Raw genomic sequence first — 72,089 nt, 5'->3', positions numbered from 1 at the left:
GTCATATAGTTCCAGATTATTACTGCTTAATAATCCAATTACTCGTTGTCTTTCAAATTCAGATCAGATCTCACTTGCTTGATCGATCTCTTAACTTCTTATTCTCTTTTTTTGCACATCAGAACTGTCTTATATTTCAGATAAAAAATTGTTGTAATTAATTATTCTAATTCAAAGCAGGAATAATCCTATTGATCTCTTAAATTAACGTGCTTTACTTATTTCACAAGTTGATCTTCCCATCTGCTATTTTTTTTTTTATTCAATCAGATCTTATTCTTCACCATCCTTTTCACCCATTGGAAATCCTCCTTTTATATCTTCATTTGCGGGTTGTCATGACCTTTTAGAGTGGAGAGATATGATCCTACAAGGAATCATTGTCCCCTTTCAAGTTTGATGCAATCATTACTTATCGCCGACTAGAATTAATTAAGGTAACCGACTAGCATTTACAAAGAGGCTGGTTGACTAGTATTTAATTAGTGATATTCTTTAATGACATGATCAGTATTTACGAGTCTGTGATTCAGAGAAATATCTCATTTTCCTTCTTTGTTTTTCAGTTACCTTCTTATGATGGGGCATGACACAGGCACTAGCAAGGGATATGACACAACCCTGTAATCATAGATTTCCAAGTCTGAAATTGAAATTCAACTCCCTCCAAATTCACCTCTCCAATTTGCATTTTATTTCCCCCATGGTGGACCCAAGATGGCATCCCACTCAAGTCAAAAACACACCTAGGCAAGAAGAGCATAATTTTTGGCATGAAAATATACTTTGACAAATAAAATAAAGTCTCCTCAGTCACTTAGGCATCCCTCTTCAACACAACAATTCACCTAGGCAAATTTAGGAAAAATCATATTATCCACAATTCCCAATATCATTAATCAGTAATAAAATAATCAAATATTAAACCTTAGGATAAAGAAATAATATTTAATTAAATAACTTATAACTCCAATACTGATTATCAACAAAATCAAGGTTCAAGCTGACCAATGAAGACCACTGAACTATGCTGGATTGGGACCCTATTAGAGATTGCCAAAAATAGAAATGCTCAAACTGCCACTTACTAAAAATAGTAAGTCATGAAATACTGCTCCGAAAAATAACATCTTCACACCCAGAGAAAGTGCGTGGAAAGCTCAATAAAACTGAACCATCCAGACAACCAAACCCTAACTTACTAAAAATAGTAAGTTCACACTTCATCGCAGAATCAATTGCATGTTATGCCACCCTGGTGTTCATGGAAAACCCAGAAGGAAACCCAAAGTAGAACAGAAGAATTCCCTCCTGACAACCCTAAAAACCTCGTGTAGAACTCCACAAAAGATGGAAACCCTAACACTCCTTTCCAAATAGCCTACGGGTCTCTAAAATAGGCCAATGGACCACTGAATGCATCATCACTGAGAAGGGAACATTACATCTTGTTATTGTTTGCTTACTCTAACTTCATGTCAAAATATGCTATTTTTTATCTTCAACCTTATAGAGTTGTACACATGGTATTATTGTATATTTTTAGATGTGTAATTTGTGAATTAAATTAATTTGATATTAGAGAGGTCCTTCAAGGATAAAAAGATATGTCTTCTCAGAGATAAGTCTAAAAATGAAAAGATTGTTTAGACTTGATACAATTGCTAATCATCACACCTTGGTGACTAACGATGGTGATGTAGCTATGTTATGTCATCACAGATTTTGTCATTTGAGCACTAGTTACTCGCTAACACTAAGTAAGAAAAGCATGGTAAAAGGGCTACCCTCACTTGAGAAGTTGAGTGCTATTTGTTCTAGTTGTATTGTTGGAAAACAACATCGTGCACCTTTCTATCTGGCATCATCTAAGTGCACACATTTGAAGGAAAATGGAATCCGGCAACATCTAACTGCAGCAAACACACCTCAGAAAAATGGATTTGTTGAAAGAAGAAATCGCATCACCGTGGAGATGTTCCAAAGTATGTTGAAAGATTGTCAACTAGAGCATACATATTGGGCTGAAGCTCAATGTGCACCAACCAAAGCCCTTGATGGCATCACTTCAAAAGAAGCATGGATAGAGGTAAAGCCTTGTAACTCTCATCATCGTGTATTTGTATGCATTGCCTATATGCATATTCCCAAAAAAAATAGGAAGAAGCTAGATGAAAAGTCAATGCAATGTATTCTTCTTGGATATAGTAATCAATCCAAGGCATATCGCCTTATGCATCCCAACACAAAGAAAATTTACATTAGTAGACATGTAATTTTTTATAAGAATGATGTAAGTTCTCCCACATCGTCATCTACTTCAAATAGTGCTCCTATATTCAACATGGATGGTAAAATTGATGGGAACATTGATAGTCAATCAAAACCCACCAATGTCACAAAACAATTACCAAAATGGTATACTAGTAACATTTGAGATGCAAAGCTAGATGGAGGTCCAAACACTTCGACTTCAGTTCCAAGGACTCGCAGCATGGCTTGCAATGAGGTGACATTTGCATTAATGACTTCAATTGTTGATGATTTTGAGTTGTCCATTATTCAAGAAGCACTTGAGTCAAAGCCTTGGAAAGAGGCTATGGAAGCAAAATATCAATCTCCGAAGAAAAACAACACTTGGGTGCTTGTTGATCTACCACTAAAAAAGCAATTGGATGTAAATGCATTTTTAAAAGTAAATATAAGGTAGATGGTAGTTTGATTTAACAAAAGGATAGACTTGTAACCAAGGGTTAAGCCCTGAAAGAAGGTATAGACTATGAGGAAACATTTGCTCCCACAACAAAGATCAAAACAATTAGAATGTTTTTTGCTTTAGCTGCACAATTTGGTTGGAAACTATACCAAATGGATGTAAAATGTGCATTTCATGAATTGAGGGTACAGAGCGAATTTCTCCTAGGAGCCTTGTTTGAGTGTATGTTTGAGTGTGCATTTGAGCGTTTGAATGAAGATAACTTCATAATCATGACAATGAAGTGACTGAAGAAAATTTTGTTTGAAATTAGCTTCATCTCCAAGCCCTCAAGAGTGCACTTCATGTTTGGGCATATTGGAGCGAACTTCATGTTTTGGCATAGGAAAGCGAACTTCATGTCTTGAGGTAGAAGAGTGAAATTCATGTGCAAAGGTAGAGGAATGAATTTTACTTCATGAATTCCCAAGTGAGATTGAATTTCTTTCATATGCCCGAGGGAAGATGTGAGAGCATTTACCTTAAGCTGATCCGATTTTGAGTTGAAGGCAAACTTCAGGTTCAAGCCTATAGGAGCGTATTTCATCTTCAAGACCACAAAAGCGAACTTCATGAATCCAAGGAGGGGAGCAAACTTCACCTTCAAGCCCACAAGAGAAAACTTCATGAATCCAAGGAGGGGAGCAAACTTCACCTTCAAGCCCACAAGAGAAAACTTCATGAATCCAAGGAGGGGAGCGAACTTCACCTTCAAGCCCACAAGAGAGAACTTCATGTCTACCTAAATGAGAGGGAATTACCTTGATATTTCAATTCACTTTTAAGATTAATCAAAGACTATTTTGGCACCAAAGATAAAATCCAAAATGAAGACTTTTTAAATAATTATCTAGTCGGCCTTTTTGAGAAACAAATTTAATTTCATTTTTACTTAATCAAGTCGGCCTTCTAAGAAACATGTCTTTAGCCCTAAGTGTCTATATAATGAGATTCAAAATATTTATTTAATCACCAATTCAAAACGAATTTCTTTTCTATTAAAGGCAGAGCAGGCATTCTAATCAGCGAATTCGATCAATAGGAGCAACGAAATCCATCAAGAGGACAGTGAATCTATTTAATAAGGAAGCATATTTTGGTATATCATCAAAGAGTTCTCTCTCTAACAATGAATTTCAAGAGCAAACCAGTAATTACAATCAGTGTCATTGACGAATTTGTCCCAGAAGTACAGAGATTTCAATCATAAGAAGGGCAAATTTGTTCACTTACTTCCAAACACCAGCAGGCCAGCTGAGTATTCTCAGTCATCATTTGATTAAAGGCATCAATTCAAAGGTGAAATCAGTAAAAATCAGAGGTAAGTATAACATATTGATTGATAGAAGATTAGATGTAGGTCTGATTGGCGTCCAATATTAATCAATTTTATTGCATTAGATCTCTCTTATTGCCGTCAATTCATTAAAAGTGCAAATGGGTGGAAAAATCAGTTTTATTTAGCATTGAATTTTAGACTCATTTGAATTTAAGATAGATTTAGAGAAATATTGTAGGTCATTTACTATCATTCTCATTAGAAAATAGGCTTAATATCTTGAATCTCTTTCACCATTCCCCTAATTTACATATCTCTTATAGGTGAGAGATGGCGTCTCCTAAACCGAATAAAACCATGACCCGTCAAGAACTCATCAAGGAAGACTCGAAGAACGGTGCATTAGAAACCAGGATCACATCTCATAGGAGAAAAATAGGAGACACTAATCTCGGGAAATTCGACCCCAAGAAGTTCCGGCACCCATCGTACACAAGTGAACCTACTGGTACAGCAAAGAAGATGATTGATAGTGGGATTATAAATGCAGTTGCCTTCCCTCCTGCAGTGCAATGCTACGAGTTAATTATGGAGTGTGCTCAACATTATAATTCTCCTTCAAGAAGAATATTAGTGAAGGATGGAACAGTATTTGCATATCTCTCAGAGACAGCAATCAATGAAGCATTTCATCTACCTGAGCCTAAGGACATGGTCTACATAAGTGTGGAAGGAGCTAAGTCCGCCTACGACAATGATCTGAAAGCTTTCTCAAAGATCATCGACAAGTTTTGGTTAAAGAAGAGTAGAGGCGGTAAGAGGGAATGGCGCGATAGATTACATAGGGTTGACTTCAAAGATGAATTCAGAGACTTCATCACCCTACTTCATCGAGTGGTTGGTGCACCCGAGGCTTCATATTTCGAGGACTGGATGTTATACTTCATAGATACAGTTACTCATGGCAAGGATGCAATTAATTGGGGGAGGCTCATCAGCAACATTATTGATCTGCAGTTAAGAAGGCTGATGCGCACTAGAACATTCTACATGAGCTCCTATGTCATATACTCTCTTGCAAGAAATTATGAGTATCTCGGACTGATGTATAGGGGTATAGTTGGACGAAGACCCGGAGAAATAAAACTGCATGAATGTTATACGCACCTTCATCACCAACCTAAACAACACTATAGGAGAGTGAATGGTGCATTCACTATGCACATCACAAGGACGCTTCGAGGAGGACTTCAACAAAGACTCTCTCCAAAAGCACAAGCATTGGTTCAAGAGCATGGTGCATTGTTCATCCAATTTCTGAAGTTCACCTATATCAGAGTTCAAGGATTTCCTTCTGATCCCTACATGTTGCCATGCTACCTGACAGACAAAGTGGTGCTACTTGAGGTGGTGACACAATTGGTGGCATATGTCAAGGCATTCAGGCATAAGCATGGAACCGGTGTTTCTTTTCCTATTACGCCTGGAAACTCTATTGAAGTATGCCCTTCCTTTCAAGTAGCTGAAGATGCCGAGAAAGACATAGCACTCTACTCACTCATGCCATTCACACCCAGGGATCACTTTGATCCATATGATAATGTAAAAGGAATTTTGGGAAATATGGGCATCAGTGGCAGTTGGAAGACTATTGGATGAACATTCAAGATGATGTGGAAGTGAAGAAAAAGGTGTATTCCAAACTACCTCTCAATTTCATCAAGAAATGTAAGTTGTTTAATGTTACTGATCAAGTCCAGGATAGCGGCAAATATCTTCAATCAGCCTATGCCAAAGAAAGCAAAGAGATCAATATCAATTGGGTTGACATGGAGGTCGTAGATTTGAAGGAGCTGATGAAACAAGTCTTGGAATACACTTGCATATGGATAGACATAAAACATCAGAAATTAAAAGAGAACGACATAGAAATGGCATTCCACTCAGAAGCGAGGAAAGACAATGAAGATGAAGCAAGCGCAAGTGGGAGTGCCTCTCAACCATTCACTGAAGAGGTACAAAGAGAAAAGAAGATCGTGGAGAAAAGGAGTCCTCAAGGAAGAAGCATAAATCAAGTGCCAGTCATCCTTCCTCCTGGTGCGAAAAGGAGTTGGACCACGATGGACGACATGAAGAACAGAGAATAGAGAAGGAATTGAGTCAAGGAGCAAATGAATCAATGGAATCCACAGTTCATAATGATAAAGGCAAAGAGAAATCATCACAAGGACAAGAAGATCTCACTCATCACATTCAAGAGATCGAAAGAGAGGAAGAAGAAGACAATGATGAAACTACTTCACCACCTAGGAATGAGCAAGTGCGTGAAGAAACACAGGTTCAAGAAGGGAGATCCTCTATTCCTAAATGGCTTAAGGAAAGACTAGCCCAAGAGGTGATAGTAGTTGATGAACAACCAACATATGACATTGGGAGCCTTCAAAGTCAAACTCGAGAAGTCACTGAGAAAAAGAAAGGTACAAAGATGTCCAAGGTGATCAGAGATGATTCAGGATCTAGGAAGTTGCAAATAGCTACTCCAAAGGTTGATAAGTATGAAGGTAAAATCACAACAGATGAGTATGATATGGAGACTATTGATTTGGGTCTACTCACCTCCGAGCAAGCCATAGGTGATGCAAATGATTCATTGAAGGCAGTTAATGATATGCTAAGAACCGAAGTAGAAAAGAATAAAAGGTTAGAAAAAGAGATAAGTGCGTGGAGGAACTACTTCCAACAATTCCAGGAACCATTGAGAGATCAGAGTCCAGTGGCTACACCACTACCCTTGCTTCCTGCGGAATCAGTTGATCATATGGAGAAGATGAGGAATTCAGCGCAATTGATGGACAGATGGATAGAAAACTCATATACCAAAGTCAGCAAGTTCATGAAGGGCATAATGAAGACACTCGACACAGTCATAAAAGTTCTTGGAAGAACTCATGTCCTCAAGAAGCCTTTGAAGCATTTGCTCATGCTAGAGATGTTAACATTCCAGTATTGCAAGTAATAAGAAAAACAACTAGGGAAGCCTTATCAAGAGAGAAGATAAGAAGAGAAGGATCTACGCCCATCTTTCTACAATGGAGTAGTCTACTTCCCATGAAGATCATGTTTAAAGAAATTGGAAACGGGTGCAGTCAAGTTCAAGATGATATGCATCGTATTCATGATAAGATAGTAGAAGTAGCACAGATCCTTTTGGAGAGGAAGATTGATCCTGGGATGATTATAGAAGCCAGAGAGTTGGAAGAAAGAGTAAGAGTCATCTTTCATGGGACTAATGGAATGATCACCAAAGGACAGTTAGACGATATGCTTGAACTTGTAGTTTTAGCCAGCAAGACTCAAGAGCTCGAACCTGAATGGGAGAATGCCATCGTCAAAGCTTTTGATTAAGTCATGCACATGAAGGAACAGTTGAAGTCTCTACCCAAAATTCTGATGACTAAGATAGAGGGCATAGTGACAAGATTCATCGAATACGCGAGAAGTGAAGCAGAGAAAGGAAACAAGATTCTAGAAGACAGTTTGTTATGATCCTATTTGGCAACTAATTTTCTCATTGGAGGGTGATTCCTTGATTTTCGTCCTAAGCGCATGTTATTTTCTCATTGGTTGATTTCATAATAATGCTTATCTAGATAGGCTTTCATTTGTATCAAACCCTAATTAGGGTTTAGGTGGCAAAATCTTGGCCCTCGATCTTAATTTGATCTTGGCCCTTCATTGTATTTGGGAGTGGTATATGAAGACCACTCATTTCATTTGTAAAAAGTTAGTTAGAGAAAGTTAGATATCAACTAGATAGATTAGATATTAGATATAGAGTTCAAGAGTGATAAGAGGACTTGAAGAATTGTTGTTACTTGGCTTTTGGATTAATAAAACATTGAAGTTATGGTGTTTCTATTCAATCTTTGAACCTTATTGCATGGTTTTTCATCCTCTCAAGTCAATCTTTGATATTAGTTTTAAGTATTTAGATAGAATGATGGAATGTTGTACTTGATGTATTGTGAAACTCATAATCCATACCGCTAGCCTCTTCCTGATGGTAAGTGTGCCTTGTGTGGTCAACTAGAATTATTGAAAGTGCTTAAGTTCAATTGTTGCTCATGGGTATGCATTCAAGTGATGGTGTCTATGCTTAGTAACGATTTGAAATATTTTAAGTGTCCTTCGAAGATTTCACTAATTTTGGTGTAGTTGTTCTTGTGCGGCGATGTTAAGACTAGTAGAGTTTCACTTATGTCGTTCTTCATCCATTCATTCCTAGGATAGCTTAGAACCTCTCAACCCTCATCTTTTGCCATTCTTTTTCATAAACATCTCGTAGTAGTAGGGAAGAACTTCATTGCATATCATCTGCAAAGCATTTCATGAGTCTCTTCAATCTCGACAATCACAAGGACCGCTCGTTCTTATCCACACGTCGAGACCTGACATTTATGAACCTTAAGCCAATCTTCAACATTTGGGAAGCTTTGTACAAGAGAGGATAAGATACTTTTGGGTATTTTATTATGTGTTTGCATGTGCGTAAAAAACACATTAACAAGTCTCATCACTGAATGTTAGGCAACAATTCAAAGAATAATCTTCCATTCTACATGTCAAAATCATCACAAATGAAAACTTCATCAACAATAGGGCAAATTAAAATATTTTAGGTTACAAGTATAACATTATTCAATTATGTGTAAGGAGAGGAGATGTGTCGATAGAAAAATTAGCAAGATACTTAGATAATGGCCAAATATTAACAATACATTTACAAAATAACAAAAGCCTATGACTCCATTTTCCTATACTATTCTTGTGCACTTGTTTTAATGACTAATTGTACTATATTTGTGTAATCGATTTAGTTTCTTCATTTAAAATAGAAAAATAGATTTGAGAATCTACTTTAGAAAACAAAATCAGGAAAAAGGAACCATTAAGAAAATATGGGTGCAGTAGAAGTTGCAAACTCTGGGTCTGATCTACAACAATCATTCTTCACTAATCCTTGAGATAGATGCCCTCCACATGGCAAGTCCAACCTATTGTGACCTTCTCACACATCACCCCATTGCAAACAGGGACCCCCTATTTCCTTCTTTCCACCTTTGTTAGTTTAGGGTTTTTGGCAGTCAAGTGGCAATTTTGAGCTTTCAATGCCCAGGTCTCTTTTTCATGGGATCATGTCCAGAGGTCTTTTTGAATTTTCAAGTCAATAGGATCAAAGTGTTAAAAAATGTTGTAATGTCAAGGTGATCCTAAGATTTTCTAAATATTGAGGTTACAACTTGTTTTAAGATGTGAGTGTAATGTGTTTAAAATGTTGCAAATTGGTGTGATTTTTATGCTAGAGCGTCAAAGGTCCCTATAGGAGTCGTTTTTTTTCCACTCCTACTAGGTAGAATAAGTCAAAAATGCACTAAGTCCCGATGGACTCCTGTTTTCCACCCCTCAAATCTTGGCGAAATGTTAAAAGTCCCAATGGACTTTTTTTTCCATTGTGTAAAAGGACAAAATTTGATAAGTTCGGTCTCTTAAGGTGCGAAAATCATCGAAGTCTTGATGGAAAACATTTTCCCCCCGTGAAATCAAGGCACAAAAGTGAAAGTCCTGATGGGAGGCATTTTTCCTCTCCGCTATAGAGATGAAAATGATGAAAGTCCTGATAGAGCATGAATTTCCACTCCATCTTGAGCAAGAAAGAGTTGAATTAATGATGAAAATGGACTTAGTCCCAATGAGGTGTGTTTTTCCACTCCTGGACTTAGTTTACAAGTGATTCTATGGAAAGTCCCGATGAATCAAGAATCCCCACTCAAAGCAAAGGAAGTGTCCCGATGGAGGTTGTTTTCCCACCAGGCCTACAAGAGCAAAATGCATGAAGAAAGTGAGTCCCGATGACCCACGATTTTGTACTGAGGGGTAAATGACCAAGTTTTAATGCAAATTGAGCATCCTAATGAGGTTTGATTTTCACTGGAAGGGAAAATGATTGAAATGAAGTGAAACAAAGATGAATTAAGGTGTCCTGATGGAGGTCTCGTCTCCAGTGGGGACAAAATGTGAGGAAATGACAAATTTAATGTGTCCTAATGGGGTTCGGTTTTCCCCTGGAAGGTATTGTGGATGTTGATGGGAAATTGAGTGTCCTAATGACGTTCGATTTTCCATTGGAAGGGAAAAATGATTGAAATGAAGTGAAACGAAGATGAATTAAGGTGTCCTAATGGAGGTCGATTCTCCACTGGGGACAAAATGTGAGGAAATGACAAGTTAATGTGTCCCGATGGGGTTTGATTTTCCCCTGGAAGGTATTATGATATATTTGATGGAAAATTGAATCCCAATGAGGAGCAAACTTCCATTTGAGGATATTTTACATGAGTTGATCAAATTTACATGTCCAAATGGGGGTCGATTTTCCACTTAAGGTATTATCATCAAAATGGGACATTTAATTGAAAATCAAGGGTCCCAATGACCCACGATTTTCCCCAAGGGGCTGGAAATCAGATTTAAGTGAAAATTTAAGGACAAGTGTGTCCCAATTGATTTCGATTTTCCACCATAAGCATTTGGTGGATAAACAAGGTGAAAATAATGTTAAGTGTTCACATCCCAATGCATATCGATTTTCCTATGTGCCTGGTAAGTGCAAATTTTTATCCCATATCGGTTGTGTGGTGACTTTTCAAGGTAAGAGAGTGAATAAAGGATACAGTCCAGCAACTAATTTATTATTATTATATGACTATTGTCAAGATAGAGGTATGATTTTGTTTGAGGCATCCATTGCCTTTCCATTGGAGGTCACTAGAGCTGAGAAAGGAGGAGCCATGGCTGATTGAAGATCTGAAACATTCTTCCAGCCACCTTTCCCTTGCATGATATTGTTTTCAGCTCACATTCGCAGGCCAAGACATTGCTTCCAGCCATCCATTTGGACAGATACATGGTGACTTTCAGCTGATTGAGTGAAATCTCTTCAAGTATAGGTGTGGCACCATGAATATGAGGGTTTCCAGCCATTGAAACTCAGTTTGCAGAGGTGTTTTCAGATATTATACTCAGAAAATCAGACCTGAGACACATTTTTTTGACATCAAATTCCCCATTTTCTGAGTATAGAGAGGTGTATTCCGACTTAAGTGATCAAACCAGACTTGTTCTAAGTCTGAAATTCAGGTTTTTCAGAGGGTGAAATGCCCTATTTTGATCAAAATTCATGCATTTTCAGAATTCGCATTACATATTGTTCAATTTCTGATTTTAATGAGCTCATAAATTTGAAAATTATTGGAAAATCAGAACTTAGGGTAATTCTGAAAATCAATTACTTGAGTTATTTTATCATGTTATTGACTTCCAGCTTCGAACGGGTGCTATGTCTAAAGTGGGGATAGCTGCAAGCAAGACTCAATTGAAGAATGTACAAAATGGATACTACCTAGAGTCGTAGACATCTTCCCAATGGAAGAAAATTGGAGATACAAATATAGAGTACCTGAATAGAAAGAGGATGATACGAAGATTGTACGCAATGAAGCATCATCTACCATCTCCCTTGGCAATCAACATCATGGAGAGTGGAATTTACCATGCAGCTAGTTTTCCACCATCTTTACAGTGCAACGAGCTAATGGTAGAGTGTGCAAGGCACTATGATCCACAAACCAAAACAATCAAAATACCTAAGGGGTTGGTGCTTGCATACCTAGTTGAAGAGTCAATTGGGGAGGCATTTAGAATCCCTAGATATCAGGACATGCAAGAGAAAACTGAGGACACCCAAGCTAAGTTCGAAAAGAGATCAGAGTCATGTTTGAAAATTATCAATAACGAGTGGGTCCTTGAAACAAGGTGTCACCATTCTAAGTTACCAAAGAGACCCCTATGTTTAGACTTCAAGGAGGAGTACAACGATCTGATATTTCTACTCAACCGAGTCATGGGAGCACCTCAAGGGGTGGTATTTGAGGCATGGATGTATTACGTTATTGAAGAGATAGTGAAAGGAACAGTGATGATCAACTAAGCGAAGATTATAAGTGCAACCTAGACATCAAGTTGAGGAGTTTGGAAAGAACGAGGACATTTTACAAGACTTCCTACCTAGTCTACATGCTAGCAAGGCAAATCGTTTACAAAGGATTGATATGCAAGCATGAAGTTAATAACAATCTTGGACAATACAAGGTGTATGAGTGTTAACCAAAACTCCACCTACATGAGATTGATCAATATAGAAGTGTCAACGATGCTTTCACCATGTACATCACACGGTTGTTGTAAGGTGGAATACATAAACAATTGTCCAAGGAGGCAATGTCACTCATTGAGAAGTATGGATCATGGTATATTCAATTTCCTAGCTTCACATACCTAAGGATTTAGGGATTCACTTCAGAACCATACAAGCTTCCTAGGTATCCGACAAACAAAATGTATTACTTGAGGTAGTGAGGTAGCTCTCAGAATTTGATTGCATCCAGAAGGCAAAGCATAAGAGAAGTGTTCCTTTTCCTATCACACTTGGGAAGATGATGGAGGTATGCCCCACCGCAATAGCAGCAAAGACGATCAATGAAAAATTGGAGTTCTTTCTGAAAAGCACACAGCTAATACTGAGAGGAGGGGGGTATTCACCATGCAGCATTCATTGAACTTCAAGTACATGTCAGGACTCATCAAATTCTTCTAAAGAAAAATTTCTGCACATATCTTTCCTTTCCATCTTGCAAAGCATCATCTAGAACATACAGCCTGCGATTGCACTCAACTCCTAATGTCCAGTCAGCTGAGGATGAAAAGGAATAATCAATAGTTTACCAAAATGCCTTCATTAAATTTGTAAGCACCTTCCTTATTCAAGAAGGTACCCCTTCACTCCATGATGGCTGCCAATCAATTTTTTTTTTATCAATCCCAGACACACACCATACCCGATTTCCATTCAAGACTCAACCTTCAAATGCACTTTCCAAAAGTGTTTTTGGCTGAACTTCGCTGAAGAAATTAAAAAACACACCAAAAAGACGTGCACTTAAATTGACAGAACACTTGGAAGAATATCGGTTATCAATCAATTTTTTAAGACGATTTTGTCCTCTTTAAGTCATTTACGGCATAGTATCAAAATTCTTTGACTTCGATTAAGAACCAAATCTATATGATCTTCTAAAGAAAGTCTTTTCTCCAACCCAAAAAAAATGCATAGAAACGGCTTCCTTGACAAAAGGACATATCACAGAGCACAAACTCATAAAAATACAATACTTCTATTCAAAAAGAATTCTTCAGAAATCTAAGTCATTGTCCAAAAAAAACATCGCAATTTTTTTTGGAATTAACATATTTATCATATGTGTCTCCGGTCTTTTAAAACAAAAGGTCCCTTTCTTAGATTTTCAATTTTCCACTACGTGGGTTCGCTGCAGCGCATTCACCATGCAGCATTCATTGAATCCTTTTTTTTTTTAAAGATTCCAAAACAGAGGCGTTTTTTTTTATTTTGCACATCGTATTTAATATGATCAACATACACCACGACTACTGCCTTGAACTTATTCGGTTGCACTCCCAACTTTGATAAGCACGATATTAATTGATGCAACTCAGAAAATTAAAAAAAACTCCCAAATAACAGCACAGCCTTCAATACCAAAAGCAAGTCCCCTTTTTCTGAGCCAAATTTCCAGAATGCAAAAAAAAAGATGGAAGCACATTAAATTATTTTCCTTAAAAAAAACCAACCACTTAACTTTGTGGCCAACGTCACCTGCATACAGATGGTTGTAGTTCTCTTTTTATGGTGGCAAAAAAAATGATTTACATTACATACACTATGTTGTACTTCAATTAAAAAATCCCCCACAACCTGATACATTCTCTGCATCCCATAAATCAGGAGTCCTCTCTCAATGATGATGAAAGGACAATACATAATATTAGAACACACAATGATGGGAAGAGTCAAGCTCCTAAAAGGAGGAAAGCTATGCCTGGAGGATCACGAACAAAAGGCAAGGAGATTGTTAGTCAGAAATTAAGGCATAAGAAACATAGGCCTAACACACCTCAATCTACCATGACTTCCTCATCCGTGAAGGAGAATGATATGACAGAAAAGGACAATGAGTCCGAGCAAGGTTTCAACACGGAAATCCTACCCGAGAATGATCAAGATATACATGCATCAAAACAGTTGGCACCACATGAAGATGATGAAGAGCAAACAAGATCTCCAACTATTCAACTTGAGATCCATTTAGGCAATGATGTGGTTGATTTGATTAAGGAGAAAGCAGATGATGAGATAATTTCAGCCTTGAGAGTACTTGACGAAGATCAGCAACTTGAGGATGGGATGGAATTCTCTACAATTCACAATTGGTTGCTAAGCCGCATGGAGAAGAAGAAAGTGAGAGGCACATCCCAATGAAGATATTGATGACTTCCTAGCCAGAATTGGTAAGGAGAAAGAGAAAAAGGTGAACATGTTCTCTATGATTACTAGAGATGATACATGAGCACGCATTGCACAAGTGGTTGTTCCAACAGGTGATAAGACTAGAGATGTGATCACTCCTATGGACTATAAGGTTACCACAATTGACCTTAGGCCTACTACGAAGCAGCAAGAATTTCAATAACTCAATGATACCACCAAGGCAATTGAGGCACGGTTGAATACGGTTGAAGAAAAGAAAGAATTGTTGGAGATTGAGAGCAGAGACTCAAAGAGTATATTGCAAGGTTGAATTCCCTAAGGCGTGAGGATCCTACCTTTGTCTCACCCATTGCTATTGTTCATGGATCACCCTTTGATCATGAGGCAATGAGGAATACATACCAAGAGATTGAAAAATGGAGAGAAGATTTTTCAAGGCAAGCGGATGATTTCCTAGCCCAATTTGTCCAACCATATGATAAGACAACGATGCTCATATTCAAGATGCGGTACTTGGAAAGAATATGGGAAGATTTCCAACTACTATTCCTCGTCTGAAAGTATTGAAGTGGATTCCTACATCCACATTAATCCAGGAGGGAGTTGTTCAAGAGGGTAATGTGTATGATTTCCATGGATGGTATTATTCTTTGGCCATGAGGAAGTCAGTGTTTGATCATGCAAAGAAAGAGTGCATGGAGATGGAGGGATCAATTCAGGCGATACAATCTAAGATCCTCACATCTATTGTTGGAACATGATGTCCATGCTTCCAGCAATTTCAATTTGGTAGAGTTGAAGGAGAAAAGTTTATTTACTTCAAGCAATTGGATTCCATACGGAAGAATCAGCTAGATGATTCGGTTTCTCTTATGATTCAAATCAACAACTTGCAGAAGCTGATGCCGGATTGGGAGAGCATTTTTTATGCTTGCTTGAATGCCTTGGATATGATCAATTTGCAGCAGGAAGGACTACCAAATGTTACGATGGAGGAACTCAACTCAATCTTGGCTAGATTCGTTGAGTATGCAACTAGAGAGAAGGATGCAGGTCGGAGCCTTCTAGAAGATTACCTACTTGATGACTAGGCATCATCCTATTGAACCCCCATTTTTTATTCCACTTTCTGATGTAAACGCTAATTAGGGAAATGTTGGTATGATCTCAGCCCTTGATTCTAAATGAATCTTGGCCATTCATTTCAGTTGGAGACTCTATATAAACCCCATTCCTCTTATTTGTAAGAGAGAGATTTCTGAGAATTGTCGCCTATTTGCTGCTAGATTGAATTTAATCATTGAAGTTTGGTGATTTTATTGAGATTTTGAAGCATTGTGTGGTTTTCATACCTCCAAATTTAGATTGGAATTTGTTTCAAGTATTTTTAAGTTGAATGAAAGAAAGTGTTGAGTGCATTCACATGAAATTCGTTTATCCATACCACTAGCTTCTTGTTAATTGTAAGTTTGTCTTGTGTGGTCAACTGGAATCAAATCAAACTTAACTTCAATTTATGCTTGCTTGTTGATATGCATCCAATTGATGGTGTTAGTGTTTTAGTATGAATTTGAACATCTATTAATTACCTTAGATGATCGCACTAAGCTTAGTTAACAATACCTAGCCTAGTTGAATTTCATTGAATCATTTGCTATCTCTTGCATTCTAGGTTTTTGATAAGATTAGAATAGAACTTCTAAACCCTTCTATGTTAGAAGTAGATCAAGCACTCATCTTGCAATATCATAAGCCATTTCAATCAGCAGCAAACCTATTTCCATTCATGATAAGGTTGAATCTATAGAACAATTGTGTAAGTCCCTTTGTGCATATAGCAAAATCACGTTCACCATTGAGTAACCCACATGTCGAGAACTGATATTAGAAACCTTGCAATTGTCTTAGTTGATCAGATATTTAGCATCTAAGGTGATTTTGTTCAAGAGACAGTAAAATACTTTGGTATTTTATTCTATGTTTGAGGTGCCTAAAAAAGACATCACCACAACCCTTATTAGTTATTTGTTATGCAACCATTCAAATAAGAGTCTTGACTTCTACATGTCAAAATCATCACAAATGAAAATTTAATCAACAAATAGGCCAAATTATTCAATCATCTGTAAGGAGAGGAAATTTGTAGATAGCAAAATTAGCTAGACAGCTAGCTAATGGCCAAACTTGAACAATCCATTTACAGAACAGTACAAACCATAGTTACCAGGAGACCCGTCTCCTACCCCTTCAAGTGCGTACTAGTACCAAATACCCATCTCCTATACCGGAAACTTCTTGACGCATAGGGTGCTTTTAGTTGTCGTCTCTAAAGTCTCTTGACCAAAAATTCATGTCTTCTATTAATGTTTGCGTATGCTACAAAAGATTTTAATTTTCTTGCGATGGTTGTATACCATTTTGTTGATATTGTGCCTTTTATCACTTTGTCTCTGTTCGAAGATATTGATCTCTACATTTATGAGATCCTTCTTAGCTGGAAGAGTTTCCAGTTTCATGTTAACTGTCACCGACCTGCATGTATGACTTGCGGCTTTGTGGGAGCCTCATGCATGCTGGCAGTGGTTTATTTCCTCTTCGCATTTCATCTGATATAAAGATTGTCTATGCGGCTTATGTAACAGCATATATGTAACTGTTGAGAAGCTTATGGTGCCTTTTGGCTGACAAGAGATATTTCGAGCCTTGTCTTCTCTTTAAAAGGCATGTTGTTGTTTGTGCTTTAATGGGGGCTGAAGTTCTCAAGAGAGAGTCTATATTAATATGTGATCATCCGTGCTGACTGTAGTGTAGAAGCTTTCGGTTGTTCTGAGATGTTATCGGCTTATAGTGCTGATTGTTAAGTGTTAACAATCTTTCTTAAATCATTGCTTGATTAAGCTTGAGAGCATTGCATCAGATTTGTGTCTTTAATAAAGGTTGATTTATGGTGTGGCTGGGTTTTTCACCCTCAAGTGGAGGGTTTTCCCAGCATAAAATTTTGTGCATCTTGTTCTTGTGAGATTTGCTAAGTTTCAAATTTCTGTGTTATGTTTCTGGTTTTAAGCATTAACACCTCCTAGAAAACTTAGTGGAATATGTAATCAAAAGGTAAAAAAATAAAAATGCAAATAATAAGATAAGCTTGCAGCAAAGCAAAGTCGTAGGGAAATGACTAATAAGGAAACTATTTCGCACGAAGACAAAAATCTATGCAAAGTTATAGTGATCAGATCTACTGACAGTGTAGACTTTTTGAGAGGACTAATTTCTTATCATTATAATAGTCTAAAGAGAAATTGCCTTTACCAATGAGCCAACAATATTGAGTGTGCATCTATATTACCTTACTTTCACTAAACAATTTAGATTGGCTATGGTATTGGCAATATAACCAATTTTAATCTCAATTTTTTTTGTTCAATTTTTAAGTTAATGTTAAAATTTACCACTATTCTGGTTTTCAAAGTTCTCTGTCATGATATTTTTGGAAATTATTAAATTATATTTAAAAAAAATTGGCATCTCCAAGTACCTATGTCTCCTTGTAACCTTGTTAAAACCCTATTACTCTTTGTTTTACTAGACTATTTTTGCACACTTGTATCATGTGTATTTGCACTAGGTTTGTGTAATTCATCCAGCTTCGGAAATTGAATTAAAATTAAGACTTGAGCCTCGAATTTGGAATAAAATGGGAAAAAGTAAAGCATTGAGGATATATGGGTATAGTAGAAGTTGCAGACTCTCAGTCTGGTTTGCTACAATCATCATTCATGAATCATTCAGAAAGATGCCCTTCATGTGGCTAGTCCAACCCCTAAATGTTATGCAACAGTTAAAAGAATTGTCTTTAGTTCTACATATCAAAATCATTACAATAAAAATTTCATCAATGATAGGCCAGATTCAAAAAAGTTAGGTTGCAATTATACCATCATTCAATCATGTGTACAGAGAGGATATGTGTAGATAGGAAAATTAGCTATAAAGCTGAATGATGACCATATATTTACAGCCCATTCACTGAGTACTAAAAACCTATGATTTTCTGTTTTCCTAGATTATTTGTGTGCACTTGTTTAATGATTATCTGTATTGGGTTTGTTTAATTGATTGAGTTTTTTCATTTAAAATGAAAATTTAGAATTGAGTCTCAATTTCGAAAGATCCAAATTTACAAAAAGGAGACAATGAAGAAAATATGGGTATAGAAGTTGCAAACTCTCATTGTGGTCTTAAACAATCTTCCTTCATGAATCCATGAGATAGCGGCCCTCTATGTGGCTGGTCAAACCTGTGAATGTTAGGCAACAGTTCAAAGAATAGTCCTTAGTTCTACATGTCAAACTCATCACAAATCAGAACTTCATCAACAATAAGCCAAATTCAATCTTATAGGTTATAAATATACCATTATTCAATCATGTGTGCATATAGCAGATGTGTAGATAGCAAAATTAGCTAGAGAGCTAGATAATAGCCAAATATTAACAATCCATTTACTGAATATTAAAAAATATCACTCTCTATTTTCCTAGACTGTTTTTCTGCACTATTTAATAACTTCTTGTACAAGGTTTGTGTACTTGATTCAATTTTTTCATTTAAAATAATTTTTTTGAGCTGAGCCTCAATATTTGAAAACCAAATGGGCAAAAAGGAGACTATTAAGAAAATATGGATGTAGTAGAAGTTGCAAACTCTCAGTCTGGTTTGTAACAATCTTGCTTCGTGAATCCATGATATAGATGCCCTTCGTGCTATGGGTCCAATCCCTGAATGTTAGGCAACAGTTCAAAGAATAGTATTCAGTTCCAGATGTCAAAATCATCAAAAACAAAAACTTCATCAACAATACGCCAAATTCAATTTTCCTATATTACAAATCTATCATTATTCAATCATGTGAGGAGAGATGGGTAGATAGAGAAATTAGCTAGGGAGATAGATAATGGCCAAATATTGAAAAATCCAGATTATTGAGAACCTATGACTCTGTTTTACTAGACTATTTTTGTAAACAAGTTTAAAGACTATTTGTACTAGGATTTTTCTTTTTATTCAACTTCTTCATTTTAAATAAAACTTTAGAGTAGAGCCTCAATTTTAAAAAGCCAAATTGGGAAAATGAGACCAAAGAATTTGCGTCAGCATCAATCTTCCTTCATGAATCTATGAGATAGATGCCCTCAATGTGGCAAGTCCAACCTCTAAATAAGAAAAATGGTTGATATTGTTGGAAGGATTAATCTATGGTTGAAAGATACTTGAACAGTCATTCTAATGATTTACTTGACAGGTGTCTTTTTCATCAATTCAACATAAATGCATACATCCATAAATGCTGGCCCTTTTACATCCTGTTGATGTGTATTTTGTACACGACCAAACACAGAATAAAATACCCAGAGGTATCTTATCCTCTGTTGAGCAAAGTTTCCCGACTGCTGAAGATCTCGTCGAAGGATCAGTCGAGGCAACTCCAAGGTTCTTGTATGTAGGTTCTCTACTCGTGGATAAGCTCTCTGTGGTATGATGTGATTTTGTTGGAATCACAAGCGGACTTACACTTGATGACTGAACGTCTAATTCGCTTTGAATATTACTGGAACACAGGATTTCACTAGTCTAGATCTTGAAAAAAAAGGAAAAGGATGAGGGCGAGGAAAGGATCTAATTCTGACACTAAGAATGTAGGAGCAATGAATAACCTTTGGTGAAATTCTAACTAAGTCTTGTTTTGACATCTCAGGACCATCCCCACAAGGTTAGTGCGATCTTCGGAGGAAAGCTTCATGATGTTCGGATCATCGCTACAAGCATAGACACCATCAGGCTGATGCATATCAGTGAAGAAGCGACAATTGAAGTTAAGCTTAAGCTGAATGATTCCAGTTGACTACACAAGGCAAGTCTGCAATCAACAAACTGCTAGTAGTATGGATATACAAATTTCACCATCAATCAAACACATTTCTTCCACTCATCTAATAACATGAAATCAAATCTGAGAAGTATCGAGACCATGCAAATTGTTGAATCGACCCATAGATTTCACCATTTCTTCAATGAAGTTTTACAAGTCTTTTACAACAACATCTTGGCAACAATCTTTGCCTTCTCTTTCTATTCTACTCTAAGTGCTATTCTATTTGTTATCAATCATTAGCTATTCTAACCTCTATCAACTAATTATTCACCTTCTAACTACTGACTAACTATTTTTTATTAGCTCACCATTAGCCTTTACAAATGAGGAGCCAGGGCTTATATAGTGCCCTCAATACAATTCAATGGCTCAGATCAACTTGAGATCAATGGCCGAGATTTTACAATGAAAACCCTAATTAGGGTTTGTTACAACAACTCAATTCTGGCCAATGAAATAATTGCATTATTTGGACACATATCTTCTCTGGAATATTCGACCAATGGATAACCGAGGTAGGTACATCGAAGTTTGTGCCATCTCCAATGAGTCAAGTACATTGAATCTGGACACGCTGAGGTGTACCAATGCGACTGGAGGAGTGATGACTGGGATGCCACCTTGTCTGACACTTGTAACTCGGTAGATATTCAATTTGATGATGTTGAGAAGCAAACTTTAATTAACTCTTCTGGAACTGTCTGCTTCTTCAATGAACCCTTGCTTTAACCTCCTTTGTCTTTGATGTGCAGGTTGGATGGTGTACCTTTCCTTCAAATGCTGGACTGGAAGAGGTCGTCCCTGATGATGCTGGACCGGAGAAGGCCGTCCTTGTTGATGCTGGACTGGAGAAGGCCGTCCTTGTTGATGCTGGACTGGAGAAGGTCATCCTTGTCTTGGCTTGATCTTCTTTCACCTACAAGACAAACCATAAAATGATTAAGGACACATAATATATTTATTCTAACATAGCATTTTATACCTTAAATCATCAACAAAAGATATTAAAATGAAGCTTGCTCAAGATTCTCCCCAGGGACCGGCTCCGTAAGAATTTCGCCCTGGACCCTCTGGAAGGGTCAGGAGCGAATTCTGCATTCCTGGCCAATTTAGACCTCTTTTCAACATTACCTCACAATTAGCTCCTCGCCTGACCCCAAACAAGGTGAAAAATAGTAGTTTCAAAGGATTTCGCCCTGGACCCTCTGGAAGGGTCAGGAGCGAATTTTGCATCTTTGGACAAATTACACCATGTCTCTACTCCAAAATGCCTTCCAAGGCAAGCATACGCTATCCTTCTCCTCACCAAAGGCTAGGAATCCACAACTTGACCTTCCCCATGGGCAGACTAGGTGATTTTGGGAATTTCGCTCTGGACCCTTTGGAAGGGTCAGGAGCAAAATCCACTCTTTAGCTCAAAATCCTTACCTATTGGACTCAAAACCTATTGAAACACATGCCTATGGCCATCTTTAGGTCCAATTTGCCTTGATCACCGTCTTGGCTTAGCTCAATCTTGAAGGAAAAAGGACATTTTGTGAATTTCGCCCTGGACCCTTTGGAAGGGTCAGGAGCGAAATTCAAGTTTTAAGCTTGATCCTTCATCTTCTTCATTCCAATCTATCTTGCAAGGCTAAATAACATCCTTCCATCCTCAACCACGCCTTAAGAATCAAAGTCTTGGCCTCATACAAGGGAAAAAATAGTTGATTTGAAGAATTTCGCTCTGGACCCTTTGGAAGGGTCAGGAGCGAAATTCATTCCTAGCTTGTCTTCCCTCACTCAATTCCTTTCTACTCACTTTGTCTCCCCTTGAATCCCTCAATTGGATCTATATCTCAACTTGACAACATTTGCTTGATCCCCGGAAGGCCTAAAAGGGAAAATTCGATCAAAATCATGGCCAGGGACATGACCTCTCTAGGATTTCGCTCTAGACACTTTGGAAGGGTCAGGAGCGAAATTCTCATTCTAGCTCAAAATTCACACTTTTGATGGTCAGACATCTTTCCAAGGCATTCCAAATAGCTTCTCTCACCCTAGTCTAGGCCTGACTTAGCACAAAATTTGGAGAAAAGGATAGTTTTAGGATTTTCGTTTTGGACCCTTTGGAAGGGTCGGGAGCGAAAATCTTGGTTTGGGCTAATTTCCATCATTTTTCAACACCAATTAACTTCAAAAGGCAAGAACATGTCTCCTCGCACCCATCCAAGCCATGAAAACCTAACGTTTGACTAGACATGCAAGGAAAATAGGTGGTTTTAAGATTTTCGCTCTAGACCCTTTGGAAGGGTCAAGTGCGAAAATCACATTTTGGCTCAATTCCTTCAAATTTGATAATCATTGCTAAGTCAGAGTCATTCCTGAGGACCTCTCCCATCAAAACTCGCCCTAGTCAGCACTTGGCTTGGCACAAAATTGGGAAAAAAGGTGATTTAGAGAAAATTCGCTCTGGACCCTTTGGAAGGATCAGGAGCGAATTTCTTAATTTAGGCTTATTCCTCCATCATTTCAAGTTGAATTCACCTCAAAAGGCTAGAAAACACTTCTCCTCTCACATCCAACCCAAGTTTGACATGATTTTGCAAGGGCAAATAGGTGGTTGAAGAATTTTCGCCCTGGACCCTTTAGAAGGGTCAGGAGCGATTTTCATCATTTAGCTCAATTCCTTCAAACTTGATAATTATTGACCATTCAAGGACATGCCTAAAGACACCACTAATCTTGACCCACACTAGACTTGTCATAAATTTGAGGGAAAAGATAGGTTTTGAGAAAATTCGCTCTAGACACTTTGGAAGGGTCAGGAGCGAAAATCTCATTCTTGAACAAAAATCATCATTCTTTCAACTTGAAACTTCATTGCAAGGTAAAATATCATCTCTCTTCGCCCTAGGAACAAAGTTTTAAGCCTAAGAAATGTCAAAAAGTAGGCTTGTAAGGAATTTCGCCCTCGACCCTTTGGAAGGGTCAGGAGCAAAAATTCCTTTCTTGGCTAAAACCCTCATTCCTCAATGCTATCAAACACTCTCAAAGGCAAAATCATGTCCATTTTCCCTTTCAACATGCTTTGGACATCACAATTTGGTCAAATAGGGAAGGAAATGAGGTCTAGGAGGATTTTCGCTCTGGACCCTTTAGAAGGGTCAGGAGCGAAAATCTCATTCTTGGCTTGATTCTCCATTTCTTCAGCTCCAATCCACTCTAGAAGACAACTAGACATCATTCTTCACCCAAGGGATAAGGTCTTAAGCCAAAACAAGGTCAAAATAATAGGCTTGCAAGGAATTTCGCTCTAGACCCTTTGGAAGGGTCAGGAGCGAAATTCACCTTCTTGGCTAGAATCCTTCAATTTTTCAAAGCTCTCACACATTTCCAAAGTCCAAACACGTCCATCCTTCCTTTCAAGATGCTATACAAATCAAAATTTGGTCAAACTAGGGAGGAAATGAGCTTTAGGAAGATTTTCACTCTGGACCCTTTGGAAGGGTCAGGAGCGAAAATCTCATTCTAGGCTAGATTACTCACTTTTCAAACTTCAAACCACTTCAAGAAGCAAACTTAGATCATTTTCCACCTGAGGAAGAAGGTTTCAAGGTCAAACAAGGTAGCAAATGAAGTTTATGATGAATTTCGCTCTGGACCCTTTGGAAGGGTCAAGAGCGAAATTCTCCTTTAGGCCAAAATCTTGTTCTTCAAAATCAATCAACTCCATCTCAAGGCAAGAACATACCAATTCATTCCCCAACATGCCCTAGAAACCAACACTTAGTCAAAATTTGAAAGGAAATGAGAGCTACAAAGATTTTCGCTCTGGACCCTTTGGAAGGGTCAGGAGCGAAAATCATGTTTTGGGTTGGTTCCTTGACTTTTCCTACTCTCATCCTCTTTGGGAGGCAAACATAGATCCTTCCTCATGCATCTCCACCTTGGTCTTGACTCTTGCTAAAGGAAAAATGAGTGTTTTCAAGAATTTCGCTCTGGACCCTCTGGAAGGGTCAAGAGCGAAATTCATCTTCTTGACTAAAATCCTTCATCTTTCAATCTTGACAAGGCTAGAACATTCAAAAATACCTTCAAACATGCCTTAGGAACTAGAAATTTGGCCTTGATAAGTGAGAATTTGAGATCTTCAAGGATTTTCGCTCTTGGCCAAGATCCTAACTTCATTTTCACATTTCTTCATTCAAACAAGCGTTTTTACCTTCATTCAAGCCTGGGAATGCGTTAGTTCTAGGTTTTGGTCAAAGTAGAATGTCTTATGGAGAATTTCGCTCTGGACCCTTTGGAAGGGTCAGGAGCGAAATTTGACATTTTGGACTCTCTGTCAGGATCATTTTATGGACATTTCCTTATATCTTTCTTCTTTCCTATACTTTAAGTTATATTCCATATATACTTTCGGGATGTTTGAGAGTGGTTTCGGACCTCCAGGAGTTATATTGCAAAATCTAGTTTTTGGAGGATTCTTCAGTTTTCCAAACTTAATCAAATTTCAGGATAAGGACATTCCAGACTTAGCCAAATCTCAAGATCAAGACATTCCAGACAGCCAAATTTCAGGGCATTTGAAGATCAGGATGACATTCTAGACTTCATCACTCACCAACTTGACCTAGCTCGGACCTTCAAGAATGATACCCACTCACAAAGCAAGACACAATTAGCAACAAGAGCAAAACCGGGCCCTAAGGAAGACTCTCAAAGAAACCCTCACCTGGAGCACCTACTGACTTCCCTGGCTCAAGCAAAGCCTACCATCCTATTGATCCCCTGGTGACACTCAAAATGCAAAGGCTAACAAACAAACCCTAAACACCTAGAAAGCAAACCCCAGAATCCCCATTTGCAATGGGGCGATGTGTGAATACGTCACAACATCTAGCGCCACCTTGAATAAATGTTCCGGAACATTTCAGAGATAAAGACTCAATTGACACTTAGAACCTCCGGAAAATTCAACCCAACTTATCCATGAAGATTATCGGAGTTTGCAAGACCAGGGCAGTGTCGAGTCCATGAGACAGAACAACATGATGAAATGCATTGCTTGAAGTACTTGTCAAGAATGGAATCGGTAGTGCAAGGAAAGATCTTCTTTTGGGATGTCCCCAAACCAGAGGCAGAAGAAAGCAATTTCAGTATCCTAGAGAGCAAGGATCCTCTTCTAAGCTTCTTGTGGATGATCGAGAGTCAGCTCATTTTGCATGGTGAAATGCGTTTAGAAAACATATTGCTACCATTGTGGTGTAGAATTCACAACTCACCTCACTCTGAATTTACTTGCTTAGTATGTGAAATGGCTATCAATCAAGTCAGAAACCAGTTTGGAATGCCAACTTTGTCTGAGGAAGAATGTATTATTAATAGATCTTGGGGTGCACATCTTGCGGTTGAATTCAAGAGAACCTAAGAAAAGGACATCACATCGCTCCAGCACCTGATTGTGAGAAGGACCAGTTGTAGGTTGATGATACAAATACACCTGATGATCAATGTATGGATAGCTCACCATGTCTTGCACCTGAAAAGGAATACCATGAAACAAAAGTTGAAGAATCAGTTGAGAATACTCAAATAGTGATAAAGGAAGATCCAGGAGTTACTCCGACTAATCCTTCAGCGAGATCTTCAGCAGTCGGGAACTTTGTTCAAGAGAGGATAAGATACTTCGGTATTTTATTATGTGTTCGCATGTGCATAAAAAACACATCGACACATCCTAAACGGATAAGACTGTATAATAAACCATAAATCTACCAATGTCGGTCTGTTTACACAAATTGAACTAATTAAACGCAATATCATGATAGTCTAAGGAAAAAGGAAATATTTTATAAACCAGAAAAATGTCACTAGTGGACTGATAATAAAAATCAACAAATATATCGTTCTTGATCTGCTTTCACATGTGAAAAGGCTTTACTCAATAGAATAAATCGTTGTGAGTATCATACTCATCTAAAACAGTTTTAAAAACACCAATATATTTTTATATTGCATAATAATATACAACAAACATTTGAATAAAGTATAACTGATTAAATAAATCCATGTTTAGTAACACCAATTTTCATACTTTAAAATTACATAGTTGCAACAGAGAAGTGACAAACTAAACTGGGAAAAAATGACAAAGTGCCTGTCATAAAAACATTTTTTACATTAAAAACGGATAAGACGGCTTTGAAATAGACTGATAATATAAACCCAAATATGCAATTAAGCCTATCTTCAATGATAGAAATCTTGCCTGTCTGATGTCAGACAAAACAGTTTGATTACAAGCACTCTGAATTTTTCTTTAAAAATACCACACAAAGCAACATGAAGTGCTTGTGTGTATGGTGTGAACAAGGAATTGGTTTTCATATTTCAAAGCTAAAATACACTTTGCATCATTTTAGTCTAATAGACGAAAGTGAGAGATAGGACCCATGGTGTCACTTTCTAACCTATGGTAACAGCACTCAGTTGAAAGAACGCTATGCAGTATGCACCCATTTAAAATATTTTTATAAAAATCAGATTAAATTCTACATTTTTTGATAGACTTCCTTTAACATTTTCCCTCTGAACCAACTATAGACAAAAGCTGAGAGAAAGGGTTTTATAAAAATCAGATCAAATTCTACATTTTTTGATAGACTTCCTTTAACATTTTCCCTTTGAACCAACTATAGACAAAAGCTGAGAGAAAGGGTCTGCTGGACTTAGAGAAAAGCTTAGGAAAACCTATGCTCTCACATATGCCCATTCTGAAAATAAAATTTCACAAATACTTGCGAAGGAAGCTTTTGACATAATACGGTACTAAATACTTCTGTTTTTATGTATTGTTGAAGCTCAAATAGTAAATTCTTTGATAGACTTCTTTTACCATCATCCTTCTAACCTACCACAATATCAATTTTATTTTTTTTTGAAGTTCACTAAATGCCTTTCAAGTTCATTAACCTAGTTTTTATTTTGCTGGACTTATTTTGGATTGCTTAGAACTATAAAATAATATACCTATCTACAAACTTGTGAGATATTCAAAATTAGCATTATTCTATTATCTTCATGCGATGAGAAAGGATTGACAATAAAGAACAACTCACAGGAAAGAATTTGTTAGATATTGTTGCAGTCAATTTAAAAACAATCTCATTAGGAAAGCTCATTTTCACTATTTGGAAATTTGTTAATCTTCCGATAAGACACATCCAATGCGAGTGTCCTACAAATAGCCAAAAGACTCAAATGACTGGAAAATTTTATTAATCTTGCTTTTACTCAAATTGGATCTTTGTTGCAAAATGGGAAATAAAAGCAATTCTTGGTAACTGAGGATTGTTTTAGGTTACCACTGGCTTGATTCTGATAAGACTTAATGGTTTTCAATTGTCAGTCAAACAAAATTTTATTAATTAATTTCCAATAATAAATTTTAGCAAATTGCAAAACAGTAAATTTGGGTCTCTTCTGATTCTCTCACTTATAGAAAGATGGAATTTACATAATAAATCATATACTACAAAGTTAACCAAACTTATAGCACTCATGATTAAACCTTGTATCTATTCTAAAGACAAAGACCCCCTACGGCCCATTACCTATAAATATATTGAAACATACCCTGGAAGTGCTTGTGAATTTGTGTCTTTCAATTCTCTAGTTGCTAGAAAGATGGAATTTGCATTGGGAGTCATTTACTACATAACCAACCCATAAATATTACTAATTTGAAAGCACTCATTATTAAAGCTTGTATCTATTCTAAGATGAAAACTCCCAAGGGTCCATGACTTGTAAATATATTGAAAGATAGCCCGAAAGGAAGTGTAAATCTCACTTAAGAGAAACAAGCAATCAGAAGTCATAGCCTCTTACCTTCAAATAGTAGCTCCATAGGGCCCTGGCCTTAACCTTCTCAAACTGCACAATGCTCCAACAACATATGGCCACATGCTTACCCCTTGCACCTTATAAAAGCGTTAAAATTATCACAAATTACATTGTGAGTCATTTACTACATAACCAACCCATAAATATTACTAATTTGAAAGCACTCGTTATTAAAGCTTGTATCTATTCTAAGATGAAAACTCCCAAGGGTCCATGACTTGTAAATATATTGAAGAATAGCCCGAAAGAAAGTGTAAATCTCACTTAAGAGAAACAAGCAATCAGAAGTCATAGCCTCTTACCTTCAAATAGTAGCTCCATAGGGCCCTGGCCTTAACCTTCTCAAACTGCACAATGCTCCAACAACATATGGCCACATGCTTACCCCTTGCACCTTATAAAAGCGTTAAAATTATCACAAATGTCTCCATGTAAGCTGCATTTTCTAATTACATCCAGCAGCAAATGAACACAATTTGTCAAAGGCCTAGATTATTTAATGTAAGAAAAGAGGGCAGTGTTCGTTAATTGGAAATTTTAAGAGCTTTGTTTGCATAAATAAAACCATGGTTTAGTTGCTACATGCACCATATGACAAAGATCGTGCTAAAAAGAGAGTAGTCATGAAAAAATATTAAATGAATGGATCACACCAGTTAAACAGTCAGTCCGTGTATGACCCAGTTCACAATCACAGATTTCAGTTGAATTGCATGTTCCATGTCGATAGCAATCTGCAAAGCAAATTCCTAAACAAATAAACCCTCTATGAGGACTTCACAGTTATACAGCTGATAGCAATGATATCTAATACACAGAAACTTGCATGGCCACCACCTAACATCAAGTAACAAAGCAACCTACTTTCATGAGTCATTACTCATTCCCAATAAATCCTCATAAAGCAAAGACATTTTCCATCAATAAACTGCCCATTATAATTAAATGAATAAGGGCACTCACCATGGAAGGTCAAAAAGTTATCCCAAAACGTTCATTACAAGCAAGGCCTTACAACTCCCCTGCAACATAAATTCAAAAAGTCAAAAAGGGCAGTAAACATAAGAAATTCCAATTGATAGGCTAAAGGTGTATCACATCAAGCAAAGGCTCTTCTCTGATTGAGGTTTGCAATAGTAGTTAAGAAGACTAAGTTCATAACAAACATAATAAATCTCATTTAATAGGCTAAAGATGCTTCATATCGGGCAAAAGCTCTTCTCTAATTGAGGTTTTCAATAGGAGTTAAGAAAGCTACATTCATAACAAACAAATCTTACAGTAATAATATATCATGCTGCAGTTTATAATGTTACATATCAAAAGTCAAACCATTAAAATCAATAAAGACAAAAGTAGTATTCCACCATCCAAACAAGAGCACCTACACCAGCAACTAGGAAGGCTGGGAGAGCCTTAAGTCCCAGTAGAAAGCCTTAGCACTCACATATTGTCAATACCCAATCAAATTGACTTCATCACCAACAGATAATTAAAAAGAAAACAAACGAAACTCACAAATTTGCCAAATTGATACTTCTTCAAATAAATTAATTCAAGAAAACTTCATCATGGTTTGTAAGAATTTCTATATTCTATATTTATACAAATAAATCCATTACTGAGAAAGGCCTAAAAGTCCACCAAATTGTATGTAGCTACGAGCTACAGCCAGCATGAACTTACAAAGGATGTCAGCATACTGAAAATTCACAATTTCTGGAGAAGAAAATTAGTTAAGAATGCTTCAATTCATCAAAAATTATGTGAAAATACACAACTGTTATACCTCACAAAAGTGAGCATTGTCAATGTCTTGAGGATATACTTTAGCACCTGCAGTCATGAGGTTTTGCCTAAGCAGGGTAGCAACCTTCTCAAGCAATTCATAATCAATAAATCATGTAACCAAAAAGAAATCAAATACAATAACTAATAAATATTAGAAAATCACAACGAATATTCCTAAATTATTAAACATTATTGCATTTATTAATAATACCTAAAAAAACATAGTTGTAGCTTCATACAGACTATGACATGAATTCAATATAAATAGATGTACCAGATACTCGTCCATTTGCAGTGATGAATCCATGATATAAATGTCATGAATGTGGCAGGTCCAGCCCCTGAGAGTTATGCAACAGTTCAAACTTCAAAGAATAGTCTTCAGTTCTACATGTCAAAATCATCATAAATGAAAAATTCTTCAACAATAGGCTGACCTCAAATATTTTAGGTTACAATTATACCATTAATCAATTGTGTGTACAGAGAGGAGATGTGTATACACTAAAATTAGATACAGAGGTAAATAATGACCAAATATTAACAGCCCAATTACTAAATATTAAAAACCTATGGCTCTTTGTTTTCCTAGACGATTTTTGTGCACTTGTTCAATGACTACTTGTAGTAGGTTTGTGCAATTGATTTAGTTTCTTCATTTGAATAAAAATTCAGAGATGGGCCTCAATTTTCAAAAACCAAATTGGTAAAAAGGAGACCATTAAGAAAATAAAGGTGCAGTAGAAGCTGAATACTCTCTCAGTCTCGTCTGCAACAATATTCCTTCATGAATCCATCGGATAGAACCCATCCATGTGCCAGACCAACCCCTAAATGTGAGGAAATGGTTCAAGGAATAGTCTTCAGTTCTTCATTGTCAAAATCATCACACATAAAAACATAATCAACAATAGGCCAAATTCAAATTGTTTAGGTTACAAGTCTACAATTATTCAATCATGTGTAGGCAAAGGAGATATGTAGATTGCAAAATTAGCTAGAGAGCTAGACAATGGTCAAATATTAACAACCCATTTACTGTATATTAAAAACCTATAACTCTATTTTCCTAGACTATTTGTGTGCACTTGTTTAATGACTTGTACTAGGTTTGTTTAATTGATTCACTTTTTCAAATAAAAATTTCGAGTTGAGCCTCTATTTTGGAAAACCAAATTGGGAAAAAGGAGACCATTAAGAAAATATGGCTGTAGTAATTACGAACTCTCAATCTGGTATGCAACAATCTTCCTTCATGAATCCATGAGATAGGTGCCCTCCATGTGCCATGTCCAACCCCTAAATGTCATACAACAATTAAAAGAATAGTCTTCAGTTCTAGATGTCAAAATCATCACAAATAAAAACTTCAACAATGGGCCAAGTTAAAAAATTTAGACTACAAGTATACCATTATTCAATATTGCGTATCGAGAAGAGATGTAGATGCAAAATTAGCTAGAGAGCTAAATGATGGCTGAATATAAACAACCCACTTACAAAATATAAAAATCCTATGTCTCTATTTTCCTAGACTAACTTTGTACACTTGTTCAATGACTCTTTGTACTAAATTTGTGGAATTGATTCAATTTCTTCATTTATAATAAAAACTTAGATTAAAACCTGAATTTTGAAAAAGCAATTTGAGAAAAAGGAAACCATTAAGAGAATTTGGGTGTAGTAGAAGTTGCAAACTCTGAATCTAGCCTGCAATAATCTTCCTTCATGAATCCATGAGATAGATCTCCTCCATGTGGCATGTCAAACCCTTCAGTTCGTCATGTCAAAACCATCAAACATGAAAACTGCATCAACAATAGGCCAAATTCAAAAAAATTAGGGTACAAGTATACAATTATTCAATATGTGTATGGAGAGGAGATGTGTATATAGAAAAATTAGCTAGAGAGCTAGATAAAGGTCAAATATTAACAGCACATTTACTGAATATTAATATTAAAATCTGTGACTCTGTTTTCCTAGACTATTCTTGTGCACTTGTTTAATGAATTGTACTAGGTATGTTTAACTGATTTACTTTCTTCATTTAAAATTTAAAATTTGAGCTAGCGTCTATTTTGAAAAACCAAATTAGGAAAAAGGAGACCATTACGAAAATATAGGCGTAGCAGAAGTTGCAAACTCTCAGTCTGTATGCAACAATCTTCCTTCGTGAATCCATGAGATATGCCCCCTCCAATGGAAGGCCCAACTTCTGAATGTCAGGCATCCATTCAAAGGATAGTCTTCGATTCTGCATGTTGAATCATCGCAATTGAAAACTTCATAAACAATAGGCCAAATTCAGGTTACAAGTAAAATATTATTATTTTTATTTATTTTTTTTTTCAATAAACACTTTTGAACTAGAGCTCCAAGCTAGTGAAGCCACAATCAAGTGACCTAATTCCCAACATAAACGCATAACACCCCAAATTCAAAAAATTTAGGGTACAAGTATACCATTATTCAATATGTGTATGGAGAGGAGATGTGTAGATAGAAACATTAGCTAGAGAGCTAGATAAAGGTCAAATATTAACAACACATTTACTGAATATTAATATTTAAAATCTATGACTCTGTTTTCCTAGACTATTCTTGTACACTTGTTTAATAACTTGTACTAGCTATGTTTAACTGATTCAGTTTCTTCATTTAAAATAAAAAATTTGGGCTAGCCTCTATTTTGAAAAATCAAATTAGGAAAAATGAGACCATTACGAAAATAAAGGCGTAGTAGAAGTTGCAAACTCTTAGTCTGTGTTGACGTGTCTGAAATCGCATTGCTACGACTCCATCCAGCCAACGCAGAATAGAATGTACTCGCTAAGTATCCTATCCTCTCTTGAGATAAGGAAATCCCTAATGCTGTTTCTTGTTTGATCAAAGGGGATGACCTCAAGGTTTTGATTGTCAGGTCTTGACTTCAGGATTACTCAGTAATTTGATGTGTTTTGCTAGAAACACAAAGGGGACTTACGGTGAGATGAATAACTTTCGAGTGAGTTCCCTGAAATTTAACAGTCTCGTTATCGGTTGATTTCAGTTGGATTGATACTAATTCAACTGGACTGTGGGTTTCTTCTTAGTAAAAAAAAAGGAAAAAGGAGGGATAGGGAAAAGAGATACAGAAAATCTAATTACGTAACTAAGATAGCATGTTCAAGAAAAACAGACAAACACCTCCAAATAACCAGATTTAACACTATCAACTATTTAAGCACAATGTTTGTAAGAATCTAGTGCGATCTTCAAGGAAAACTAGATTTTCATGCTATTAAACATAAATTCTGAATTTTAACATGCATTCACTAATTGTTTAATAATCGAACTGAGCATATGAGAGGGTTCAGATTAACCATGCAAAGGGAATGACAATCAGTCAGTCCTTAATGGTATGAACAACGAGGATTCTATCAGATGTTTATCCTAAAAATTCTATTGAAAAATAAAAGACATAACAAAATAATTTAAATGGTGAAGAAGGAGACCATGCACTCACAAAGAAATGAAAACAGCCTTAATTTTCCATTAATCCTGTGTAAATTTCGCCAGAGCTTGAACAACAATCCTTGAACTTCTTCCAAAAATAAGGGAAAACCAGTCCCTTTAAATAGATTTCCACAAAATAGATGAATGGCCAAGATTTAAACTAAACAAGTGGCCCAGATTCATCTGTACAAAAGCTACCCATACCCATAAATAGAAGGTAAATATCAGCAACCACCCAAAGGGGAGCAATAACTACCTAAAAAAGGTAATTAAAAACTATCCATAACAATTCAAAACGTGCATATGCACAGAGTTTAAAGTTTACAACTGACTTGGCAGTCAACTATGAACTTTTGGCCAAAAAGTGCTTTTTCAAATTTAAAAGAAAAATGCATTTTAAGAAAGCACTTTTTCCATTCCAACTGCATATCCCTTTACTAAAAATTGATCCTCGCCATGCAAATACTCATTCCAAAGGTCCCGACCTGCTGCACGTTCTTCACGAACATACTCTTGAAACCTAATGCAAAGCTAGAATAGCACTGTGAACTGAGGCATAGGGGGGTGACATATCTTATATTGGATGCCTTCCAGATGACGATCTACGTGTTTTAAACCATCTTGCCAACTGGACCAATAAACCTCAAAACGCACAATGTCTGAATGTAATTTACCGGCAAAATGGAGGGTACGGTTCCTTTGTTCATCTTTGGTTATCCGGGAATATGCTTTAGGCTTTTTCTTCCCTTTAGACTTTGCTTCACCTATGCGCGAGAAAATGTCCTCCAAGTCGACAGGTGGTTTGGTGGTTGCCTTTCGCTGAGCTCGAGCAACTAACCAATCTTGAGGTATGGTTTGCCCTGATGCTATGGTTAAATTCCCACTCTGCTCCTTAATGCCTTCAGCTGGTTCATTGCATATCTGCAGCTGCTCTATCACAAGAGGAGTGGAGGAAGTGTCAAGTCCTTCGCTCGCAGCTGAATTCTCTCCTACTTCGCTGAACAATTGTCTAGTATCTTAATGTGATGGTTGTTCTTCAGTCCTTTCAGGCTCGCAGGTCTCATCTGTCCTTTGCTCTCCTTCAACAGTGGAGTCATCCTTGGCGGTACTATGCAGTTTTAATTCATGGCGGCTCCCTTGGATGGGTTCATGCACCTCAAGCCCTTGAGTGGATGGAATTTCTCCTTCCTCCACTTGATTCTCAGGTTCGGCAGACTCAATGACCCTCACCTCTCCATTTAGCATGTCTTGTGCAAGAGGATCATCAGCTCCGAATGCATCAATATCGCTCTGGGAAGGCGGAGCAAGTATATAATCTAGTTCTATTACATCATCAGATGAACTAGGGTCTTTTGATGATGAAGTGACCTCCGGTCTCCTTATAGGGATCTTCTCCCTTCTTGTCCTTTTAGATGTTTGAGTCCCTCTACTGGCTTTAGCCTTCTTCCTTTTTTCGGGCTTTTCAACCTCTTGCTTAGGTACACTCGAGGTTCCCTCATCTTCAGAGGACTGAGAATCAAGGCTACCCATCATGTGGTAGGTGAATTGGACTCCCTCATGAATCAGCCGCTCAATCTGTTGGTGCAACCACTGATCAATGTGCCTCCCTGGGGTTGCCATGACTGCCTCAAAATCAGTGATTGGATCCTATGACCAATCGATGCCTGGCAAGAGATGTCTTATTGTCTCAAATTCTCGGACTTATAAGCAATTTCCAGAATCCGTTACCTGATCCGCGACCCGACGATATTCATAGAGTCGCATTTGTTGTACACTCGGCCTTGAATATTCGCGTCGTCAAACTTCGTAGTCGTCAAAGCAATTCTTCCAATAATCTTCAACTGACTCCTTTGCTCTGTAGCGCATACCGTAGGCTCTCTTCGCCAAATTGTCATGATCAAAACATTTCCTTGGGAAATGTTCCTGTAATCCATAGGAGGCTAGCTCAGCAAGGGATTATTCGGCGTGAGCTGGATTTTTCAAATGGACATCAAGGTTACCTATAATAATAGGGAAGGCGAATCTAGACTGCTTCTTGTCTTTGAGTAAACTGTTCACCGGACGTGCCTACCTTGCAACTTCCAGAAGAACTATTTTGTCGGTTGGATATTCCGGAAGTCGGAAAGGAGCGCCCTCAAAGCCAGCTATTCAGATGTAGGAGAATCTTGGGAACTGAATGAACCAGGCGCCATACCTCTGTACCAGAATGGTAGCTTGCTCTAAAAGCCTTATGTGTAGTCCCGCTTGCATCAACCTGACCAGGTGCATTGTGAAGGCGTAATTGATACGCTCATACTGACCAACTACATAGGCAGGGCTGTTCTTTTCCCTTTGAGATATGTCCTGATAATGTAATTGTGAGTAGGAATCATATACGTTCACGTGATTGGGCCCATTCCCAATTTCACCCGTCATGATTAAACCTGGCAGTGGTTGGTTTCTGGCGAAAATATAGACTAGATAGGATGTCATGGTAAAGTACTTTTTCTCCTCAAGTTCGACCAACTAGGTATGGATGTTGTCACTTATGATCTGGGCCCAGTCGAACTTGGATTTCCCAGCAAAGACCTAATCTATAAAGTAAAAGATCCACTCTTCAAAGTAGTTAGATTGGGGTAGTCCCATAACCCTGCTGAGCAATGTGACCATATCTCCATGCTCATTGTGAAAGTCGTTTCTGGGGGTCTTTTTCCCGATTCTGATGCTTGGAGGTCTTCTCTCCTTGTACTACTCCTCATTTATCAATATTCTGCATTTGGCAGGGTTCATATCATACGCCACTTGTGCTTCATCTATAGTTGTTGCTATGGGGTTGTTCGGGAAGGGGATGTCAAATGCGTCGCCAATGGCCTCAGGAGTGAAGTCAGCGAGGACCATATTCTCAAGGAGCACCAATCTGGTGTTTAGTTGGTAATGTCGGGCTAAAATTTTGCACTGACGGGGGAAATCCTACTGCCTAGGCGATGCCACTTTCCATCATCTGCAGAGACCTGCCATAGGCATAGGGGAGAAAACTCCGTCTCTGAAATCTTGAATATCAATGTGGCCTAGGTCAGTATCACCTACATTTTCCCATATGCTTTGAACTTTTGATTCCCTCAATCCCCCTCTCTGATACTGATATTTCATCTTTTCGAGTCTACGAGGGATGTCTGACTTGGATGCTCGGGACGTTTCGACTGCACCAGATGTCTTTGAGGACTCTACCGCAAATTTAGGCATCTATCCTGCACAGCCGGACGTGGATTACGAGACGAGATGAAGGAAACAAAGCGGGTTAGATAAAAGGGATACGTTAGCACACAAGGATTAATTGAAAAACAAAATTTTGAAGAAAGCATGATACTTCAGCTAAAGAGCTTGATTAATTTGAACATGAACATTATGAAGCTCTTTGATTACAAATTTACTTATTCGGTTGCGGTTCAAGGACTTAGGCGGTTTCGACTGTTAAATTTACACTTAGACATTTAGGATCAATTTTCAAAAATGGATGAGTTTTAAGATTCCCTAAGTTTGAGAAATGCGTTCTTGGTTAACTCCTAGGAACAGACTCTGATTTTAATTGCTTTGCCTGATGCCTTTCAAACGGGAAAAGATGGGGTTTAAGGATTTAATCATTTAATCAATTTTGTGTAAACACATCTATCCAATTTTGCATACATTTTAAACGATTCTAAGAGAGACAAAGCAAACTTACCTGGCAAAATAAATGGTGTCAATCCGCACAATCTGGCCTGTAGGAATGATTTCCTTTGAATTTTGAAAAATGCCTCTCTTATCCCCTATGCTTTTGAAAAGACAAATGCACAACTTGCAAATTTGGAATGGGAGAGTTCTGCAATTTCAAATTTTAACGGTTAACTCTATGTCTCTTATTTCGCGCCTAAGTTTGGAGGAGAATGCAATTTTGAAGACTTAGATTTAGCAACTTACCTTGAACGGAACTTCAGCGATTTTGACTCCTGCTGCAAGCTCTTTGCAATTTTAGTGGTAAATTTCGGGAGTATTGCAATATTTTTAAACTATAAACTTTGTGTTTTCCCTCCTCTATGGCGTCTTGGGATTTTTTCCTCTAAGCAAACTTCAAACTCCTCCGATTACTATGGCGTTGAGAATGGGTTAATAGCGTTTTCCTTAAACTTCGAACTTCGCAATTTTGCCCTATGGCGAACTTCGACATATGCAGGGGGGGAGTTTGTGAAAACTTTTAAAACTTCTAACAATTACCAAAAATTGCGATTTTACTTCTAGGCGCAATTTCGGGGTTTGAGAGCTTTATGCAAACTTTGGCGATTTGGATCTTGCAAACTCTACTCCTTCCGCGATTTTCCTTACTTTGGGATTTTGGACATGGTTGCAAGGTTCATAAACAAGTCGCGATCTTACCTTATAGGGCGAACTTCGGCATTTCTATTGCTTTCTGCAAAGTTTTAACTCCTTAATACCTACGCCTTTTCAACCTTTATAAAAATCGCGACTTTCGCACCAGTGGCCGAACTTCGGCAAAATAGAACATTCTGCAAGTTTTAAATTTTTACAACTTACCAAAAATCGCGATTTTGGTGGGCCTTTTCAAATTTCGGCATTTTTAAGCTATTTGCAAACTTTATATCACGATTTACCCTCGGAATGCAATTTTTGGCGCTTGGAAGAGGTTTGCAAAGTTTCATTTTCTTTCACTTATCCCTTTGGATTGCGATTTCGAGGTTTGGAGAACTTTTTCAAACTTTTCATTTCTTTCACTTACCCTTGGAATGCGATTTTCGGGGTTTGGAGGAGGTTTGCAAAGTTCAGAGATTTAGAGTATTTTGGAAATTCTTTTAAAACTTTTGACATTTTTGCCTTAGACAACTTCGGAGTTTTAGTGGTCTTCGCAAACTTTTTATGTTTCGCACTTTACGCCTTCTAATGCAAATTTCAGAGTTTTAGGTCTTGAAAACTTTAAAAACTCCTTTTTAATTTACCCCTGATTGGCGAAAATCGGGATTTTCACCTATTTTGCAAACTTTTTCAAACTCTTGTAATTTTCCCCCTTAGTGCGGATTTCAGGATTTTGGGAGGTTTTGTCAACTTTTGACACTTTAACAATTTTTTCTTCCTTCTATATCCCTTCGGCGAAAATCGGCACTTTGGGTCCTTCTGCGACCTTTAGACGTTTCATTTTTTATTTGGGGGATTTTGCAAGCTTCTGCCATTCCTTACCTAACTTAGGCGATTTTACAAGTTTAAACGATCTCTTAAAATTTTAACGCCCGAACGTTAAACTCATCTTGCGGATTCCCGAGCTTCCACCCATGACATCATCATCCCCTGGACTGATTACGGGCACATTCAAAAAGGACGCGAGATACCTTGCGCAGGACTCAACAGGGCGAAGGCGAAAAGACCAAAAAAGAAGAGGGGGACCCTGTCGGCGACAGGGAGCGTGTGCAACGCACAACGGTCTGTATGCAACAATCTTCCTTCATGAGTCCATGAGATATGCCCCCTCCAATGGAAGGTCCAACTTCTGAATGTTAGGCATCCATTCAAAGGATAGTCTTCAATTTTGCATGTTGTATCATCACAATTGAAAACTTCATAAACAATAGGCCAAATTCAATGTTTTTAGGTTACAAGTATAACATCATTTTTTATTTTTTATTGTTTTTCAAAGAACACTTTTGAACTAGAGCTACGAACTAGTGAAGCCACAATCGAGTGACCTAATTCCCAACATGAACGCATAACAGCCCAAACCTGTGAGCACAATAGCACAGCAGGGGCATGGAGCCTACAAGCACGTCAGTCCAGCGAGGGCCTGACACAGACATGAACACACGTGAAATCATCAGCATGAATGCCGCAACAGTTCACAACCCACGAACACACTGGATCAGCAAAGGCACAAGTTGTAATGTGCCCCTTTGGGATTTACTTGAATTTTGCCCAAAAATAACAATACCAATAATACTACTTACAAAAGTATTCTTACACTACAAATTGAATTTGGATAAATAACTAATTAACATGAAGCAAAGTAATGATGAAACTCTTATTGAAAAAATGCACATTATAACTTATTACTAAGGATAAACCACATCAGACACTTGAGGGGAAAGCACGATAGGGTGCTGAACATCTAACCACAACAATTCAACACCTTGCCCCACAAGTACCAAATCAATGGGTGGACTTATTAATTGAGGAGGCCCATACTCCTGCACCTCCCTATTATGTTACCTTGCAATTCTTATTATGATTGCCTTACAAAAATCAAATGCATAATTACTTAAATAAATAAATACATCACTAAATTCTCAAACTAACAAACATAGGACTAAACATATAGCATACCAATTGCTACAGGAATATAATATTTTTCCTCTATATCATATTGTCATATAGTTTTAGATTATTACTGCTTAATAATATAATTGAGATCTTATAATGAATATAAGATCTCACTTGCTCAATCGATCTCTTAACTTCTTGTTCCCCTTTTTAGCAGATTCAAACTATCTTAAATTACTGCTACAGGAATATAATGTTTTTCCTCTATATCATATTGTCATATAGTTTTAGATTATTACTGCTTGATAATATAATTGAGATCTTATAATGAATATAAGATCTCACTTGCTTAATCGATCTCTTAACTTCTTGTTCCCCTTTTTAGCAGATTCAACCTATCTTATATTTTAGATAAAAAAAATGCAGTAAATAATCATTCGAATTCAAAGCTGGAATAATTCTATTGCTCTCTTACATTTCTATAATTTACTTAGTTCACATGTTGATCTTCTTATCTGCTATTTCTGCATTTTATTCAATCAGATCTCATTCCTCACCATCCTTTTTACCCAATGGAAATCCTACTTTTATATCTTCATTTGCAGGTGGTCATGACCTTTTAGTTTGGAGAGATACGATCCTGCAAGAAATCGATGTCCTCTTTCAAGTTTGATGTAATCATTACTTAATTGCCAACTAGAATTAATTAAGGTAGCCGAGTAGCATTTACAAAAAGGCTGCCCAACTAGTATTTAATAAGTTTTTTTATTACGGTACCTACTTATGATAGGGCATGACACATACACTTGTGGGGTACATGACACTCCACCCTTCCCAAGATTGCTCGTCCTCAAGCAAAGATCATTGAGAGAGTGTTTGGAATGATCTTCAATTCGAAATGGCTTGGTCTTCGCAGCTTCTATATTTGCATTTTATAAAAATCCATCATCAATTCACTTCCACTACACTACTCTGATATTATCTCAAGTTGCAAATTTGATCCAGGATATGTTTTTGCCCATAACTAACAAAATAACCAAGTTATCAGTGTTAAAATTAGAACCAGAAAGCTATAAATACAAATAAAAGAACCTAAGAAAACTTAAGGGAACAAGACGACAACAAATTATCCTAGGAAAACCCTCCACCTGAGGGTGAAAAACCCAGCCACACCAAAACTAGATTTTATTGAAAGCTCAAAATAAGTACATAACTCTCGCACTTAGAAGACAATCATTTAACAATGATTGATAATGTTCAAAATAGACTATTAGAAAAAAAAACTGCTTATAAAATACTTGGAAGAAGATGCTAATAGAGTGAATCTTCACACATCAATGTTCACTGTTGTACATAAATGACCATCTCAGAAAATAAGAGCAGATACAAAGTCGCTGCACAAGATCCTTCAAAGAATATCAATCATCTTCTAAATGACCCACGACAAAGGAATAAATAACATATCTCAAGACCCTATAGAGCCAAGAAGAAGAAGGCGGAAAGTAAATCATAAAGACCGATGTTAGTTACACACCGACACACATAACAAACTGGCGAACTTAAGTGAGAGAAAAGAAACGGTTTTCCAACTAATACAAAGGTGGTGATAGCAACAAGGTCTTCGAAGTGCAGTGACATATGTAGAACAACATCGAAACATTTTCCAACTTTCACAAACGGTGAGGTGAATCAAAAATAGAGCTCGAAAAAATCCATAAATACGGCAGGCATGATATTTGCTGAAGTTACCATCTTTAACACTCCCTCTTAATGAAAAAGATATCATTAACAGATATTCAAGTCATGGAGTCTCTCAACATGACAATCAACAAAATTTTATCACGGATTCTCTCAACGTGATAAACAAAGAATATGAAAACAACAAAATTTAATCACCAATTCTCTCAATGTGATAGGCATCATGGATTCACTCAACATGATGTTCACCATGGCTACTCCCATAGGTGAAATAACACAAGCTCTCATCACAGAGTCACTCAACGTGATGTTGTCATGGAGTCTCTCAACATGACATCCACTATGGCTACCCCCCCATAAGTGAAAAGAGCCTCAAGGGCTTTCACCTCAAATTTCTCCATCGCAGAGAAAAATGCATTACAAGGGATTTCACCTCGAACTTCTATCTCACAAAGAAGAACTCGTTAATCAACATACATATATAAAAACAATCATTGAAGCTAAGATTCTCTCTCAACAAGAGCAACATTCTCTACAATACCAAGGTTATCTCGAAAATAACAAAACTTCACTCTATGAAGTGGCTTGGTAAGAATGTATGTTGTTTGTTCTTTTGTGCCAATGTATTTGAGCACCACTACTTTCCTTTGAACCATATCTCTCAAGAAATGATATTTTATTTCCACATGCTTGGTTCTATTATGAAAAACAGGATTCTCCGAAAGCTTCACACAGCTTTGGTTATCACAATGAATCACTATAAGTTCCAAAGGTTGTCCAAACAATCCTGAGAGCAATTTACGAAGCCACGCTGTTTCTTTAGCTGTTGTAGCAGTTGCAACATAGCTGAACCTAAGCTAAAACAACAACCGGAAGTGCTCTTCCTGTCAGGTACACATCCTTCCCAGTTTGAATCAGAAAAACCTTGCAATTTCATACCTCCACAAGAAGTATATTTCAGACCATATCCCACTGTACCACGTACATATCTCAATAAACTGCAACAAAATAAATTTGTCTAGCCTCACTCATAAACTGACTGAGAGTGTTAATAGCGTAACATATGTCAAACCTTCTGTTGACTAAATACATCAAAGATCCAATCAATTGCCTATACATAGAAGGATCAACTAAATCTGAACTAGCTACAACATCATGTAACTTTTTTAGATTTGCTTCCATGGGAGTTGTCATAGACTTACAAACTAACATACCAAATCTTTTCAAAATGTCAATGGCATATTTCCCTTCATTCAAAATGATTTCATTTGGTCTTTGCCACACTTCTAGACCAATAAAATAATGCATCAAACCAAGATCTTTCATCTCAAATTCAGAAGATAACTCTTTCTTACATCTAGCAATGAGATCATCCTCTCCAGTAAGAAATAAATCATCAACATATAGAACTAAAATTAAAGCTTTACCATCAATTACCTTGAAATAGATATTTGAATCTGCATCATTTTTGAGAAAACCCAAGCTCAACAAATAGCGATCAATTCTTTCATACCAAGCACGAGGAGCTTGCTTAAGGCCATACAAGGCCTTTTTCAATCTGCATACATGTGATTCTTTCTTATGAATCACAAATCCATCTGGCTGCTCAATAAAAACTTCTTCTTCAATTACGCCATTCAAGAATGTTGTCTTTACATCCATTTGATGCAATTTCCACCCTTTAACAGCTACAATAGCAATAATACATCTGATAGAAGTACAACATGCTACAAGTGCAAAAGTCTCTTCATAGTCTATGCCTTCCTTTCTTGAAGGTTCTAACTTAGTTCTTTTCTCTTTTGGAACATGAAAATAGACAGGACATCCAAAAATCCTAAGGTGACTAATGTTAGGTTTAATACCTGAAAAAGCTTCTTCTGGAGTTATGTTTTCTAGAATTCGATGAGGACTACGGTTTCAAATGTATACTGTTGTCATGCAAGCCTCTGCCCATAAAAATGCTTGAAGGCTTTCAGAATGGGTCATAGCCTTCGCTCCTTCAACAATTGTTGTGTTCTTTCTTTCAACTACACCATTTTGTTGAGGATTATAAGGGACACAGAACTCCCTCTTAATCCCAGCTTCAACACAAAAGTTATGAAATAAACTAGAAACATATTCTCCCCCATTATCAGATCTTAGAATCTTTATATTCTTGTTAGACGAATTTTTAACAAGTGCTTTAAACTCTTTAAATCTAGACAGCACTTCATAAGGTTCTTTAGACTTAAGAAAATAAATCCAACGCTTACGAGAAAAGTCATCAGTGAAGGTAACAAAATACCAAAAACCACTAAGGGAAGCAACTAACATAGGGCCACACAAATCAGAGTGAATTAACTCTACGATATCCTTTGCTCTATTTTCACTACTATGAAAAGTACTCTCAACATTCTTACATAGAGCACATCCCTTGCAGACACCTTCATGGTTTTGATTTATCTTTGGAAGACCAACAACTACCTTCTCCATTGAAGATAAAGTTCTAAAATTATTTAGATGACCAAATCTTTTATGCCACAGCTCACTTGAGCTTGTAGAATCATGAGCTAAAGCTTGAATAGGACGAGTCGAAAGCTTGTAAAGATTGTCATGACGAACACCAATTTCACGTGCAGACTGAATGTTGGTATTCCTTTTCCATGCAAGAACTTTTCCATCAACACAAGCAACATGATACCCCTTGTCTTCTAATGCTGAAATATAAATCACATTCCTTTTAATACCAGGAACAAAAAGAATATCGCTCAAACGAAGAGGAATACCAGAATTCAACTGAAAAGAAGTAGAACCAACACCCTTTACAGAATAACATGCATCATCACAAATGATAACTTGAAGATGCGAATCTTTTTCCTTCAAGTTGGAGAGGTGTTCACGATAACCAGTGATATGGCGGGAAGCTCCACTATCAATCAACCATGTATCAGTGTCAATAGGAATATTAATAGAGAGAGCAAAAATAAATAAGAACCCCTCTGAATTTTCAACATTTGTTGCAGCAGCTTGAGGCTTGGGTCTTGAAGGACATTCTCTAGCAAAATGACCAAATTTGTCAGATCTGAAGCATTGAACCCTAGAGAGGTCCTTTCTTTTCTTAGATTCGGGAGCTGAATCAGAATTTCTATCTTTGTTCCTTTTGAAGTTTCCTTTCTTTCCTCTTCTTTTAGACGAATGGGCAGCAAGAACATAATCTTCATGATGAGATTTATGTCCAATTCATCTTGCCTCCAATCTGCATTCCTCTTGAATGCAATCAGCCCTCAAACAATCAAACTTGGGTAATTCATTTCTTCCACTAATACCTTGAATGAAAAATTCCCAAGAGTGAGGAAGACCATTCATGGCCAGCATAACAAGATCTTTATCCTCAATAGAATCACCAATAGCATTGAGCTGATCCTTTAATTTAGTAATCTTCATAACGAAAGAAACAACAGATTCACCTCTAGCCATTTTAATATGAAGGAGTTGACGTCTCAATGCTAGAGCTCTACTCATACTGTTGAATTCATACAAGCTTTGAAGACACTCGAACATCTCTTTGGCTGAATTCAACTTGGATATAATGGGTACTAGATGATCCTTAACAGAATCAATTAGTATTTTTCTAGCCATAAGATTATTCTTCCTCCATTGAGCTTTCTCGGTGTCATCTGAAGGTTCATCTACAACAGACTTCACATAATTAAAAAAATCATTCTCTTCTAGCACAATAAGAATACTGAATTTACATGAAGTATAATTGCCTACACCATCCAGTCTGTCTTCAACTTTGAGTCCATTCACCATGATGAAAAACTTGAAATAAACAGACTACAGCTCCAAACAAGGAGAATTTAAAAACTAAGCAATCTGATTCGGGATCTTATCTTTATACTCGCTCTGATACCATGTCAAAATTAGAACCAAAAAGCTATAAATACAGATAAAAGAACCTAAGAAAACTTAACGGAACAAGAAGACAACAAATTATCCCAAGAAAACCCTCCGCCTGAAAAACCCAGCCACACCAAAAATAGATTTTATTGAAAGCTCAAAATAAGTACATAACTCTCACACTTAAAAGACAATCATTTTAACAATGATTGATAATGTTCAAAATAGAATATGACTCAGCAAAAAAAAACTGCTTACAAAATACTTGGAAGAAGATGCTAATAGAAGAGTGAATCTTCACACATCAATGTTCACTGCTGTACATAAATGACCATCTCAGAAAATAAGAGCAGATACAAATTCGCTGCAAAAGATCCTTCAAAGAATATCAATCATCTTCTAAATGACCCATGGAAAAGGAATAAATAACACATCTCAAGACCCGATACAGCCTAGAAGAAGAAGGCGGAAAGTAAATCATATTGACCGATGTCAGTTACACACCGACACACATAACAAACTGGGGAACTTAAGTGAGAGAAAAGAAACGGTTTTCCAGCTAATACAAAGGCGGTGACAGCAACAAGGTCTTTGAAGTGCAGTGACAGATGTATAACAACATCGAAACATTCCAGCTTTCACAAACAGTGAAGTGAATCAAAAATAGATGTCGAAAAAATCCATAAATACGGCAGGCATGATATCTGCTGAAGTTACCATCTTTAACAATCAGAAAATGGAAAAGTTTGTAATACCAAGACAAGTTTTCTTTCATCCTTAAGAGGCAAAAATCAATTTCCCCCTTTGCATCTAAAAGGAATATGCTTAGATTTATTTCTTTGAGTCAATGTAGGAAAGGAAACCTTCCATATATTAAGATGAGAATTAGAAGCACGACACGCACCTATGACCTTAATTGGTGGTGTTTTCAATTAATGCTTGTGTTCATTCCCAAGATGCAAACATAGAACAGTATGGTGATGCATCATAGATGATATCATCCGTCATAAAAAACTGAGTCCCTGTTACTTCAATGGATTAACTTTTTATTACTCTATAATAGGATCTCCTCATAGGTGGTAGGAATCTAATAATACTGTTTTGGATCAAAAAAATTGTTTGAGAGTAAAGAAATCATGTGTCCATAGATGTGTTTCAGTTTCTTTATTCATGATTGACCATACCATACATGAAATAGCTATGTTATGTATAGCAGGTAAGAGTGTACCCAAGAGTGAAACGATCATGGAGACCTTATGACATTAAGAATTTATTCACTGAATCTCATTGTTTGTATAGTAGTCATACCCTAACACGATTGTTCGAGAGAAGGTAAAATGTTATGAGTTTGACTGTATAATATTTGTGAAGAAGCTTTAATTTCTGGAAAGTAATCAGTAAACGAGAAGTTGTAATGGTGATATAAATGACAATGTAGTTACTGATTAGGGGTGTGTAGATAAAACAATATAGTAATGGATTGCATAATTGATGAAGGAGTAAGGCATGGTGTTTATTAAATCTTGGATGATGTTGAATTTTAGCTTTAATTGGTGCATCAGTATAAGGAATGGCATCGCTCAGTGGGTAATTGCATCAGCGTTTATGAGCAGAATCATTAAACCTTTCTGAGGATCAACACTTTGCTTCTGCCATAGTTACAATTTTGTCGGTGTCAACAAATGCCTTTAATGGTTGGAGAGTCTTTGGTGATAGGATTTTAACCAGTCCATAAATGTATGGCTACAGTTGTATGCAGCATATATATATATATATCTGTGTATAACATATGTATACATATCAAATATATGTATACATATACATAACATATATATGTATATATGTGTGTGTGTGTGTGTGCGCGTGCGCGTGTGCATACATACATACACATACACATACATATACATATATATACATATTGATTTTGGGGCTTCAGATTTCAGAATATATTCAGTGGGTTTTTCTTTTCAGTTCAGATTTTATCCAGGGTTTCAAGTTCTTTCATGTTTCAGATTATACTTGGAGGGTTTTTCTTTTCAGTTCACATTTTATCCAGAGATCATATTGATATTTGAATAGGATCCATGTCCTTGCTACGGATGCGCCCTAGAGGATATTACTGTTAATATGGACTGCTCCTTACCTGATTTCATGACTATTGGCCTATAACTAGTGTCCTGCTATGGAATACCAAGCTTATCATATGCTATTCAGTTTATACTTTCAAGGAATTGTTATTGCATTTGATACCATACACAATTCCTTACAATGTATGGGGATAGCGAGATGTGTTCCTATCTCATATTTTCATGGTTGTTCGTAAGGTAACACATCCTATACTTCACCGTATAGTGCATACCCACTGCTAGACACTTTTGAACAGCATTTAATACTCCTTTTTATTACTTCTTGACCTCTTCCCATCTTTCAGATCCCAGTGTGCCAAGAGTATCTAAAAATCGAGAGCCCTACTCATCAGAAGGTTCAGATATCTTCATTATAGACTTTTGTAAAACACCACAAAATATCAATCTAAAGACACCTATTTACTTTCTTGATAAGGTGAGGTTTCAGGGCAGCATTCGGAAGCTCTTATAGACTCTAGATCGATATTGGGCATGAAGAAAACACATAAATATACATAAGACATAATGCATAAACGTAAATACATGTAAGGCATGAGGCATACTCATAAATACATGTAAGGTGTAAAACATGAAGTATACACCTAAATACACGTAAGGCATGAAGCATACACGTAAAGCACGAATCATACACATGAATACACATAAGGCATGAAGCATACATGTAAAGCATGAAGTATACACACATGCAAGGCATACTCATGAATACATGTAAGGCGCAAAACATGAAGTATACACGTAAGGCATGAAACATACATGTAAAGCATGAATCATACACACATGCAAGCCATACCCACGAATACATGTAAACCGTAAAGCATGAAGTCTACACGTAAATACACGTAAGGCATGAAGCATACACGTAAAGCATGAAGTATACACTCATGCAAGGCATTAATCATACACATGAATACATGTAAGGCGTAAATCATACACATGAATACACATAACGCATGAAGCATACACATAATTACATGTAACACATGAAGCATGCACATAAATACACGCGATGCATTTATCATACAAGTAAATACATGTAAGACATTAAGCATACACATAAATACATTTAAGGCATGAAGTATACAAGTAAATAGATATAAGGCATGAAGTATACACACATAAATACATGTAAAGCATGAAGCATACACATAAATACACATAAAGAATGAAGCATACACATTATTACATGTATGGCATGAAGCATACATATAAATAGACCTAAGGCATGAAGTATACACATAAAAATACATATGGCATGACGCATGCACATAAATAAATGTAAGGCATGAAGCATGCAAGTAAGCATGAAGCATACACATAAATACACATAAGGCATGAAGTATACACACAAATAGACATAACGCATGAAGTATACAAGTAAATACATTTAAGGCATGAAAAATACACATAAATAGACGTAAGGCATGAAGTATACAGTGTACACCCATAAATACACATAAGGCATGAAGCATGTACATAAATACATGTAAAGCATGAAGCATACAAGTAAACACGCGAATAAACAAAAATAAGGCATGAACTATACACATAAATAGACGTAAGGCATGAAATATATACACACAAATACACATAAGGCATGAAACATGTACATAAATACAGGTAAGGCATGAAGCATACAAGTAAATACACGCAAGGTATGAAGCATACAAGTAAATACACGCAAGGTATGAAGCATACAAGTATTACAGGCAAGGCATGAAGCACACAAGTAAATACACACAAGGCATGAAGAATTCAAGTAACTACATGCAATGCAATGCACATAAATAGATGTAAGGCATGAAGTATATACATCGCATGAAGCAAACACATAAATACATGTACGTCTTGAAGCATGCACATAATTACACATAAGGCATGAGGCATACACATAAATGCACGTTAAGGCATGAAGTATACACACATAAATACACATAAAGCATGAAGTATGCAGATTAATACACGCAAGCCATGAAGCATATACAAGTAAATACACGTAAGGCATGTAGCATACACATAATTACACTTAAGGCATGAAGCATACACATAATTACACGTAACGCATGAAGCATGCACATACAGTACACATAAGGCATGAAGCACACAAGTAAATACACGTAAGGCATGAGGCATACACATAATTACACGTAAGGCATGAAGCATACACATAAATAGACATAGCGCATGAACTATACATGCATAAATACACATAAGGCATGAAGCATGAACATAAAAAGACGTAAGGCATAAATTATACACATATATACACATAAGGCATGAAAAGAATACAAACAAATACACATGAGGCATGAAGCATGCACATGAGGCATGAAGCATACACATAAGGCATGAAGCATGCACATAAGGCATGAAGCATACACATAAGGCATGAAGTATACACATAAGGCATGAAGTATACACATAAATAGACGTAAGGGATGAATTATACACATAAATACACATAAGGCATGAAAAGAATACAAGCAAATACACATAAGGCATGAAGAATACACATGAGGCATGAAGCATGCAAGTAAATGCACGTAAGGCATGAAGCATACACATAATTACACGTAAGCCATGAAGCATACACATAAATAGAAGGCATGAAGTATACACACATAAAATACACATAATGCGTGAAGCATATAAGTCAATACACGTAATGCATGAAGCATACATATAAGAATACAAACAAATACACATAAGGCATGAAGAATACACATGAGGCATGAAGCATACACATGAGGCATGAAGCATGCACATAAGGCATGAAGTATACACATAAATAGACGTAAGGCATGAATTATACACATAAATAGAAATAAGGGATGAATTATACACATAAATACACATAAGGCATGAAAAGAATACAAGCAAATACACATAAGGCATGAAGAATACACATGAGGCATGAAGCATGCAAGTAAATGCACGTAAGGCATGAAGCATACACATAATTACACGTAAGCCATGAAGCATACACATAAATAGAAGGCATGAAGTATACACACATAAATACACATAAGGCGTGAAGCATATAAGTCAATACACGTAATGCATGAAGCATACACATAAATACACGTAAGGCATCAAGTATACACATAACTAGACATGAGGCATAAAGTATACACACATGAATACACATAACACATGAAGCATGCACATAAATACACGTAAGGCATGAAGCATATAAGCAAATACACGTAACGCATGAAGAATACATGCATAAATACACATAAGACATGAAGCATACAAGTAAATATACGTAAGGCATGAAGCATACAAGTCAATGCAAGCCATGAACCATACACATAAATAGACGTAAAGCATGAAATATACTCCCATAAATACACATAAGGCATGAAGCATACACATAAATACACATAAGGCATGAAGCATACACATAAATAGACGTAAGGAATGTAGTATACACACATAAATACATATAAGGCATAAAGCATACACGTAATTACACATCAAGCATGAAGCATACACATAAATAGATTAAGGCATGAAGTATACACGCATAAATACATGTAAGGCATGAACCATGCACGTGAGGCATGATTCATACAAGTAAATACACGTAATGCATGAAGCATACACATAAATACACATAAGGCATGAAGTATACACACATAAATACACAAGGCATGAAGCATGCACATAAATAAATGTAAGGCATGAAGGATAAAATCAAAGACACATAAGGCATGAAGGATAAAATCAAAGACACATAAGGCATGAAGCATACACATAGTTAGATGTAGCACATGAAGCATGCACATAAATACACGCAATGCATTTATCATACAACTAAATACATGTAAGGCATTAAGCATTCACATAAATACATTTCAGGAATGAAGTATACAAATAAATAGATATAAGGCATGAAGTATACACAAATAAATGCATGTAAAGCATGAAGCATGCACATAAATACACATAAGGCATGAAGCATACACATTATTACATGTATGGCATGAAGCATACATATAAATAGACCTAAGGCATGAAGTAAACACATAAAAACACATCAGGCATGACGCATGGACATAAATACATGTAAGGCATAAAGCATGCAAGTAAGCATGAAGCATACACATAAATACACATAAGGCATGAAGCATACACATAAATACACATAAGGCATGAAGTATACACACGCATAAAAAAAAAAGGCATGACGTATACACATAAATAGACGTAAGGCATGAAATATATACACACAAATACACATAAAGCATGAAACGTGTACATAAATACAGGTAAGGCATGAAGCATACAAGTAAATGCAAGCAAGGTATGAAGCATACAAGTAAATACACGCAAGGTATGAAGCATACAAGTAATTACAGGCAAGGCATGAAGCACACAAGTAAATACACACAAGGCATGAAGCATTCAAGTAAATACACGCAATGCATGAAAGATGCACACAAATAGATGTAAGGCATGAAGTATATACATATCGCATGAAGCAAACACATAAATACATGTACATCTTGAAGCATGCACATAATTACACGTAAGGCATGAAGCATACACATAAATACACATAAAGCATGAAGCATGCAGATTAATACACGCAATCCATGAAGCATATACACGTAAATACACGTAAGGCATGAAGCATACATATAATTACACATAAGGCATGAAGCATACACATTTAGTACACGTAAGGCATGAAGCACACAAATAAATACATGTAAGGCATGAGGCATACACATAATTACACATAAGGCATGAATCATACACATAAATAGACGTAACGCATGAACTATACATGCATAAATACACATAAGGCATGAAGCATGCACATAAATAGACGTAAGGCATGAATTATACACATAAGGCAGGAAAAGAATACAAACAAATACAAATAAGGCATGAAGCATGCACATAAGGCATGAAGCATACACATAAGGCATGAAGTATACACATAAATAGACGTAAGGCATGAATTATACACATAAGGCATGAATTATACACATAAGGCATGAATTATACACATAAATACACAAAAGGCATGAAAAGAATACAAACGAATACGCATAAGGCTTGAAGAATACAAATGAGGCATGAAGCATGCAAGTAAATGCACGTAAGGCATGAAGCATACACATAATTACACGTAAGCCATGAAGCATACACATAAATAGACATAAGGCATGAAGTATACACACATGAATACACATAAGGCGTGAAGCATATAAGTAAATACACGTAATGCATGAAGCATACACAGAAATACACATAAGGCATGAAGTATACACACATAAATACACATAACGCATGAAGCATGCACATAAATACACGTAAGGCATGAAGCATACAAGCAAATACACGTAAGGCGTGAAGAATACATGTATAAATACACATAAGACATGAAGCATACACATAAATAGATGTAAGGCATGAAGTATACACGCATAAATCCATGTAGGCATGAAGCATGCACGTGAGGCATGAAGCATACAAGTAAATACACGTCATGCATGAAGCATACACATAAATAGATGTAAGGAATGTAGTATACACACATAAATACACATAAGGCATGAATCATACACATAATTACACGTCAAGCATGAAGCATACACATAAATAGATTTAAGGCATGAAGTATACATGCATAAATACATGTAAGGCATGAAGCATGCACGTGAGGAATGAAGCATACAAGTAAATACATGTAATGCATGAAGCATAAACATAAATACAAATAAGGCATGAAGTATACACACATAAATACACAAGGCATGAAGAATGCACATAAATAAATGTAAGGCATGAAGGATAAAATCAAAGACATGAAGAATACACATAATTGCACATAAATAAATGCAAGGCATGAAGAATACACATAATTACACATAAGGCATGAAGAATACACATAATTACACATAAGGCGTGAAGCATACACATAAGGCATGAAGTATACACATAAATAGACATAAGGCATGAAGTATACATACATAAATACAAATAAGGCATGAAGTATATGTTGTCATTTTATGACACCCTTGGTCCATCAATGAGAATCGATCAGAGATGTTCCATGAACCAGCGCTGCCCCAGTTGATCAAGGAGAAAAGCAATATGAAGTGTGAAGTGTTTCATTGTCCGGAGGAAGTTCCTCCCTTGGCCTTTAATTCCATTTCCGCAACACCGGAACCTCAAGGTTTCGGAGTTCCTCCCTGCCTCTCCTATTTCCTTCTACGGAACTCCGAAACCTCATAAATACATGTAAGGCATGAAGCATGCACGTGAGGAATAAAGCATGCACGTGAGGAATGAAGCATACAAGTAAATACACGTAATGCATGAAGCATACACATAAATACAAATAAGGCATGAAGTATACACACATAAATACACAAGGCATGAAGAATGCACATAAATAAATGTAAGGCATGAAGGATAAAATCAAAGAAATGAAGAATACACATAATTGCACATAAATAAATGTAAGGCATGAAGAATACACATAAGGCATGAAGCATACACATAAGGCATGAAGTATACACATAAATAGACATAAGGCATGAAGTATACATACATATATACAAATAAGGCATGAACTATATGTTGTCATTTTATGACACCCTTGGTCCATTAGTGAGAATCGATCAGAGATGTTCCATGGACCAGCACTGCCCCAGTTGATCAAGGAGAAAAGCAATATGAAGTGTGAAGTGTTGCATTGTCTGGAGGAAGTTCCTCCCTTGGCCTTTTCTTCCATTTCCGCAACACCGGAACCTCGAGGTTCCGGAGTTCCTCCCTGCCTCTCCTATTTCCTTCTACGGAACTCTGAAACCCCGAGGTTCTGAGGTTCCTTCTCTTTGCCTTCTCTCGAAACTCTGTAACCCCAAGGTTCTGAGGTTCCTTCCCTTACTGCCTCTTTATTGTTTTCCTGGAACTTCGGAACGCCGAGCTTTCGAAGTTCCTCTCCTTCTTTCCCTTTATCTTATCCTCTCCGGAACTTCGGAACCCCGAGGTTCCAAAGTTCCTTCTTTTCTTCTCCCCTTTCTCGAAACTCCGGAACCCCGAGGTTCCGAAGTTCCCTCCTATCCTTTCTTCCTTCTTTTCTTCAGAACTCCGAAACACCGAGGTTCCGAAGTTCTCTTCCTTGCTTCCCCTTCTTCTCTCTGGAACTCCAGAACCTCGAGGTTCTGAAGTTCCTTCCCTCTTTGCCTTTTCTAGTTCGTTTCCTTCTCTTCCTCTCTCTATCCCGGAACCCCGAGGTTCCAAAGTTCTTTCCTTAACCTTTTGAGCTTCTCTGAAACCCCGAGGTTCTAAAGTTCCTTGCTTCTCTCCTTTCTCCTATCCTGAAACTCCAGATTCCCAATCTTCTGAAGTTCTTCCCTTGTCTTCCTCGCTTCAGGAGCCCGAGCTTCCGAAGTCCCCGCACTTCCTTCTGTCTAGCGACACTTCCGGATGGTGTAATCAACACTCAAAGCTTTAAATGCTCTGATAGTTTTGGTGACTTGTGCACTTACTTGTGTGGAGCCACAATGGTGCATTTAATGTTTTTGGCAGAATTTCCATCAAGGGAGGTGCGGGGCCATGCTTGGTGACTTATGTCATGTCTGACTTTGGAAGGTTAGTCAATCCACCTACTTAGCATCGCCCTTTGTGGGTATGGCTAGTTTGCTTGCATGTACAAGACAAGTGCATGCACTTCCCTGCACTTCTAGACTAACATGCAGGGGTCATGATCACCCTTGTAACCATTTTTTCTATATAAAGGTTGTTAAGCCTCATTGTAAAGGGTTTTCTCCCTGCTGGCTTGAGCTATTCCATGCTCTCCTATTTCTCTTGTATTTATCTTGCATTTATGCAACTATTAGTTTGGCCATTGGCCTTATAATTAATTGAAAAATCACCATTCTTGCCTTATTTCAACTTATGTATGTTGTGTATGCTTTCTTACCTTCATCATAGGTGTATGTCTTGTGGATTTTCTCTCCATATATGTTGTGTTAACTTGTTTTCTGAGTGTGACCTGTGGGAATCTGTTGGTTGAAAATTTTGTACACTTGGGGGAAATATACAAAATTGTGGTTTCAACCACAGCACACGAGTAAAAACTCTCCTAATTAAGGGAAGGCTCCCCCTATCTAACTAAAACTGAAATAAAAACAGGATGGGACAGCAGTCTTCCTTCTTTCTTCAAGAAAGACAATATCCTTTTTTCTTCACAGAAAAGGATAGCGATTGAAAATGAACAACAGTAACTACTTTCAAGTGAAATGAGAGAAAGGATATGAAGTTTCCTGAAAGCGCAAAGACTTCCGTCACTTCCTTCGGGACGGGACAGCAATATCAAGCTCAAAGACTTGACTATTGGAAGTCCTATCTACCCTTTGCTATACTAAATTTTACAACGAATAAAAGATAACAGCTCAAAGACTGGAATAATCTATTCTTTCAACACAAAGACAAGAACTAATGCAAGCCCAAAGACTTGCTGCTATTTCTTATCAAACAGTAATTTTTTCTTCAAGAATAGACGCAAGCTCAAAGACTTGATGCTCCTTAAGAGAGTTTCCTATTTTAATTAATCTTCTCTACTTGCAGCTCAAAGACTTCAAATCAGATTGGACTAAGTTCCTTTAGAAACACTTTGCATAAAAGAGATAAAAAGATCCAAACTCAAACATGTAGCTCAAAAACTCGAAACTTGAGTAATCCTTCTTTATTATTCTTCAAAACCTTCAATTCACATACATAAGCTCAAAGACTTCTTACTGTAAATTTGGCAGAGTTTTTGCTTGCTTTCCAAAAGATATATTTACAATGGACCTCTCAAGTATTTATAGAAGAGGAGCCTTGAGAAAAAGGTGGGAGGATCCTAACTAACTTGAGAGATTCTCTCAACCACCAAGACTCATTCAATAAATAACTGAGACTTCATTAACTAACTAAGAGTTACTCTAACTAACTAAGACTTATTCCAACTACAGTCCTAATCGGACACAACTTGTAGTTGCCTTACATGTAATTACAAAAGTGCAAGTAATGTCTAACTTGCATTTTACAAAAATTACTTTTACATGTAACTTGTCAAAACAAAATTACAACTAAAGATTACAAAAGAGGGAAAATTCAACTAAGTGTTGAAAAACACTTAAGTTGCATTTTGTGAAGACACGAATCCTTGAAATTTCCGGATGCTCGCTTGTAGTTCCTCGGGATTCGGTTCATGGGTGTTCTTAGCAACAACCATAGTCTTCACAATAGTGTCGTGACAGCGGAGGAGCGCAAAATTGTCTTTATCCAGGATAGACTAGATCTCATGCAAAAAGGCTTGGTGTTTCATCAATGCTTGAATTGAAGCTGCCGAGAATTGTTCGCTCCTCCATTCATTATGAATCCTTATCTGTAAATCAGCAAGAACCTCTTCTTCTGGAATCAGCTCTCCATCCTAACTTACTATATTGCAAGAGGCCCTTTCACAATGTGAGACAATACCTCGATAGACTTCATCCCGGAATCTCCTTGCATCACTGATCTCCTCAATGAGGGATTTAAGAACAAGGGTCTTGTTTTCCATGAGTTCTTCAAATTCCAAGTACATGACCCTGGAAGAGATGATGGCGTGCTCCTGCAAAATACTCAACTGTTGTTGGGGCATGGTACGCCAGATTGCCAGACTTTTCTCAACGCTTTCCAGATTCTTTTTGAAAGTGTTAGAAGTCTGATCCAATTTCTCCTCAATGGTTTCCAACTTAGACATTATTTGAAAAATGTCTTTTACCACTTGTACACATTGATCATGAAGCTGATCAACCCAGGAATCCAGTGCTTGCACTTTCTGAGCAGCCCTTTCCACTCCACGAATCGATTCTTGGGAACCAGAAGAACCTATGGAGTTACTCCCTTCAGCAGCAGGTTTTGTGATTTTATGAATGGCTGCCATGAGCTGTCGGTTTTCTTCTTCTAGCTTGTCTTTCTTTGCAAGAAGATCGTCACACCTTTGCACTAGTGAAGCAACAGAAAACCGAGCATCATGTTTAATGACCTCATGTGTTTGCTCGCCCAATTCTACCCTTGTAACCTTATAATCAGCAACTGACATTTCATCAAGTGGTTTATCTGCAATAGGTTCCACAATTTCAGCTACTTTCATCTTGTTGCTATTAACAGTTACCCTAGAGATAGTCTTTGCCTTCTTAGCAACTTTGGATCTGGACTGTTTGAGTTGCTGGTAGTCAAAGGCATCAGGCGAGATCTCTTGCTTCTTTCTTTTCGAGGTGAAAGAACTAAGCCATGGAGGCAAAGTCATCAACTCACTTCCAGTAGCAGCCGTAGGCAAAGGAGAAGCAGTTTCTGTTTGAATTACCACGGTCACCCTGGGAGGAATATCTGTTTGAATAGCGACCACGGTTTGCTCAGTTACCAATGGACATGAAGATTGCCTCATGAATTCTTCAAAACCAGAAGTGGAAGTATCAATTTCTGATAACTGAATGCAAGTGGGATTATCTTCAGGAACTTTCAACACACTTTCTCGTTGTCAATCAGGAGAAGGCTCATATGCTGAAATGGGAACTGCATTCTGAGGAGACTCATCTACGAGCAAATCAGGAGGAGAAAGAGGCGTCTCAATGGAAATTGGAGGAATGACCTCGTGAGGCGAGTCTGAAACTGGAGACTTAGGCGCATCGTCAGATTGCTGCCCCTCTTCTGGATTATCCAGATCGATCACCCGAACATGGAACCGTGATTTCTCCTTCCCACGAGTAGTCGTCTCCTCAGGAGGAAGCACTACTGCATGACTAACTCGTAACTTGATCCTTGTGCCTGAAGATGAAGCACCCTCCTTGTTATCAATCTGAATCTCAGACTTCCGTCCAAGAGGCCCTGTAGAATCATCTTCTTTACCAACCTTGATTTTGATAAGTCTAACAGCATTACTTTTCAGCCATGCGTTAGTGTTGGCCAAGATAGGCTGAAATCTGTCAAGGATGGAGACACACTCCTTGTGTGACCATTGGATCAAAGGAAGTGGAGCTTCCTCAACCCTTCGTGAAGTGTATTCAGGATCAAGTATATGCCCGTCATCGATCATCCCTTGTGGGATATCCGCCAAGTTCAAGTCAACAATTTGCTCAACAGTGAGCCTGCAGTAATCCATCTTCAGAACTTCGGCTTCCGTGCGGAGATCTACCCAGATGTCTTCAATGCGATGAACATGCACAAAGGATTTTTTGATCTTCTCCTTCATACCTCTATAATCAAAATCAGCTCTAGGTTTGAACCTCTTAAGCTTGATTTCCTGCAATTCAGCCTCCATGGCCTTAGCCTTCACAGATGTGACAAGGGAGTATCGACCAATTTTCAATGGGTTTGTGCTAGAGATCCCCATTCCAACCTTGTGTCTAGCAGACTGAAAAGTATGAACAGCCATGATCTGTCTTCCCAACTCCATAAGAATTATCTTATCGGTTGGGTATCTTGGAAGCATGTATGGCTGACCATCATAGCATCCAATCCTCATATAGGTGAAGGTGGGAAATTGCAGGAACAAACACCCATACTCAGACACCTTGACCCATGCCTCATCTGACACTCTTTTGTTCCTGAGATCCATGTCGAACTGACACATGAAATATCCGAAGAATGCATCTTGGACTCTTCTGAAATGCAGTCTACTGGGTTTCAATGGCAACTGGTCATAATATTCCCAAACTGGTATAAGCGAGCGATCACCCTTGGTAGAAAGACCTGGAAAGTGTCTAAGTGACGCAGCTAAATATACCAAATAAGAATTCATGAAGAAGGTCATAGTGGTAGAAACTGCTGCAAGTTGTTCGCACAAAGCATCGCTGATGATTTCACCCTATGAAATGTGATGCGACTGTCGTATGAACATAATGAATTGATACATCCATGGCTCAAAGACATTAGAGTGCTCAAGGCCCATCATCCTGCTGAGAAGAGTGATGGTGTCTCCTATCTCCCACTTGAAATCACAACAGTACAAATTTGCCCATCTTGAGAAGGAAGGACATGGCTCTTGGATCCACCTATTGATGTGTCGCTTGCAATCTTTTTCCCTTTTCCTATAATACTCTGCTGCACTTTCTTTGGTGATTTCCATATAAACAAGTGCAGGAGATATTTTGAAGACCTCCTCGATTGTATCCGCATCAAGACGAATTATAGCTTCACCGTCATCATTTTTGATGACTCTTGACTATTTGTCAAAATGATGGGCGCATGCAAGAACAAACTCAGGTTCTAGGGCAGCCATTGGGAAAGAAGATGCATGATGGATATGGCTGTCCAACAGCCGCTGCAAGTTGTTATCTTGTGGATCTTCTACCCTGTTGATGAATTCTGCCATATCAACGTGCCCTATTTCCGTGTCCCTGATGCGATCCAAAGGAGAAGAATCCTGGGAAGGTGCAACCTCATTCTGGTATTTGTCATATTTGTATTTCATTTTCTTTGGAGTTGGAGATGCCGGCAAATCTGACATTGATTGTGAACCTGGAATGCTGTGATGAAGACTTAAAAGAGTTAAGGCAACATCATAGTCAACTGCAAATATCATTCTTCCTTCTTCAAATGGGTAAAACTTTGATCTCTGAATTTCACGGTTTTGTGAGAGGAAGAGGGGAGATATGTAGAAATGGGAAAATCTTGACTTTGACCAATTTCGGATCTTGGGAGAATTTTCGTAAGTATACAAGTTGGAAAGGACATGCATGCAATCGGGGTTTTAAAACCTGAATACAAGTACACTTGTAAATTCGAAAATGGAGAAATGGACGAAAAATGAGATTTTGACTTGCCAGAAATGATGGAAATGGAAAGTACGGATATGGGGAACATGAATGGATAGAAATCGGAATATCCGCGAAAGTCATTTTCATGAAAATGGGAAGAACTTTTCAACATGTAATCCGGTTTTTAAAACCCGAATTTGCAAGGGAGGGGTATTTCACACTTTTCAAGCTTGGAATTTTAACCAAAAATGATTAAATTCCTTAACCGTAGAGGAAGAACAAGAATTTCCAGCGAACTTGTAATCGAGATTAAAAATCCCGAATACAAGTTAAGAGGGAATTTTGAGAACAACAATGCAATTCAACAATTGTATATCAAGGGGAAGATTTCTTTCACAAAAACCAAATTTTTTGCGGAAGAACATCACATGCCAAAAATGCAACTAATAATGAAAAATAAAGAAACCAAGAAAATAATAAAATGAAGGGAAGAAAGGAAAGAGAACATACCTTTCTTTAAAATGCAAAATGCTTCTCCAATAATGCAACAATTCTTGAAATGAAGAAGCAAAACCGGTGAAAAGGAGCAATCCGGAATGTCAAACCCTTATCACGTTTTTTGTAAAAATGCCCCAAATATAGCAGCAATCTTAAACTTGGAGGACCAAAATGCCAATGAGAGTGTGCATCCAAGTTTATTAGAGCAAAACGCCTAAGGTAGAAGAAGAAGCAATGATGCCAAATGTTTTAAAACGTTGCCAAAGGTTGAAAACCGTTGCCAAAGGTTGAAAACCGTTGCCAAAGGGAATCACGTGTCCACCATTATAAACTCCAACGGCATCATTAAATGGTGCGAAAATCCTCTCACCCTCCATGCCTAAGTAGGAAAGGGCAAAACGATTAAGGAGACTGCAGATTCATGAAGGAAAAAACGCCCAAAATGTGGGTTTAAAGAACCACGTTTTTGTTGATTTAGCTCCAAAAACCAGTCAATATAACCTCCATTAGGCATGAAAGATGTTGATGATTGCATGAAAATAGGGTAGAAGCAAAAACGCCTTTCCTCCCTAAAAAATCTCCACAAAAAATTGCTTTGAAATCTTCAACAAATCGATTTTTCATGCAAATCGGCTTTCGGGAGACACATGACAAGTTCGAATTGCCCAAAATGAAGCAAATCGGGTTTTAGAGAGAAAATAACAAGTTTTATTTTCACTTTTTTCATTTACATGCCAAAATCGGGTTTTTTAAGACAAATGGCAAGTTTTATTTTTCACTTTTTCACATATCAAGCCAAAATCGGGTTTTTTTAGACAAATGACAAGTTTAAAATTGTCAAAAATGCATTTGCAAGGCAAAATCGGGTTTTTTGGAGCAAACTGCAAGTTTAAAATACTTGTAAAAGGGAAATAAAATCCCTACAACAAGTAAGAAACACTTGCACATATGTAATGGGGATTTAAAATCCCTATTACATGCAAAAACCATTAAAGTAGGGGTTTTTTGACCAAACTGCAAGTTTACTTGCAATTGAGCCAAAAAATCCCTATTTTAACTAAAAATGACCAAAAAACAATAAAAAGATAAAAACATCAAAGGGGAAACTTAAAATAAATTACAAGTGACATATTTAAAATAAAAGTGCATATGTAATTGATCAAAAATTCCCCTACAAAGACCATAACAATGAATATCAAAAATTCCCCTGCAAACGAACCCAGAATTGGACGAAATTCGAAACGTAGTTCAAGAATGGACTGAGGATTAAGCCAGTCCAATGATTAGTCGAAATTCTGCTTCGAGAAGCATGCCATAGAGTAAAAATTTTCATTTTTTCATAAAAATTTCACCGTAGTGGTCCTTCATTTTTGGAAACAAAAATGAGGACAACAAAATCCTTCTCCCCTCTTGACACTTAGCGTTTTCTAACCGCCATACATGCATTGGAGTCACTCATGCAGCTAAAGTTTGTGCATCTCCTGGGTGTTTCGGTTAATTCTTTGTGTCATTTCGGTAGGGAGAGGAAAAATCTCTTCTTGGTGCATCACCTCCTTCTATTTCAAGAATTCTCTCTTCCCTTTAACTCTACACTTTCTTAGGATAGGCTTAGGAGTTAGTTTTGAAGCGTTGCGTTGGTTCAACACATGTACCTGGATTGAGAAGGAAGCCAGCCTTCTCCGGAGATTCAACCCCCTTGCACAAGGTCCCAGACTTCGGGGTTTTTTCCATGTTTCACAAGGTTGGTGAGTTGATAGCTCAGCAAGGGTGCAAGCTTTTGTGATAACAATATACATTCATAAATACAAATAAGGCATGAAGAATGCACATAAATACATGTAATGCATGAAGCATACACACGTAAGGCATGAAGCATGCACATAAATATGCAAAAGGCTTGAAGCATAGAAGTAAATACATGTAAGGCCTAAAGCATACACATAATTACGTACGGCATTAAGCATATACATGTAAGGCATGAAGCATATAAATAAAAGGCACAAACATATAGAAGTGCAATGTTGGCCTAATCGATTTGATGGGAAAGCAAAATAGAGCGCCAAGAGACTATTCTCCACAATTAATCCCAAGGGCACAAAACATCCAACCATGACAATTCAACCCCTTGGCCCACAAGTAATCCAACTCAACAAGTTGTCTACTTATTTAAGGGAACCGGTCTACTACATCTCCCTACCATTTTTCTTCTTTCTCTCTCTAATACGGGCTTGATCCTAAAGTTGACAGGATCAAAGCTCTAATCTCAATTGTAATGTCCCCTTTTGGGATATACTTAAATTTTGCCCAAAAATAACAATACCAATGATACAATTTATTTACAAGAATATTCATACACTGTAGCAATTGAATTTAGGAAAATAATCAATTAACTAAGCCTCAACTAAGCCTAAGGGCATTGAACATCCAACCAAGACAATTCAACCCATTGGCCCACAACTACCAACTATATGGGTGGACTAATTAATTGAGGGTGCTCGTACTCATGCACTTCCCTACTATGTTCTCTTGTAATTTCTTATTATGATTGCCTTACAAAAGGCAATTGCCTTAAATAAATAAATTTGTCAATAAATTCTCACACTAACAAACATAGGATTCAAAATATGGCATTACCAATTACTTCAGGAATATAAAAAATTTCAGCTATATCTTACTGCCATATAGTTTCAGATTATTAGTGCTTAATAATCCAATTACTTGTTGTCTTTCAAATTCAAATCAGATCTCACTTGCTTGATCGATCTCTTAACTTCTTATTCCCCTTTTTGCAGATGAGAACTGTCTTCTATTTCAGATGAAAAATTGCAGTAATTAATTAATCGATTTCAAAGCTGGAATAATCCTATTGGTCTCTTAAATTTCTGTACTTTACTTATTTCACAAGTTGATCTTCTTATCTGCTTTTTTTGCTTTTTATTCAATCAGATCTCATTCTTCACCATCCTTTTTATCCAATGGAAATCCTCCTTTTATATCTTCAATTGCAAGTGGTCATGACCTAAAAGTTTGGAAAGATACGATCCTACAAGGAATCACTGTCCCTTTCAAGTTTGATGTAATCATTACTTGATTGCGGATTGGGATTAATTAAGGTAACCGACTCGCATTTACAAAAAGGTTGGTTGACTAGTATTTAATAAGTGATAATCTTTAATGACCTGATCAGTATTTAGGAGTTTGTGATTCAAGGAAATATCTTATTTTCCTTCTTTGTTTTTTGGTTACCTTCTTATGATAGGGCATGACACATACACTAGCAAGGGATATGACACAAGCCTGCAAAGCACAGCAGCCCAACAGGGTTTGAACCTTTTAACAATGCCAACAATGCCACAACTTAACCATCACACTATGGGGTGAACCCTACAAGTACGTCATTATTAAATCATGTGTACGGAAGAGAGAGAGAGAGAAGTTTGCTAGAGAGCTAGATACACTCAAAATTTAACAACCCATTTACTGAATATTAAAAATGTGACTCTTTGTTTGCCAAGACTGTTTTTGTGCACTTGTTTAATGACTATTTGTACTAGGTTTGTGTAATTGGTTCAGTTTAATCAAGTAAAATAAAAATTTAGAGCTAAGCCTCAATTTCGAAAAACCAAATAGGGAACTTGGAGACCATAAAGAAAATATGGGTGTAGTAGATTGCAAACGCTAAGTCCAATTTGCAAAAGACTTCCTTAATGAGTCCCTGAGATAGATGCTCTCCATGTGCCAGGTCCAACCCATGAATTCAAGCCACAATTCAAAGAATAGTCTTCAGTTCTAAATGTCAAAATCATCGCAACTAAAAACTTCCTCAATAATAGGCCAAATTCAAATTTTCCAGTTTGCAAAAATACCATTATTCAATCATACATATCGAGAGGAAATGTGTACATAGCAAAATTAGCTACAGATCTAGATATTGGTCAAATATTAACAACCCATTTATGGAATGTTAAAAACCTATTACTCTTTGTTTTCCTAGATTATTTTTGTGCACTTGTTTAATGACTATTTGTACTAGGTTTGTGTAATTCATTAATTTTCTTTAATTAAAATAAGAATTTAGAGCTGAGCCTAAAGCATCCACGCTAGTTCAAGCCATTGAGTTGATTAATTTGGCATCCCAGAAAACCGAATTCACAAAAAGGAGACCATTTAAGAAAAATATGGGTGTAGTAGAAGTTGCAAATTCTCAATCTGGTTTGCAACAATCTATCATTCATAAATCCATGTGCTATACGAACCCATATAATAGGTTCATTCACTGAATGTTAAGCGCCAATTCAAAGAATAGTTTTCCATTCTACATGACAAACTCGTCACAAATGAAAACTTCATCAACAATCATCCAAATTCAATCTTTTAGGTTATAAATAAACCATTATTCAATCATGTGTACATAGAGGAGATGCGTAGATAGCAAAATTAGCTAGAGAGTTAAATAATGGCCAAATATTAACAATCCAATTACTGAATATTAAAACATATCACTCTATTTTCCTAGACTATTTTTCTGCACTGTTTTAATGACTTTTTGTACTAGGTTTGTATAATTGATTCATTTTTTTCATTAAAAAAAAATTGTACCGAGCCACAATATTTGAAAACCAAATTGAGCAAAAGGAGGCAATTAAGAAAATATGGGTATAGTAGAAGCTGCAAACTCTCAGTCTGGTTTGAAATAATCTTCCTTCGCAAATCCATGAGATAGATGTCCTCCATGTAGCGGGTCCAATCCCTGAATATTAGGCAACAATTCAAAGAATAGTATTCAGATATACATGTCAAAATCATCAAAAACAAAAACTTCATCAACAAAAGGCCAAATTCATTTTTTCTAGATTACAAATCTACCATTATTCAATCATGTGTACAGAAAGGAGATAAGTGGATAGAGAAATTAGCTGGAGAACTAGATAATGGCCAAATATTAAAAACCCATTTACTGAATATTGAGAACCTATGACTCTCTTTTTTACTAGACTATTTTTGTAAACTTGTTTAAAGACTATTTGTACAAGGTTAGTTTAATTGACTCAACTTCGTCATTTAAAATAAAACTTTAGAGCTAAGTGTAAATTTTGGAAAGCCAAACTGGGAAAAAGGAGACCATTAGGAAAATAGGGGTGTACTAGAAGTTGCAAATTCTCAGTTTGGTAAGCAACAATCTTCTTTCATGAATCCATGATATAGATGCCCTCAATGTGGCAGGTCCAACCTTTGAATGTTTGGCAACAGCTCAAATAATTGTCTTTAGTTCTTGTCGTCAACAATAGGCTAAGATCAAAGTTTTTAACTTACAAGTATACAGTTATGCAATCATATGTATGGAGAGATGTATAGGTAGCAAAATTAGCTAGAGAGCTATATAATGGCCAAATATTAACAGCCCATTTACTAAATATTAAAAACCTATGACTCTCCATTTTCCTAGACTACTTTTGTGCACTTGTTTAATTACTGTGTCTGCTAGATTTTTGTAATTGAAAAATTAAATTGGGAAAAAGGAGACCATTCACAAAATATCAGTGTTGCAAACTCTCAATTTGGTCTGCAACAATATTCCTTCATGAATCAATTAAATAGATGACCTTTCTGTGGCAGATCCAACCCCTGAATGTTAGGCAATAGTTCAAAGAATGGCCTTCAGTTCTACATTTCAAAATCATCACAGAAACCTCTTCAACAGTAGATCAAATTCAAATTTTTCATGTTACAAGTATACCATTATTCAACTATGTATATAGAGAGGAGATGTGTAGATAGAAAAATTGGCTAGAGAGCTAGATAATAGTCAAATATTAACAAACCATTAACTAAATATTAAAAACCTGTGACTCTCTATTTTTCTAGACTGTTTGACTATTTGTACTAGGTTTGTGTAATTGATTCAATTTTTTTCATTTAGAATAAAAATTTAGAGTTGGGCCTCAATTTTGGGGACCTAATTTCGGAAAAAGGGAACCATTAAGAAAATATGAGTGTAGTAGAAGTTGCAAACTCTTAGTCTGGTCTGCAATAATCTTCCTTAAATTTAACAGTTATTTTAATGACAAGGCTATTGACCAACACACAATTAGAAAAAATAATAAACTACAGCAAAAAAATACCTATAATTAAGCAAAATGGAACGAATCTTATATCAAAGTTATGCCTAAAACTAAATTCAGCAGAAAAACAAAAAATATATAAACCTAAGCTGCACAATAAAACATATACTTTGCACCAACAACACAAGACACAAGACCATCAAACAGACTGTAACATGTGGCGAGTAACAATGGCCTACAAGACAAAATGCTACAAAGATACCAAGTCATGTGGTCATTCAAGGATCTAATATTAGCCACATTACAGCAATATTCGTATTAACAAAGAAAATTTACAAGTTAATTGTAATGATTATTATTTGGCAATGAAATTACAAGAATTATGGTTGTAAGAGAAGAAAGCATAGTTTGTTGTCATGTCCCCGCTTTAGCTCTATCTAGCAAAGACATGTGAGTTAGCCGAGTTAGCCTATTACGGAGTCTTGTGGGTTGGCAATGGTGGATAGAGACTCAGTCAGGATATTCAGTGTTTGGATTTGGTGTTTCTGGCAGTAGTAGACCAGTTTGGAGCAGTTCCTTGATTTTAGGAGGCAGTTCCTACATTTTAGGAGGCAGTTCCTACTTTTTACGAGGTTGTGACAGCGTCCAGGGTTGGGGTTCCATGAGACCATTCCTTGGTTTCAGTTTCAGGAGATTTGGGTGTGTTTCCTAGTTTCTAGGAGCATCCCTAGATTTTAGGGATGAGACTGCCAGTTGATCCATGATTTCCGACATCAGTCACAAACAGGTGACAGGGTCCGTTTCAGACTTTTGGAGTCATTTGAGCCTTCTACAACTATTTGGGTTATATTTTTAATATATTTAAATATTTCCTAAGTTAGCATTTAATTAATTAAATAAGGCTATGTTTATAGCCATTTTGGAATAATAAGGGGTTTTTGGCTTCATCTGGATGCATATGCCCATGTGTTATAGCTCGTTGGAAAGGTCTTGAACTTTTCTAAATGTTTCTCATTTGCCAGGGACCCTTTTGATGAACGGAATTCTTTTATATTAAAAAAGTGGCGTTTTCTCTATACTTGGCAACTAAAAATGAGAAATAAGACTTTATAAGCCTAAGTGCACTTTTCATACACTTTTAGGGTTCGAGCTAGAGGGAAGGAGTTATAAGGAGATGGTAACCTAATTATTAAGTATCTTTTTACACATTTCATCTTTGATTTGGAGAATTTGCTCTGGAGAGCGATTCAACATCTGGGACGAAAACCCCAGGGTCTTGCCTGTCTGGGACGTAGCCCCCAACACAGTGGTTATTTGGTTCTTGCATTCAGTTTTCAGTACCTTAGAGTTGGTACGACATCTTTTATGGAGGATTCAGTGAACAGAGTTAGGGTTCAGCGTGGAGATTGGGGTTTTCGGCTTGGCATCACCTAACAGCCATACAGCTGTACTTTGCAGCCATTTCTCTTCCCACGTGAAGCTATGTAAGAGCTTTGGATGTTTGCCGCAGCCTCTTTCTTGATTACAATATTCACTCTTCATCCAGGTTGGACTCATTGTTATTGTAATCTTCCTGGAATTGGTTGGAATCACTATCTGGATAATTATTTGATTTAAATAATTAGAAATCTGCTTGGTTCGATTCTGATTTGGCTGTGTATGAACATTTATTTCCAGTACTCTTTTCATGTACTCATTCTTCAATTATTACTTGCTGAAAAACTATCAAAAACACAAAAATAAACAAACCTTCTGCAACTTCTGTCTATTCTCTAAAACCATCAAAGGAAACACAGGAAAATATAGTTTATTAATTTAAAAACTACAGCAGATCAGCAAGGAGATCCATCAGGGATCTTTCATTTGTTTAGCTAGACAAAAGGAGATTAAAATCTGAGAAGAAAATCATCTTCGGATCTCATACTTCAAAAAAAGGTTGTTATAATTCTTTCTGGCCTTTCACACCATGGCCTCTACCTCTACCTTGTATTCTCATAATCACTCTTGGTGTCAAATATATCTTCTCCACCTTTGCTTCCACAATCCTAAGTCAAAAGGTGAAAAAAGGTATAGCATGAAGAAAGCCCTAGTTGCAATTTAGATAGTTGCATTGCCTCTACAATCTATGGCCTCAATCACCAGTGTGCCAAGAGCATCTAGAAATCTCTTATAGACTATAGACTCATCGGAAGGTTCAGATATCTTCATTATAGGATTTTGTAAAACACCACAAAATATCAATCAAAAGACACCTATTTACTTTCTTGATAAGGTGAGGTTTCAGGGCAGCATTCGAAAGCTCTTATAGACTCTAGATCGATTTGGTATTTTGATACTTATTAGGCATGGAGCAAATATGCTACAAACATATTGGGCATGAAGCAAACACATAAATATACGTAAGACATAATGCATAAACATAAATACATGTAAGGCATGAGGCATACTCATAAATACATGTAAGGTGTAAAACATGAAGTATACACCTAAATACACGTAAGGCATAAAGCATACACGTAAAGCATGAATAATACACATGAATACACGTAAGGCATGAAGCATACATGTAAAGCATGAAGTATACACACATGCAAGGACTACTCATGAATATATGTAAGGTGCAAAACATGAAGTATACACGTAACACATGAAGCATACATGTAAAGCACGAATCATACACACATGCAAGGCATACGCATGAATACAAATAAGGTGTAAAGCATGAAGTCTACACGTAAATACACGTAAGGCATGAAGCATACACGTAAAGCATGAATCATACACATGAATACACATAAGGCATGAAGCATACATGTAAAGCATGAAGTATACACTCATGCAAGGCACGGATCATACACATGAATACATGTAAGGCGTAAATCATACACATGAATGCACATAAGGCATGAAGCATACACATAATTACATGTAACAAATGAAGAATGCACATAAATACACGCAATGTATTTATCATACAAGTTAATACGTGTAAGGCATTAAGCATACAGATAAATACATTTAAGGAATGAAGTATACAAATAAAGAGATATAAGGCATGAAGTATACACACATAAATGCATGCAAAGCATGAAGCATGCACATAAATACGCATAAGGCATGAAGTATACACATTATTACATGTATGGCATGAAGCATACATATTTATACACCTAAGACATGAAGTATACACATAAAAACACATAAGGCATGACGCATGGACATAAATACATGCAAGGCATGAAGCATGCAAGTAAGCATGAAGCGTACACATAAATACACATAAGGCATGAAGCATACACATAAGGCATGAAGTATACAGATTAATAGACATAACGCATGAAGTATACAAGTAAATACATTTAAAGCATGAAAAATACACATAAATAGACGTAAGGCATGAAGTATACAGTGTACACCCATAAATACACATAAGGCATGAAGCATGTACATAATACACGTAAAGCATGAAGAATACAAGTAAACACACACATTAACAAAAACAAAAGTATACACATAAATAGACGTAAGGCATGAAATATATACAAACAAATACACATAAGGCATCAAACATGTACGTAAATACAGGTAAGGCACGAAGCATACAAGTAAATACACGCAAGGTATCAAGCATACAAGTAATTACAGGCAAGGCATGAAGTATACACATAAATAGACGTAAGGCATGAAATATATACACACAAATACACGTAAGGCATGAAACATGTACATAAATACAAGTAAGGCATGAAGCATACAAGTAAATACACACAAGGTATGAAGCATACAAGTAAATACACGCAAGGTATGAAGCATACAAGTAATTACAGGCAAAGCATGAAGCACACAAGTAAATACACACAAGGCATGAAGCATTCAAGTAAATACACACAATACATGAAAGATGCAGACACATATCGCATGAAGCAAACACATAAATACATGTACGTCCTGAAGCATGCACATAATTACACGTAAGGCATGAAGCATACACATAAATGCACGTAAGCCATGAAGTGTACACACATAAATACACATAAAGCATGAAGCATGCAGATTAATACACGCAAGCCATGAAGCATATACAAGTAAATACATCTAAGGCATGAAGCATACACATAATTACACGTGAGGCATGAAGCATAAACATAATTACACATAAGGCATGAAGCATACACATTTGGTACATGTAAGGCATGAAGCACACAAGTAAATACACGAAAGGCATGAGGCATACACATAATTACACGTAAGGCGTGAATCATACACATAAATAGACGTAACGCATGAACTATACATGCATAAATACACATAAGGCATGAAGCATGCACATAAGGCATCAAGCATGCACATAAATAGACGTAAGGCATGAATTATACATATATATACACATAAGGCATGAAAAGAATACAAACAAATACACATAAGGAATGAAGAATACACATGAGGCATGAAGCACGTAAGGCATAAATTATACATATAAATACACATAAGGCATGAATCATACAAATAAATACACATAAGGCATGAAAAGAATACAAACAAATACACATAAGGCATGAAGAATACACGAGGCATGAAGCATGCAAGTAAATGCACGTAAGGCATGAAGATCACACATAATTACACGTAAGCCATGAATCATACAAATAAATAGACGTAAGGCATGGAGTATACACACATAAATACACATAAGGCATGAAGCATATAAGTAAATACACGTAATGCATGAAGCATACACATAAATACACGTTACGGATGAGGTATAAACATAACTAGACATGAGGCATGAAGTATACACACATAAATACACATAACGCATGAAGAATGCACATAAATACATGTAAGGCATGAAGCATATAAGCAAATACACGTAAGGGATGAAGAATACATGCATAAATACACATAAGACATGAAGCATACGAGTAAATACACGTAAGGCATGAAGCATACAAGTCAATACAAGCCATGAACCATACACATAAATAGACGTAAAGCATGAAATATACTCCCATAAATACACATAAGGCATGAAGCATACACATAAATACACATAAGGCATGAAGCATACACATAAATACACGTAAGGCATGAATCATACGCATAAATAGACGTAAGGAATGTAGTATACACACATAAATACACATAACGCATGAAGCATACACATAATTACACGTCAAGC

At 36.9% G+C, this 72,089-nt stretch overlaps 2 long non-coding RNA genes across 9 annotated transcripts in view; both read right to left on the bottom strand.

Moving 5' to 3' along the window:
* Positions 1-18,934: 18,934 nt before the first annotated feature.
* LOC131069046 (uncharacterized) lies at positions 18,935-42,223 on the bottom strand. 8 transcript variants are annotated; one of them, XR_009112098.2, is made up of 10 exons: positions 32,223-42,220; positions 31,769-31,914; positions 31,328-31,405; positions 30,381-30,447; positions 30,105-30,151; positions 29,279-29,337; positions 28,969-29,049; positions 28,618-28,760; positions 28,301-28,392; positions 18,937-19,271 (listed from the first exon to the last, which is right to left on the bottom strand). It is a non-coding gene; the product is annotated as an uncharacterized LOC131069046 (long non-coding RNA). The 8 variants fall into 8 exon arrangements; XR_009112100.2 differs by having other exon boundaries at positions 18,935-19,271; positions 28,618-29,049; positions 30,105-30,188; positions 31,299-31,405; positions 32,223-42,223; XR_009112102.2 differs by having other exon boundaries at positions 18,935-19,271; positions 28,618-29,049; positions 31,769-31,877; positions 32,223-42,223.
* Positions 42,224-65,302: 23,079 nt separating this feature from the next.
* Positions 65,303-72,089, bottom strand: part of LOC131068994 (uncharacterized) — a 17,456-nt gene continuing 10,669 nt past the window's right edge. Inside the window, exon 3 of the long non-coding RNA XR_009112089.1 lies at positions 65,303-65,598. This is a non-coding gene — a long non-coding RNA (uncharacterized LOC131068994). The remainder of the gene's footprint in view (positions 65,599-72,089) is intronic.

This window comes from Cryptomeria japonica, chromosome 4 (assembly GCF_030272615.1).
Source record: "Cryptomeria japonica chromosome 4, Sugi_1.0, whole genome shotgun sequence".
NCBI lineage: Eukaryota > Viridiplantae > Streptophyta > Pinopsida > Cupressales > Cupressaceae > Cryptomeria > Cryptomeria japonica.
The sequence above is the reverse complement of the archived record's forward strand: the minus strand, read 5'-3'. Positions and strand labels throughout refer to the sequence as shown.